Genomic DNA, 72,089 nt, shown 5'->3' on the forward strand with positions numbered 1-72,089 from the left:
TAGAGGGAGTTATTATGTTGTAGCATCAAGGGGTAAACATTCTCCCTAGGCTAGGATATTAACATGTCAAGGGATTGACCAAGGGCTATGTAATGTGTCTAGGGAGAATGGCCCAAAGATCATCAAGGCCCAAAGTGCTCCCCAGGTGGATGACTAAGTGTATTTATCATTGGACAAGTATGATACCATTTAATTTGCATGCAGGAATGGTAATAGCCTAGGGTTTCACCATAGGTCATAGGTGTTGACCAGGTTCCAAGTGAACACTTGAATAATTGGTGACTTTGCTCAAAGTGGTGACTTGTTGGGCATGATGCTGATGCATGATGTTTTCCACATGTATATGTAATAGATAATGAGGTGGATGGATTCATCAACATAGAAATATATTTCAACCTTTTTTTGGGATATATAATTTTTTCAATAATGAGATCATTTAAAGAAGTTATTATGGATATCTCCCTAGCTAAGAGGGAGTTTTGAATTTGTAGCTATGGTCAATCTTCATAATTTATTTTATCCCTCTAAAATCAAAAGAAATGATAAATATGAATTGTATTTCAAGTCAACTTCAAAATATGAAAATTAAAGTTTAGAAATTTAAATTAGTTGTCTCCAAAAAAGTCAAGTCAACCCTCCCAGAAGTACAAGTTTTCCAACCCAAAAATACACACCTATTTGGGTTCATGAGATGACTATATAAAGACCACTTGTCCTCCTCCTCAAGGCACCAATTCGTAACACACACAAATATATTCCTATGTTCATCTATGCGAAGGAGAGAGAGAAAATGAGACCAAAGTTGATTCGATTAGTACAGCATTGACCAAGCTATCCTTCATATTTTTTTGACCTTTGTTTGTCATCACAGGTGTGGGAGAAGGCTGAAGTTTTCTGTGTACTTTCTAAGTAGTCTAAAATTTGAGGAAGGTGCAGGTGGTCGAAATTTTAGGATGATGAATTTTAGGAAGCCAAAATATCTTAGTTTGTCGAGATTTGACTTGGGCTTATTTGTTGGGAAATTTGACTTTATTTGAATAGAAAAATCAGATTGTATTTCTTGTTGAGTTGGAAAATTTCTCTAAGAAAAGGTTGCTGGGCTTTTCCCAAGGTAAATATTGTTGTGTATTTTTTCATCATTGTTCTACTGTGATCTCTCTATCCTATTTCATTTTATGATTGAATTTATAAAGTATAATTTCTTAATGATAAACTAGAAGTGATAAAGGTAATATCAATATCATTAGAAGTAATTATCAGTTTCAGAAATTTGTGCTTGTATATATTGCACTTGAAAAATCAACACTTTGATATCAACATAACAATTTACAAATTGTGCACTCAAAAATACAATTTGAACATTCAATATGGCAATAAAAACATGAAACATAGGGATTTATGAAGTTTAAACATGGAACCTGTGCAATTCCTCCAAATAATGATTGTGTCAAAGCTAAAACAACCCATAACTAGTGTAAAATGTATCAACATCACACTTAAATGTTTATCACTACAACAAAAATATGTTGAACATTTTAAAATTGAGGTAAGTGTTACGTGCAATATTGAAGTAGTGAAGGCCACAAAGTAATTGCAAAATGTAGAGGACTTGAAGAAAACAAATGAATTGCAACCATAAACGAATTCAAGTGCACAAAATAGTTACCAACTTGGGGATAAATTGTATAATTCACCATCTTTAATGAAAGAGAAGGAACACGGTATAAGATTTATAACAAAATGCATAATGGGTTTGACAAGAAGCTATATATATTCCAAAGGTACGAGATGTAATTCTAAAAATTAGGGGATTTTATGCCATCACCAATGAAATGGGTGAATTTTTTTGCAACCCAACAAAGTGAAAGAGCAAAGTTTCACAAAACTCAACAAACTATGAAAAGGTTGTGTTTGTTACTTGAAAATTTTCAAGCTTTAGCATTTGCAAGAATAGAGAAACTTTGTTTGTGCAAAGTCAGAAAACATTAACAAGAAATGGATTGATATAATGATTAATTATGCTCAAATCAAGTACATTGGCACCCAATGAGTTCTAAAGTTGGTACCCTCTTTGTAGGACTATGGTTTTCATGATGGTTAATATTATGATTATGGTTAGAGAAAGCACATATTTTTGCAAATTGTTGGATACTACACTTGTGCTTGGATTGCACCAATGGTTCAATATGTGTTGTGGCAAATAGAGTTACATGTATTGAAGATTTTAGTATCATGAAATAAGGATCACATCATAAGGGTCTATGCTCACATATTGGACTTGCTGTGATCTCCTAAAATGGATGCCTTTCACACATGAATTATAATTATCTTTATGCAACCATAATAATTACCATTGTTATATATTTACATGATGAGAAATAAGGATCTCGAGTTAAAGATTCAATTAAATTTGAGTAAACTTCACGTATGTCCTCATTTAGGCATGCATTTTGATATGATTTTAGTGCTAACCATGCAAATATACTCACATGCAAGTAAATAGAGGAGGAATGTAAAAATAAGAAGATATTGGAAAAAATTATGCACATGTTTACATACGTTGCATTGTACTAGGTGTAAATAAAACTACAAAATCGGTATATTTATCATGTTTGATCCAATCATTCATGGAATGTTTACAAAGATATAGATTAACTACAAAATGTGAAGTACAAAAAGAATAAAATACAAATATAATACATGGTTGACTAGGAACTTGAGAACTAATTCTCATTAATTTATTATGAATATAAATATGTATAAAATAAATATAAATCATAATGATAAAAATAATTAATATAGTATAATTAATAATTATAAAAGGACATGACTCTTCATGAAAGAGAATATCGCCTAGGTTATATACAAAGCTCTCATTGTATTCCATCATATTATTTTTACTCAACACTATAATATATATATATATATATATATATATATATTCGAGGCATTCTAAATATGTTGTGAGTGATTTTTTTTCATCTTATTAGATATCAGAGCCTCATTTTCTGATCTCTACCTTTAAACATATATTCCAAACCTTATCTAATAATGTTTTTTTCGGGCACTCTTAAAATTTTCGTTGGAGTTTTCTATGATTATGAGGCCTTTAACCAAAACAATCTAACCCTTCTCCAACAAAAATACCGCAATGATTAAAGAAAAATTCTATTGAAAAATTGCAGAAAGCAATGATTAAAGAAAAATTCAAAGTAGAAGTGAGTAGAGCTTCTCAAGGGAAGCAAAACACATGCCTTAATCACATTTGTTTTTAGTGTCTATCCATTGTTGCCATAGTCACTAGAAAAAAATAGTGGTTCATGAACCAAAACCTTCGTCAAATAGCACCCTTAAAATTATTTACAACAACATTAAATGAAAATGAATGTCGGGACTGAATAATTGACTTAGGTGTTTGTTATCGGGAAAACTAGTGTCCATTCAGAGTTGCTAGTCTCACTAAGACGGGTAGCTATCTTAGAAACAAACGAACTAAAGTTACTTGTGTTTTCCTTTATGAGAGATAGATGAGAGAGAAGCAGAGAGTACCAACCTCAGTCTTTCGCTAGTCTCCTTGCTCGTTTCCTCTCTCCCTTGATAGAGCTTTTGCCACTCCTTTCTCACTTGTCCCGCTTCAAAGAACACCTGTAGAGTCAAAGTAGAAAAATACCATCAAAGAATAGAGATCTATAACCATAAAAAATGTAGGATCAGATGTACATTAACCATATAAATGCATATATAAATACAAGATTCAGAGATATACAAGCATATGGAGGAAAACTCAAATAGCTTTATTGATAGAAGTAGTAGAAGAGAGGATTACAACCAAGCTGTCTGATCCAGCATCATCCTCCCAGCATGAAAGCCCTCTTCACCTCATACAAATCAAGATCACCCAACAATGTCTTCAAAGAGAAACCAACAACACTTCCTTGCAAATTACAAAATTCCAGCCTCTGGATCTCTAGGATGAGGGATCCATACATAGATGTTTACAGGAGAGTGAGTCGGCTTCTGGGATCTTGATTAGTGTCATTTCACTGATAGTTCTTGGTTCCACTTGGATATTTCATGAGCTCTTACTCATCCCTGGGTGAATTCAGAGAGGCAAGTGTCAAATGAGCAGTTTCTAGAAGATTCTTTGAGTTTCCACCTAGCAAACTGCTTCTGCCATTTGTCTGCTCTTACTCATCGCACCCTACAGAAGGGCTTTCCAGTATGCATCACACCCCTCATGTGTAATAGGTGAGATGCATCGCACCCTATGCATGGAGTAGTCTGTATGGTCCAGTTTTGACCAGTTCTGAGTAGTTTTTCAGGGAAAACTTCTAGGAAATGATGTAATCAGCTGACCTTGTTCCTTTAGGGTATGAAAAAAAACTTTTAAGGGTTTAGAAGCCCTTGGTTTATGGACATATGTGATTGGAGTTGCAGTGCCCAAATATGTCTATAGCAGTTGCCCCCTAAAGCATGAGGTCATAAATCTTTTGATGTCAGGTGAAATGCTTTATAATGAGGATTCGAGGTTTTTCGAACTAGAAGGTGACCTGTAATAAGATACAATACAAGACATTTTCTTCATAATATTTTCATGATCTAGCTAAGGCAGACATTCCCATGCTCAACTTTATAAATTCATTTTCATGTACATAAGGCAGACAATCGTCTGTGTGGCAGACTGATGATTCTGGCAGAGCCATCATCCCTTAGCTTGGATGATTATCTGTGCAGCAATGATGTACATTTGATGTCTTTATTTTCCTAAATATATCACAGCACGGATGGATGAAACTAGATATGGGGTCTTCAAACTCGTTTAATCTTTGCCCGAAGTACAAGTCGATCCATGTGAGAAGATGTTTTGATGTCAAACATGGAAAGACATCGCCTGATTACCAGCCAATGATGTAAGCTGTTAACAGGCACGAGAGGAATCACTGATAATGATAATGACCCTCAAGGCACTGCAGCACAATTCACGTGGTGTGAATACATGAGTTGATGTCGAACACCACGCAAAATCTTTCGGTCGAAGGCCATTGATGTAAACCTGTCACTGGAAGTGAGAAACTTGCCATTGAGGCATGCAAGCTTCAAAGTACTGAAAGGGTTGTTCCTAAGTCAACTTCTTGGATAATGAGCTGATGTAAACAAGAAGTGACCTGTCGTAGGAGGGCCTTAATGAATCCCACATCTACGACACGGAATGGAGAAAATGATTTTGTGGAGGTGAAAATGGTCTGATGATGCAAGGTTCAGGGTGCGGTCATGAAAAATGGAGAGTGAAGGTATTGCAGTGGATGAGGCGTTAGCTAGGTTGGTGAATTCTCTGAGCGACTTCTCTTGAACATACTGGAGACACTGAAATGGATTGGTAGCGTTAACCCCAAAAATGGATGGTACGGTGGACCAATGGTGATATGACCAGTGAACGGAATAACCCAACCTGACTCAATCATGGTGACAGAGTGAAAGTGTCATGTTCAAGAGCGATTTGCTACTAATGAAGCTATTCAAGTTTTCTTCCCTTTTTCCCTAGTCATTGCTGACCAATACCTCTTTATTTTTGTCAAGCTTGAGGAGGATAACATATGCTTGTTCTATAATTTGCCCTTCGGGCAAACCTGTCGCTATGTTTTAACGAGCCTAGCGATAATGAAACTCGCTCTTGTGTGCATGGAAAAGTTTGTCGCTATTGTTTTAACGAGTTTAACGACAATGATAACTCGATCCTTTTCAATTTTAGAGAGTCTAAAAAGGGACGTAAAGGAAACTCCAGTAGACTTTTTCGTAATGTAATCCATTAAGCCCGAAAAAGTATAAAATAATACGAAAGGGATGACTTTTGGATAGTTTTAATGAGTTGAACAAGATAAGCGCTCGATATTTTTGTGTAATGATCCCTCAGGTCCAAAAGGATTAAAATCTAGAGGAGGGATGGCACTTCCAGTCGCTTTAACGAGTTGGAGAGGCCAATTGCTCGGCAATCTTTTCATATTTTACGAGTCAGATGAAAAGAGCTTAAATGAGACTCGTTTTTTGAGGAACGAGTGATGTTTTTGGATAGCAACTGGTTCTAGGTAAGGTTTGGAACTTTTCAATCATGACAGTGTAAAGAAGGTGGCTAATAGAATCACTCATCACAGTTGTTCCTCAAAAGGGTAAACAATCAAATGGAGGCGTATGATCGGCTAAAAAAGAGTGGAGGTGATGGTAAGAACATGACCAAGGTTCAAAAGCTGATAATTATGCGATCACAAAGATTATTTACTGAAGGTGGGTTCATTTTTTAATGAGCTTAAACTTTGGGGGAACATTTTCTCATTGCTAGGTTTATTTTTTAACGAGCTTGAACTTCGCGTAAAACTACTCGTGGCTAGGTTTATTTTTTAACGAGCTTGAACTTTACGTAAAACTGCTCGTGCCAGTTGTATAATAAAGATGTCTCATTGATAGGTTCATTTTTTAGGGAGCTTGCCCCATTCAAAACTTTGCTCCTGAGCCTTTCGTTATGCAAGCTAGGAACGACAAACCTACGAGTCTAAAGGGTTGAGAGCCTACAAACTAAGAAAATAAATGGTCGCTTTTCACTTGCATGTAAAAAGGTTTGCATGCCCCCAGGTATAAAGTAGAGTTTCCAGGTCACCATATGGAAGTTCTCGCATTAGCAAGATTGTTCCATCTGCGTTGCAGACAAAACACTTCCTTGGCGATGTCCATCGAAATGGACAAAGGTGACTGTTGTCAGTGCCAATCACATAACCTTTGACGAGGGAATCTTTTTCCAGTCTGATCCATTTTCCTAAACGGACAAGATTATCAAACTATTCATATTCCTACGCAGAAACCTACCTTATATCTGGGGTTTTCCTGCTGAAGCAGACAAGGGTGCATGCCTCCTGGGTTTCAGTCACAATCACCAATTCACTTGCGATCATTAGGTGGATGGATTGGAGATTGATGAGACATTCCTTGTGCAAAAAGACTAGTTAGGGATGGAATTTGACTAATAGTTGTGTCTGAACCAGGGAATGAAAGCTGGTCAACTAGGTGGACCACTCTGCCTTCATGTGGAAAACACATCACTCAGAAGAGTGAGGAAATGATAGCTCCCATGCGATAAATGTAGTCACGCCCAAGGAGTAGATTGTAATCTAGAGGTCCTTGGAATACCATCATGTTTAGATGAACGATTTTCCTTCTCAAAGTTATAGGCAAATTTGGAAGGATCCCTAACGGTCGACTGGTTCCTTTGTTGAAGCCTGTCAGATTTCGAATCTCAGGCTGAAGCGATGGCGAACCAAGAACTTTCCAAGCAGTTGAGGAAATGATACTCACAGAAGCCCTTTCATTTATAATAGTACCAACCAAGATCATTCTGTAAGCTTGTACTATGATTCAGAATGGTACATTAGATGGCAGGCAGGGTCTACCTAGTAGATTCCAATCGAAGGAAACGACTAGATTGCTTGGAGGTGGGACCGAATAAATGGTTGGATAAATCTTTGACGAACTTCCTTCCTGCGGTAAAGGAATGGGTAGATTTCCCCCATGTTCATCGGATTCTGTGTTTAAGAAAAGAATTTGAATGGTGTCGTTCTCATTCTCTTTGGTGACAGTATCATTTGAAGGTGGACCTTCTGCAGACAAGATTGGGTCGACTGCCGTCTCGACCTATTGACTTTGGTCCGGTGTGGACTCAGAGGGTCTATCTTCAATGATAGGTGCTTCGACCGAAAAAATGGTGTGTCAGTCGGATTTTCAACTAGCGATGGACTCCGTAAGAGTTTCTTGTATGCAAGAGGAAGTCGCTGCGGTGACGTAGGACAATTATCCAAGACTCTTTTAGCTTTGTCTACGAAAGGACAACAGTGGAGGACATGATCGCCTTCACACTGTCTACAAGGAAATTTAGATCTTCCTTTCTTTCCATTGGCTTCGTTTTCACTAGTTGATATTGTGTTCTCAACACGATCGTCAGAGGTTGAAGACACCGGATTGTGCAAGTGGGGAAACCAGTCCCTCAGGATCTATGGGATGCAGGGACAATCTCGATGATAGTGGTCTCCCTTGCAAATGACACATGGAGATTTAGGTTTGGAAGGTGCAATGTGTGGATTTTCGCTAGATGATGCATGGTTTCCCCCTTTCATCATTGGATTCTTCTTGTTCTTCTCCTTCCCTTTCTTCTTCTTCTCAGTTAGTTGGTTTTTAGCGTTACTGACTTCACCAAGCGAAGAGGAAGAAGGAGAGGGAGAAACAAATGAAGTAGAAGGTGGGGGAGCAACTTCAAGGTCATCTGGTTGCTGATTTGATTGCTAAGGAATTGCGGTGTTTTGAATGACAAAGGTCGAGAAAAGCCATACTGGCAGGCCAATTGTGAGTCCTGGAAGGGACAATGTAGCCATATGTGGAGCACCAACATCTCCCCAAGAAGAGAAAGGGCCAGGATTTCCCCCAAGGGAAAATCCTTGATTGGCAGACTCCATTTTCTCAACCTAAGACCAACGAGGGAATAGTGACGTTATTCCAAATAAAACAAATTTTATGACGCTTTGACACAACTTGCTTTTTCAATTTTTAAGAGTTGAGAAAAAGCTAAAGATGACTCTAGTCGCCTTCGATTTTTAATGAGCCTGAAGTGACAAGTGCTCAGATGAACCTTTTATTTTAAGGAGTCTGAAAAGGAACAAAAGTGACTACTTTGGAAATCTAGATAGAGGGATTACGAAACCAGTCGCAAAACTGCAAAATAATTTTTACAGTACGACAGTCAATCTTCTCGAATGCTGTGTTAAGTGCATTGCGATCGATAAGGTGGCATACATGGATTCCTAAGGATAAAGGATGTAGCCTATTGTGGTTTCCCAATATATACTCGACGGTACGTGGGAGCACAAGTCCATACTGACACTTGTCGTCTCAAAGAGGAAGAATCACCCAACCTACGATGAAAGTGATAGTTACCAGGCTTTACGACACTGGAATATGTCTCTAGCCTAGACTTCTAAACGTTGTGTGTTAGGTTCCAAAGCGTTTTTATGTTCATTGAGGTTTATTTTATAGTTGATCTTTCTTAATAAGTTTTCCTTTAAGGTTCATCACGTGATGTAGATATACAATTCCTAAATATGAAATCTAAGATGATAAACAATCGTTTACTTTCTTTTTGCAATGAAAATCCTAGCTACTAAGAAAAGAGAAATGAAATTCTTTCAACATAGAGTGGAGAGCACACACTAAATGCACTTTTCCTAAATCAACTTCAGCATGCAGTCTAAATGCAAATGCACATGCATGTATTGCTTTTTAGTTTCCTTAATGGGAGAATGACAAAAATAAAACTAAGTATAGATATGAACTATCTTCTTTCAAAGCGACAATACTAACAATTTTCTTTTCAAAAAACGAAAGTAAAGCCAAGACGACACTTTGCGATTTCGAATTTAAAATTGCTTTTGACACTTGAAATACTATTAATTCAAATCAAATACAATGGAAAAAGTGTAATCGACTATCTAAAAGAGGAATGCTTTGCGACACTCTTTTTCTTGACTGAAAACGACACTTGTGACACTTTCAAATCAAAAGACGACAGTTCGATTAAGCTACTATTTGCAAAGGAGAACTGTAAATGATGAAAAATACATAAAAAAACATTCACAATTCCTTCTGATGGAGGCTGAATAATGCAAAGGAAGATGGTTTCAACAGAGATATACTGATCATAGACAGTAAAACTACTGAATAAAGTTGAAGACAATGAAGAAAAAACCAAAATCTAGAGGCAGAAACAGTCTCATTCAATCATCGCACCTGTAACACAGGGAAACAGGGATGCATCTCACCTACAACACACGGGAGGTGCGATGCATCTAGGTTGCCAAGAAGAGACAGTGCGATGGTCCAGGGATGAGACTGAACTTGGTTTTCATTCACAGTTTGCAGCTAAGTTCAGGGATTTAGGTTGAGCTAATGATTGTCAGTAAACACAAAGTATAGGGGCCGATATAATGAGGTTATTTGAGCTACCACCAGGGCACTTAGGATGTTTTCAAGCTATATGTTCAGTTCATAAACCAACCTAGAGATTGATTGAAGCAGCGTTGATCTACTTTGCAGTTGCATAGCAAAAGCAGTTCGAAGGCTAGCTGGCTAGACTTCAGGCTCCGTCTGTGGTTTATAAAGCAAACAACAGTAAAAAAACGAACAAACTATTCGCTCCCCAGTCAAGTAGCCATTTTGTTATCGGGGAAACTAGTGTCCATTCAGAGCTGCTAGTCCCACTAAGACTGGTAGCTATCTTAGAAACAAACAAACTAAAGTTACTGGTGTTTTCCTTTATGAGAGATAGATGAGAGAGAAGCAGAGAGTACCAACCTTAGTATTTTGCTAGTCTCCTTTCTCGTTTCCTCTCTCCCTTGATAGAGCTTTCGCCACTCCTTTCTCACTTGTCCCGATTTAAAGAACACCTGTAGATTCAAAGCAGAAAAATACCATCAAAGCATAGAGATCTATAACCATAAACAATGTAGGATCAGATGTACATTAACCATATAAATGCATATATAAATACAAGATTCAGAGATATACAAGCATATGGAGGAAAACTCAAATAGCTTTATTGATAGAAGTAGTAGAAGAGAGGATTACAACCAAGTTGTCTGATCCAACATCATCCTCCCAGCATGAAAGCCCTCTTCACCTCATACAAAGCAAGATCACCCAACAATGTCTTTAAAGAGAAACCAACAACACTTGCAAATTACAAAATTCCAGCCTCTGGATCTCTAGGATGAGGGATCCATATATAGATGTTTACAGGAGAGTGAGTCAGCTTCTGGGATTTTTATTAGTGTCATTTCACTGATAGTTCTTGGTTCCACTTGGAGATTTCATGATCTCTTACTCATCCCTGGGCGAATTCAGAGAGGCAAGTGTCAAATGAGCAGTTTCTAGAAGATTCTTTGAGTTTCCACCTAGCAAACTGCTTCTACCATTTGTCTGCTCTCGCTCATCGCACCCTACAGAAGGGATTTCTAGTATGCATTGCACCCCCCATGTGTAATAGGTGAGATGCATCGCACCCTATGCATGGAGTAGTCTGTATGGTCCATTTTTGACCAGTTCTGAGTAGTTTTTCAAGGAAAACTTCTGGGAAATGATGTAATCAGCTGACCTTGTTCCTTTAGGGTATGAAACAACACTTTTAAGGGTTTAGACGCCCTTGTTTTATGGACATATGTGATTGGGGTTGCAGTGCCCAAATATGTCTATAACAGTGTCAACATAGCCCTTAGTACTTTACCAAAATTCAAGAAACAAATTGTATCATAAGTTCATGTTCAACTCATTCTACAATAAGAAAAGAATGGGTGCCTTATCGAAGAATTCTTCCAACATTTTAGAAGTTGTGACCCATGAAATAATCGACCAATGGCCTAAGTATCACTACCAATTAAAATCATGCAAAAAAAAATATGTCTTGTAATTACCACACAAGTGGTACACAAAGATCACATCACGTCCAATCAATGCTGTTGTTTTAGGTTAATATGGATTGAAGGTTGGAATAATGACATAATTTAAAACCCTAAATAGAAAAAGGTTAAAAATAAATAGAGAATATATATATATATATATATAGACACACACACATATATAAAGTTAGAAGTGATTATTTTTGAAGTTAAGAATATTTAATATAAAGAATGGATTTTAATTTGGAAATGAAGGAATGAATATTTTCTTGAGGTTTTCAATTATAGATTACAAATTATTTATATTATAATGGAGTATTTAAGTTAAAGAGATTATTATTATTATTAATATGAGTGACAAGGAAAATCATATCAATATTAATTTGGAAAACTAATTATCAATTTTAAAACAAAATATAGGTGAAAGGAAATATAATTTTTGCAAGAAACATTATGAAATTGAGGATCTACAAGCGATAATTGATGATTATAAATGTAGATATCAATTCAATATCATGACTATGTTTTAAAAAATATCGATATAATTCTCGGTTTACTTTGGTTTGAAAAACTGGGTACCTTATATTGAACACAAGAAAAATGTTTTTGACTTTTCTCGATAAGAAGAAGGTGACACTTCAGGACATTACAATGAACTCAGATTCAATAGTGTATTTATCCAAAGACCTAAAAGATATATCAAAGGTAATTAGTCACGAAAGTCAAAATTCAATATAAAAAATACAAAAATAATTTAATGAATTTATTATGGATAAAAATGAAGAAGTCTATCACTTAAAAGAACATAGCTAGAAATTTATTGCACAAGTCAATAAGTCCAAGGTTGCAAAGTAAAAAATAAAAAAATAAAAAGAAGGCCTACAAAAAATTCAATGGAAGCCCCATCAAAACAAGGTGAAGAAAATTCTCACTTAATGGATTTAATCAAAAGTCATTAGAAGAAATTAAAACATTAAAAAATCATAAACATGAGTATAAAAAAACTAAGCATAAAATCAATGAACCAAAAGTTGAAGAATTTACACATCTCGAACATCATAACCGAAATCTTCTTACACAAGTTAAGAAACTTAAAAGTAATAACAAATCATTGGAAAAAAATAGAATAACTTATCACAAAATAAACATCGAAGTCTTTAGAAGTAACAATCGAAATTGAAATAAAGGGAACAAATATGGATCTAAATAATATCACAATTCAAAATGATTCCAATCCAATTGAAGTGAAGAATGTTTTTGTTCAAATGACATAAATTTCAAATGAATATCTAGTGATTAGGAAAGCAACATCAATCCATGAAGGAAATCATACATTTGAAGTAAATCAAGAAATCATCACAAGCATGATAAGGGAAAATTAAGTTACAAGAACTCCTTATAGACATCCAAATCATAAGAATAAACATTTCAAATAACTATTATATCCATATTATTCAAAAGTATAGAAACAACTTACTTATGTTACGAAGAAAATTATTGTCAGCATAATCCAATCTTATGATAACAATTCATCTCGAGTTTCAAATAAGTGCAAATTTCCACAGAAGATGAAATTGGGATGATTAGATCACGTTTTGGTTCAATAATTTTGTTCAACACTCAGAGGATCATATTGTCTTATACCATAGAAGATGACATTTCTAAGAATTAGGAAAGTAGCAAAAATATTACAGGACAAAGAAAAAAATATCAACCATTTTCATAAATATGCTTTGAGGACAACATTTTTAAGGGGAAGGTAATGTTATGAACATAAATACATATAAAATAAATATAAATAATAATGATAATTGTCGATCATCAATTTTTTAAATGTTTGACATTAAATTATCAACCATGGGTTCGTAATCTTAGAGATGCTACATTATATGTGCAAAGGCTAGGGTATTAATAGTCTTCCTAATCTATCACTAGAGAACAAAAACAAAACCAAGCAACACATAAAACAAGGTTACAAGGGACTTATCTACTGGATAGTAGGCTTAAAGAAAAGATTCAACTCCATCTTTAGTGTGGCCTAACCCATGTCAACAACTATCTAATAACACTCATGTAGAAACTAAATCTATGAGAGATGTGTGCTAACTTAGATTGCATATGAAGCCCTTGTTTGAAATGACACAAGTCTGTCACACTAATTGAACCTATGGTTAGATAAATAAGAGGATTGTAGTTTTTATTTCATTTCCTTTTAGAAAGAAATCTCAATTATGCCAAAAAAAACTAAAATAAAAGCCACAAGGAACTCATTCTATGAACAACAAGCTCAAAGAAGGCATCATCAAGTCCCAAGAGACAATATTTCACATAACTTAAACTGAGTGTTTATATATCATTATAAGCAACACTTAAAGCCCCTTCTTCAAAAGAACCCAATTCATTGTGATGGCAAGGGAAAAGGATACATATATAATAGATGTCATGATAGCTGGTACATCAACACAGAGCCCTCTCACAGGTTGCACTACTTTCTCTGGTTGAATAAGAAACTCATGCAAACTGGGAGAACTTGCAATGCCATATCAACCCTTCAGGAAGTTATCTCTTTCAAATAAACCAAGCAATGTAAAGAGAAAAAAAACTAAAGAATCCTAAATTTTATTGAGATTATTAGGGTTTCCTATAGAGTCACTATTTGATAAGACAATGTGTTGTCACACCGGATGAACCAAATGGTTAAATAATTGGGAATGTCACAATGCTTGGAATTTCCCTTCAATTATCAATCCCGTTCTTATAGTGAACAATTAAAACATTCAATGATTAAAGGAAGAAATAAATGGTGCATTCAAGGGGTCAACCTATTGTTATAAATCCAAAGAAGCTATGATCTATCTATCAGAATGAAAGAAAGAAACTAAGCTATATGGAATTATAGAAAGGAAAGGTTGGACCCTCCAAACCAATGCCACACTGCCTAAGAGGCTACAAAATCAAGATTATTGTTAAGCTTTGAAATTACACCTCTCCTACACATTTTCCCAGACTTTTTCCCCTCACCAGTGCTCCATAAGCTATCAGAAATCATTGCATATTGATTCTAAAAGTGAATTTAAGTGGTTTTATAACTATGTTCTTGTGTTTGCTGTTTGACTTAGATTTGTCTCATTAGCTGCAGAATGCAGCTACTTTCCGTAGCTGATTCAACTTTTCACAGCTGTTTTTGTTAAACTCCAGGTTGCACATGTCATCAGGAAAAACGGGACACGTGGGTAGATCAGAAATGACCTGGACATGGATCAGGTCCTATTGGTTCAACCAGATTCATCAAGGAAAGTTGTGGTCAACGGTGGTCAAACAGAGGAATCCTACAGCAACAGGACTCCGTCTTCAAGCACGTGAAGAATTCGTGGCCGTTCCTAGATCCTTGGGGTCATGTCAACAACTGTAGACTGCCCCACGATGCGAATCTAACAACCACAGTTGACAGATTTAATAATCTCGGCAACCATTATGCTAAATCCATGGACACTGTCTTTTACGTGTCCTCTGTTCACATAGTTTTACAGGAAAACAATTATGTAACCTTTGTTATAAATAACACATTTCTATACGCATAGAGTTAGTCTTTTTGAATGTAATTTTGCTGTTCAAAGTTCATTGTGCCGTGACACTAGTCTTATTGCTGGTAACTGTGTTTTGAAATATACGAGAAGACTCTGTTTCTACATGATTACGTGAACGTAATTTTGGATTGATAGCCTGTTGACCGAGGCTGTGCAGAGGGCCCCTGTACGCTGAGGTTTTGTTTTCATTGTTGTTGTACAGTTTTTATATATCGTTTCCTTATTTTCACTGCACATGTTTCATAGTTATTCACTTGTGTATATATTTCATCTGTATTAACATTTCATTCCTGTTTTTGATTTTACAAGCTTTGTATATTGCTGTTAACGCTGATCAGTGTGTGAATGTTTCAGGACAAAGTAGGCTCGGGCATTTTTCATGCAATTTTCGTAATAACTAGTGACATGGAATTAACCTCTCTGCTGACTTTGCTTTTCTTAGTTTTTTTAATTCCAGTTATGCTTTGATTCCAGTCTTGTTTACCTACTTTAGTAGTTAGTTTAGATATCGGATTACTCATATCATTGACGATTATCTCCGAAAGCCATAGCTTAGACTAACTGGCGAGGAATCAGATTATGAATGATGTGATTTGATTTTAGTTTTACTTTTATGCAATTAGATATCAACTTGCTCATATCATTGACGATTATCTCCTAAAACCATAGCTTAGACTAACTGGCGAGGAATCATATTATGAATGATGTGATTTGATTTTAGTTTTACTTTTTTGCAATTAGATATCAACTTGCTTATATCATTGACGATTATCTCCGAAAGCCATAGCTTAGACTAATTGGCGAGAAATCGGATTGTGAATGATGTAATTTGATTTTAGTTTTACTTTCTTTGCAATTTTTGATTTCTTTGAGTGTAGTAGCTTAATTCATTTTTCTGTATTTAGATAGCAGCAGAGAAAATGGTTTCATGATCAGTAGTTCATTATTTGTTTGTTTTAAATTGCAGTACATTTTTCATTCTTGTTCAAGTATTAATGTCATCACTAGTATATTCTAAGACCTTCTGAAGTGTTAAGTGCTAGAAACCATTTAGAGGACATAATTCCCTAAAATCTATATCCATACTTGCCTCCTAAAGACTTAGGAATAGGATTTCCGTTCACATTAGGAGATAAACGAAGATAAAAACCCCCAAAATTAAATAAAAATTGAAAAACGATAAAAATATAAGAAAGAGGTTTTCTTTCACATATAGTGTGCCACACTTCATCAGTTTACGACTCCCGGATTGATAATTAATGTAGCAATTGAGGACTGATCCAGGTGGATATTGGTGGCCACCTGCCAAGTCCACCTGGACCCCCACCATTGTCTTTCTCAGCATTTTCAGTTTCCTTAATTGTAGCACAACTTACTATTTTTAGCAGTTTTTTGGGTCCTGAACTTCCGGAGCCGTTTTGAGGCCCTAAACGACGTTTTTTGGGGAATCCGGGGGCAACACGAGTCCATGGAATGGACTGGTGTTGCCTGTTCCAACAATGATAGTGCTCGGATAGATCTTTCTAATGAGCTATTGTACGCGTCAAACGGAGATCATATGCCAAAGTTACGACCCCGGGAAGTTGATGTACCAACTTACCCCCAAACGGGGCCCACAGTTTGGCGTTTCATCTCCTAGGGTTAGGTTTTGGAATGTTAAGGGTTTTTCCATTGTTTCTCAACAATAAATAGGCCTTCGAGCCTCATTGTAACACAGTTCAGAGGCATGTAGCCATCACATCTCTTCTCAGAGATAAGCTACCATTGCCCTAGCTAGTTTATTGCCATTTCTGTTTGTAAGCATATTTCAGTATTTTCCATTAATGAAATGAAGTATTATTTCCGCTGCATCTTTGTGTATATGGTTATCTCTGTAATTTGTTGCGTTCCTGTTTAAATCCGGATCAGTGGTATCAGAGCGGTCTGCTTTTTCTCTGTTTTTCTTTGCATGTCCCCAACAAGGTCGGGATATAAGGAGTTAGGGCTTGAACTAGTTGAACCTTTGCAAGACCAGCCTCGCAAATCCCGACGGCCTCCCATGGCGGACGAGAAGAAAGACGAGGGGGCAGGAGATCCCATCAAAATCTTGCTCGAAGAAGCACTCGAGCGACAACGGAACGCGATGATGGATAGCTTTGCGCAGATTCTTCAGCGGCTACCCAGAAGCGGCGCATCGGCTTCCAGCAGCTCCTCTGGAAACGCCACACCCTTTAAGGTACAAGTTAATTTTGAAATCCCCATATTCGAGGGTCAGATAGACGCCGATGCCGTAGATAAATGGTTAAATCTGCTAGAGGGTTATTTCTCTGTTCATGAATTTTCGAGTCGGGAAAAGATTGTTTTTGCTCTTCTTAAAGCAGCCCCCCATGTCAAGGACTGGTGGGAAACCTACTGCGAGCAGAAGGATGAAAGTACTGGCTCACTATTTTCAGCCGCACCCACCTGGGATTCGTTCCGGGATGCCATCAAGGAGCAGTACTACCCTGTCAGAAGCTATGAGGATGAATACATAAAGTGGACCATGCTGCGGCAGGGAAGGGACCAAGACGTGCCGGAGTTCACCAATCTTTTCCATACCCTTCGCACAAAGTTGGGTATCAAGGATCCAGAGCAACATTTGATACTAAAATACCGTGGCTGCCTGCACAAGTACATCCAGGAAGAAATACAGTTCCTAAACATCCCCTCGCTCGGCGCAGCATACCGGTATGCCGTCAAGGTCGAGCAGAAGTTTAAACAAAAGAAGCGAGACTTTGGATCTGCGAATCCAAAGCAGGGGAAAGGTGCCCCTAAACCACAGAAAAAAGGACAAAGCCAAGGCGGGACAACCCAAGACAACCAGCCAAAGCTGCAAGCAAAGAGCAACGCCGCGAAGCCGAGAAAGGACACTGGAAAATGGTGCGAGTTCCATAAGAGCTCCACTCACAACACAAGTGAGTGTCGGGCCAAGCAGTCACTGGTGGCTGAGCTAAAGGTTTCAGAATCAGATGCATGTTCCGACTCTGATTCAGAACCCGATAAGGGGTATGAAAAAGGGAAGCAGATCATTGATGCGGATCCCAGCGCCACTGTTGCTACCGCAAAGATCCAGAAAAATGAACCCGAAGATCCAGAGGAGGAGGAGCGTCTCTTCCACTCCCAGATGTGGGTAAAGGGCTCCCCGATACAGTTCATTGTTGATAGCGGGAGTCAAAAGAACCTCATTTCGGCAGAGGTCGTGAAGCGGTTGGGCTTACCGACCACAGCACATCCACAACCATACACCATTGGGTGGCTTCACCAAGGGCGAGATCTTCGCGTGAGCCAGCAGTGTCGCCTTCCATACAACATCAAGCCCTTCACGGATGAGGTATTGTGTGACATTGCTCCCCTTGAAGTTTGTGATGTATTACTAGGACAACCATACTTGTGGAAGCGACATGCTGTGTATGAATCAAGGCCCCGTGCTGTTATTATTACATTGGGAAATAAGTTGTTCAGGATACCAGAGGTAGCACCACCTGCCGCCATCTCTTTGATTACTGCAAAACAATGCAGTAAGATCATTTCCAAAACCAGGAAATTTGTTTTCCTGATGATACGCCCTCAAGGGAAGAAGAAGACAGTGGCTGCGGCCTCCAAACGGGGTCCCTCTGCACGGCAGCTACAGATGGACAAGATTGTGGAGGAGTACGAAGACATCTTCACCTCCCCGGCAGGGGTTCCTCTGCACTGTCAAGTCAAGCACTCCATCGATCTGACCCCAGGTGCGCCGCTACCCAATGGACCAATTTATCGGCGCTCCGTTCTGGAGAACAATGAAATCAAGAGGCAGATTCAGGAGCTCCTGCAGAAAGGTCACATCCGTCCGAGTTCTTCGCCCTGTGGGAGCCCGATAGTGTTGGTACAAAGAAGGATGGGACGTGGAGACTCTGTATTGACTATCGGGCGCTGAACAAGATCACTGTCCGTAATAGGTACCCGATCCCGCGGATTGATGACCTCCTAGACCAACTAAAGGGGGCGAAATATTTCAGCAAGATCGATCTGAAGTCAGGATATCACCAGGTACCAATTGAACCCTCAGATGTGTGGAAGACTGCCTTCAAATCCAAGGAGGGCCTCTTCGAATGGTTGGTCATGCCTTTCGGATTGACGAATGCTCCTGCAACCTTTATGAGGCTAATGGATGACATCTTGCGGCCATTCACCAACTCCTTTGTAGTAGTATACTTGGATGACATTCTGATCTTCAGCCAGAGTTGGGAAGAGCACCTCCACCACATCCGACAGGTTCTCCAAACACTGCGACAACACAAGCTATGTGCCAATTTGGAGAAATGCACTTTTGGCATGACCGAGGTTCAGTATCTGGGATACATCATTGATGAACAGGGGGTGCATGTCGATCCAGCCAAGGTCCAAGTCATTCGGGATTGGCCCTCTCCAACCACTCTAACAGAGCTCCGCAGCTTTCTAGGTCTTGCCAACTTCTACCGCAGGTTTGTGTTGGGATTTTCTCATATTTCTTGGCCCTTGAGTCAAGTCACCAAGGGCGGGGCGAAAGCAAAATTCTTTTGGTCTGAATCTCAACAGAAGGCATTCAGGGAGTTGAAGGATCGCCTTTGCACGGCACCAGTGCTCGCGTTACCAGATTTACAACAACCATTTGAGGTCGAGACAGATGCCTCTGACTATGCTATTGGGGCAGTCCTTACTCAACATGGACATCCAGTGGCATATCATAGTGAAACACTTTCAGACACAGTCCGGAAGTACCCCACTTATGATAAAGAGATGTATTCCATTGTACAGGCCTGCCGACAATGGAAGCATTACATTTTGGGGAAAGAAACGGTCATCCACACAGACCACCGACCTCTGCAGTTCATACAGACCCAAGGGAAATTGCAGAATGATCGCCATCAGAAGTGGTCTACATACCTGCAACAGTTTCACTTGAATATCAAGTATAAAAAGGGCAGCACCAATAATGTTGCAGATTGCCTCAGTCGACCACTGATCATGGCGCTAACCACCGTGCTCAACTCTTGCGGGCACGAGACTTCTGATTGGCCACTTCTCTACAAAAGCGACCCAGAATTCGGCCACACATACCAGACACTCTTGGAGGGTCGGCAGGTTGCAGATTTTCACCTCCAGGATGCCCTATTATGCCACCTCGGTCACCTTTGTGTTCCTTCAAGCGAGCGTGCCAAGATGATTTGGGAAGCACACTACAGTCGGGCTGCTGGGCATTTCGGGGTCGAGAAAACAGTGGCAGTACTGCAAAACTATTTCTATTGGCCGAATCTTCGACAGGATGTTGGGAAGTACATCCGATCATGTACTGCCTGTGCCATTGCCAAACCGACCATTAAGAAGCAAGGCCTCTATACCCCGTTGCCTACCCCTAGTCGACCTTGGGAATCCATCTCCATGGATTACATGTCAGGCCTTCCTTCCACTAAGCATGGAAATGACTGTGTTTTTGTGGTCGTTGACAGGTTCTCAAAGATGGCCATTATGATGGCCTGCAAGAAGAATATCACAGCAGAAGCCACTGCTAAACTCTTCTTTGAACGAGTGTGGGTGCACTTTGGGATCCCACAGTCTATCATCTCAGATCGGGACAGTCGGTTTCTCAGCACCTTTTGGTCCAGTCTCTGGTCAATGCTGGACACCAAACTCACGAAGTCCACAGCCTTCCATCCTCAAACTGATGGCCAGACAGAGGTTGTCAACAGGATGATTGTGCACATTCTGCGCATGTATAACTCAAAGCATCCACGCACATGGGACGAGAGCCTCCCCTACGTTCAGCACAGCTACAACCGAGCTCTTCACAGCTCCACTGGCCATAGCCCTTTTCAGGTGGGTTTGGGATTCCAGCCACTATGCCCCATTGATGTGGCCATGCCACTTGCAGCTACTCACATGAATTCAGCTCATGTCCAGTCCGAAACAGATAAGGCCACCAGCTTCATTGAGCGCATCCAACATATTCGCCAGCAGGTCCATGACATTCTTGAGAAATCAAATGCCAAGTACAAGCAGCGACATGATCAACATCGGGTGCCACACAAGTTTCAGGTGGGCGACAAAGTCTGGTTGCATTTGCAAAAGGAACGCCTTACTGGAGCCTATCGGAAATTGAGACCACTCCGATATGGTCCTTACACCATTACTAAGGCTATGGGAGACAATGCATTTGAGCTCAGCATTCCCCCATTCCTTGGCCTGCACCCAGTATTTAATGTGGACCACCTTCGGCCATACTTTCCACCATTGTTAGACACATCCGACATTGCAGAACATCTCAAACCCACAGAATTAAATCCAGATTGCATGGAACAAGCTGCAACTGATCGGATCATGGACACACAGATCAAGAACACTCGCCAACAGAATATCCAACTGTATCGAGTTGTCAAAGCGGGCCAACTCCTTCAGCAGGGCAAGTGGCTCACCAGGGAACAAGTTCAGCAGAAGTTTCCTCATCTCATGGAGGAGCTCAACGCAATGGGGACCATTGCTTCCTAAGGGGGGAGGAATGATCCAGGTGGATATTGGTGGCCACCTGCCAAGTCCACCTGGACCCCCACCATTGTCTTTCTCAGCATTTTCAGTTTCCTTAATTGTAGCACAACTTACTATTTTTAGCAGTTTTTTGGGTCCTGAACTTCCGGAGCCGTTTTGAGGCCCTAAACGACGTTTTTTGGGGAATCCGGGGGCAACACGAGTCCATGGGATGGACTGGTGTTGCCCGTTCCAACAATGATAGTGCTCAGATAGATCTTTCTAATGAGCTATTGTACGCGTCAAACGGAGATCATATGCCAAAGTTACGACCCCGGGAAGTTGATGTACCAACTTACCCCCAAACGGGGCCCACAGTTTGGCGTTTCATCTCCTAGGGTTAGGTTTTGGAATGTTAAGGGTTTTTCCATTGTTTCTCAACAATAAATAGGCCTTCGAGCCTCATTGTAACACAGTTCAGAGGCATGTAGCCATCACATCTCTTCTCAGAGATAAGCTACCATCGCCCTAGCTAGTTTATTTCCATTTCTGTTTGTAAGCATATTTCAGTATTTTCCATTAATGAAATGAAGTATTATTTCCGCTGCATCTTTGTGTATATGGTTATCTCTGTAATTTGTTGCGTTCCTGTTTAAATCCGGATCAAGGACACACTAAATTGACCAAACATTTTGGCGCCGTTGCCGGGGAAGTGTAACTAGGTAGCCAATCTCTTAAAAAAAGAAGAAGGGAAAAATTGATAGCTTCTTGAAGTATGCTCTCCTCTTGCACCTAGTGTGATATGGAGGATCATAAAAGAGAGTTGTTAGTTTAATAATTTCTTGATTATGCTCTCTTCTTGCACCTAGTGTGACCTGGAAGATCAGAAAGAGAATTATTAGCCTGACTTGAAAAAATAAAAAATAAAAAAATGACATGCATAGAGCAAGAGATTCTAGGGGAAGGTTTATAGCTAGGAACAAAATTTCGATTTTCACAACTCCAGCTACTTCAAGGCATAGACAAGATACACCTCCATCATCATCGATTCACACTCCCAGACTTAGGATTCCTGGAATTCAAGGGGCAACAGCTGAATTAGGAGACTCTCCCACATTATCCATCAAATCTGACCTAGGAGAATAACCTTTCTTCACTTCTACAGGGGAACATATTTGTTACACTAAAATTTGTCACCATGACTATTTACAGTTAGTATGGCTCTATCAACTGTCATACTATCCTCCTTGGCAAGTCTCATACCTCTGCTCTTCATGTCAAACTCCAAGAAAGAGAGAAAGTCTTTAAAAATCTATATATCTCTGGGTACGCAGTTTCTCTTAGCCTTACCTGCGTGTACACACCTCAAGTTCACAATACCTGCGTACTTGTACGCTTTGTCTGTAAAGGGCTGGGTGCGTACTCCTATAAAGGTCAAAAGGCGCAAGTTTCACTCCAAAAAAGTTACTTGTGGTCATTTCTAGAGCATTCTAGAAGCTTGTTTGACGTGTATTGAGCGCCTCCAGATGGTTCATGTATCCCTATGAAAGAGGAACTTATCCCATCAAGAGGGGAGTTATCCCATCCAAAGAGGGGCTTATCCCATTGATGGTGGACCTGATTAACTTCCTCTAGAGCACTATAAATACAGGCATTGGGCCAGAAGGAGGGGAGGTTGAAAGCTGAACATTCCTAAGGGTAGATGCTGCTGGAATTAGGACTCCCTTATAGAGCTTGAGAGGAGAGATTCCCATCCTTTCCTAGCCTTATTTGGAAGTGGGTGAGCTGATCAAAGTAAAGGAAAACTCTTGCTGGACCCTAGGAGGGACCTGCACAACACCAAGGCTCAGGTTGTAATGGTTTCTTTTGTTTCCACTTAATACAAATAAACTCATTTTTCTCAACAGATTGTTATTTATGATTTGTTTCATATACTCCTTGGTCTGTATGATGAATACATGTTATTTTATAAGTTTATCAGGTGCTATGTAATATTTTGGCTTGTTAGTGAATGCAGGTTTCAAAGAGAAGGAGGAGCTCATCCGGATCGGCGAGGCTGGGCTACTACAAAGCGTTGGACTAAAGGTATGTTATAATCACCTGATTACTTGTACTCTAAATGCATATTTAGAGAAAGGTAGTGTTTACTTGGCTTGTTTGTCACTAGAAATGATCCGGATTTAAACAGGAACACAACAAATTACAGAGATAACCATATACACAAAGATGCAGCGGAAATAATACTTCATTTCATTAATGGAAAATACTGAAATATGCTTACAACCAGAAATGGAAATAAACCAGCTAGGGCGATGGTAGCTTATCTCTGAGAAGAGATGTGATGGCTACATGCCTCTGAACTATTCCGAACTGTGTTACAATGAGGCTCAAAGGCCTATTTATTGTTGAGAAACAATGGAAAACCCTTCACATTCCAAAACCTAACCCTAGAAGATGAAACGCCAAATTGTGGGCCCCGTTTGGGTAAATTGGTACATCAATTTCCCGGGGTCGTAACTTTGGCATACGATCTCCGTTTGACGCGTACGATAGCTCGTTAGAAAGATCTATCCGAGTACTACCACTTTGGGAGACAACATTGCCCTAGAGTCCCAAAAAAACATCGTTTAGGGCCTCAAAACGGCTCCGGAAGTTCAGGACCCGAAAAACTGCTAAAAATAGTAAACTGTGCTACAATTTAGGAAACTGAAAAAGCTGAAAGAGACATTTGTGGGGGTCCAAATGGGATAGGTGGGTGGCCACCAAAATCCACCTGGATCAAGAAAGCCTTAGCTTCTAGGGAGGTCGGTTTTGTCCGCAAAATAGACTCTTTCCGCATGACAAAATGGCGACTCCGCTGGGGATTCCATTGATGTGAATGATTTTTCCTTTGTGTGAAAATTTAATTTGAGAAAAGTCATTTGTTTTCTGGGTTTTGGCTATTTGACTGTGTATTTGGGTGGGCTAGCTTAGGGTTAAATTAGATTTTAGTTTTTCTTAGTTTTGCTAGCAGTACGCATCCTCTGAGTTAAGCACAGTGCATACCTGTACGCACTGCAGCTTTGTGCACAGAGCGTACACGCACCTGTGCAAACAGGTTGCCTGCGTACCCTGTCAAAATTGAGAAAATTTCAATTTTCTTCTTTTTTGCTTTTGTTTTTAATTTGTTTTTGCTGCCCAGATCCACTGGTTACCTGTCATAAATCTTCACCTAAGCTTGTTTCATCAGTGTCAAGAGTTTTAGTGAAATTCATAGAGATTTTTCCCTAGGGTTTGATTTTTGCACTGGTCCTGTAGTGACTTTGGCTTTAGAAGTTGTAAAACCTTGGATTTGCCTGGTCTTTTCAGTCTTCTTAGGAGTCGGATCTTTCATAGAATCCACCATTGTGAGAAACCTACCTTTGTGTTGTCTCTTTGCCAAATCTCGAAAAAGTTTGTTGATTGAACTTTGAATTTTATTCTTAAGAAAAAGAACAAAAGATTTTGAGTTTTGTTTTTGACTGGTTTTTGATTCTGCATTAACTAGTCCTTAGTTAAATTTTGACTGAGTAAAACATCCTGGAATCACACTTGGTAGGCTTTTGCCTCATTAGATTTACTTTTAGGTGCATTTCTCTTGGATTTGCTTTTGTGTGAAATTGAGTTGATTTGATTGCCATAGATTTTTTAACTTTGATTTCTGTTAAAGTAAGTTTTACATGTTTTGCTAATATAGAGAAAAATACAAAAAACTCTTTTGAAGAAAAGTTTGCTTTAGTAGCATTTGAGTCTTTGAAAAGAAAAGGAATTTTCGTGAAGTAATTAGTGGTCATGTGTTGTATGCTTTGGAAAAGATAAAGAGTTTGTTTCTTTGATTTTCATTGCCAAGAAAGTTGTTTTTATATCGATTTTGCATTCTCCAACTCTCTTAGCTAGGGAATTCATTGAAAAAGAAAATTAGTATAAATCATCCTAAGTGCATCTTTTTAGTGGATTTCAGTCGAGTCTACACACCATCAGTTTCATCTCCACTACCTTTTGTCCTAAAGAAAAGCCATAAAATTAACGCTTAAAGTAAAATCAACTTAGTAACTTTTATTTACTAGGGCTCTGAAACACCAATATAGATCAGGCTAGTGTCTTGGAGTAGGAGAGTAATTAACTCTCCAAGACAGTAAAACCAAACAAGTAGCTCATCTTGTGGTAGGATAAATCCAACTGTTTCATTTGTACTCTGGGAAAGCTCCTCTTAAAGGAGAAGCACGAGACCGTGTCTGAACAAGTGAGTGGATCAATCCTCCTTCATTGGGAAAGACGCCAAATACGCACGTACTACAAACGGTAAACCTCGGATTATTGTCGAGGAGCCTGGGGTCACTTGTCGGTAAACCTTGGATTATTGTCAAGGAGCCGGCAAGGGGATTGAGCTTTTTACTCTGCCCTTGCGTGCTATCGGGTCGTAGACTGTTCCCCCAGGTATATTTGTTGCTGTTGGTAACCTCAGTGACCATTATCTTTAGGATTCTACTGAGGTGACGGTGGAGGGAAGATCCCACTGTACCTGGAGCAGAGGTCGGCTAGACTCACTTGGATTTTCTGGGGGGTTCACTTCACTCAAGACAGTTAAAGTGGAGGAACTTGTGCCGGTCTATTCATTAAGCAGGTTTCCGGGGTAACTGTTCCACCCACCACTTCTGTACTGAATTCGGCGATGTTGGGTTTCATCTCCAACTAGTGTTTTCGGTCTGAAAGGCTACTGTTTGTGTATGGTTTGATGCCCTAGATTCTTTAGGCGTGTGATTCGAATTTGTTTGGTTCTTTAGAGACTTTAGGCGGTTTGCTTTGAGATCTTAGTTTGTTTGCGTGTGCAGTAGTTAAAAGTTTTTAACTGTGGCTGAATTACCGAGACAGTCCCGTAGACTTCGGGGCAAGTCTCCTGAGATTGTTACCGTGGCCGATTTGTTGAGGAAGTCCCGTAGACTTCGGGGCGAACCTCCTGAAGGCGTCCCGAGTCATTACGAAGGTTTGAAAGTCCTTGTAACTCCTAGTGGCAGTAAAGTAGGTTCACCTGAAGAAGGAGAGTCGTCGTTGGTAGTCCATCCAGATTACCAAGGTCTAGAAACAGGTTATAATCCCGAAGCTGTTGCAGTTTCCAAGCTTGCTGGTAGTTTTTCATCTACTAGTGATATAGGCGAAGAACCTAAAATATTTGAACCTGTTACTCCAACTTCTAGTGCTCTTGATTCACCTAGGGTAGAAAGAGTCATCACCGAAAATCTTCCTTCTGGTTTGATAGCTATTGAAGAACTTGCTCTAGAAGAAGAATTTGGCGTCTCTATCCTTGAAGATCAACCTACTATTGATCTAAGGGAGCATGAATCCATCTTTTACAGTCCTCCTAGAAGCACTACTTGGTATCTTTCGTTAACTAATTATTTAGACAACTCAGGGTCAAGTTTTTCTCCACCTCGTACTCCTTATCCGCCTGGAGGTATATATACTCCTGTAAATATGTCTGGTCAGTCATCCATGTTCACTCAATCTCCTGAATATTTCTTGTACGGCGGTCCTTCTGTTCCCTCTGGGTATCAGTCACTTTCTGGTACTTTTGCGGGAGCATCTCCTCAACCCATTGAACATGGGTTATTAGCTGGAAACAATGGTAATAAACCGTTGGGTGTAGGAGACATTTACATGATGTCAGGTTCAGTTCCCGGTTCTCAACCTCAAGGTGGCCAGTTACCGCCTGGGGGGCAGCCTCAATTAACGCCTGGGGGGCAACCTCAAGGTACACAAATTGCGTTTGGGGGGCAACCTCAAGGACAGTATGTACCCATAGTACAATACATTTCTCAAGGTCAACCCCAGCCTCAATATGTACCCCAAGGTCAACCTCAGTATCAATTTATAGCTCAAGGTCAACCCCAGTATCAGTACTTACCTCAAGGGTATCTACCTCAAGGTCAGTACTCGAATCAAGGTTATCAACCACCCCAAGGTCAATCTTATGTTCAAGGTACGGGAACTGTACCTTTCAATTATCAATCCTACCCTCAATCCGGTTATGGATCTCAATATCCTCAACCTGTTATGGGTTAATACCCCGGAATGAACATAGTGTGGGATCCATCGCAAGTTCAACAGGTATTGCAGCCAAGTGTACAGTTGTCATCTCAAGCTGGACAACCCTTAGTTTCTGGTTCACCCCAGCAACCAGTCCAGTCTAATGTTCAAACTTCTGTACCTTCGGTAGTTACTCAGTCGCCCATTGCACCTAGTACTCCATCTCAAACGACTGCTGCAACTACCGCAACATCTGTTCCTTCTACCACACTTACTTCTGGAGTATCGACAGCTCCGGTTTCTACTGTCTCTGCAACTACTCCTTAGACATCTTTACCCTTGTCTGGATCCACGATTCAAACTATGGTTCAGATGCCTGTAGGACAGCCTGGTTTAAGTACGGTTGTCACTAGTCAACCACAATTTATTTATCAACCGTACCAGGGACAGTTCCAATACGGGCCTGCTGTCCAACAGCCAGTTTACCAGTATCAACCGTATCCTGGGTACTCTTATCAACAACCTCAGCAACCCCAGTACGGTCCGGTTAATCCTGGTTTTCCAGGAGGATACAATATCCTGAATGCGATACCTATTCCAAGTTATCCTGGATATCCTCCTCCTGGGACTGGTCTTGTGACCCAGAGTTTTAGGGATCCTAATCGGCAATTATCGTTGATCGCAACTTTGGATTTACCGGACTTGTCGCGCCTAACGAACGATCCAATAAATTATCTTCCGTTTTGGCCGCCAATGCCAAATAAGTTGCCCAGTGACATACCCAAGTTCGAAGGTAAGTCTGGAGAGGATCCGTCAAATCATGTGATGACTTACCACCTCTGGTGTGCTTCAAATTCCATCTCGGATGATTCGATCCGCTTACGTCTTTTCCAGCGTACGCTTATTGGTCTCGCGGCCAAGTGGTACATTGAGTTACCACGGGCCTCTTTTTATAATTTTAGTCAGTTAGCTACCTCATTCCTAACTCATTTTCAGTTGCCGGTCAGATATGATAATGGCACGCAGCTACTAACTTCATTAAAACAGTCGACGTACACTTACATTTCCGATCATATACATGAATGGAGATGTCGAAGGCGATTAGTGAAAGTTTTTATCCCGGACCAAATCTTAGCTGAATGGTTTGTTAAATCATTATTACCGAAGATTACTGAAGACGTAGCTAAGGCCGGAGTAGTTACTGAGGAGCAAGTGATTGCTCAAGCGCAGTACCTTGACTTAGTTTACACTTAGTCAGGTACGTTACATGAAAAGATCCCAGATCTTCCAAAGTCAAATCAAATCGCTGCTGCTCCTTCGGGATCTCATGCTGCTGATGGCATGATTGGTACGGTAAATACTAAAAGCAAGAAGAAGTCTTCAAAGAATTCTTTGCCCATTATAACCTTACCAGACTCCCCGACAGGAGAATCTTCTCCTGAAGTTTCCGCTGATATTCACGCTGTAGAGTCATCTACGGCTAAATCAAAAAACGGTGGGAAGAAGAAAGGTAAGAAGAAGAATAAAGCAGACAAGACTCCAAAGGAGAAAACGGAAAAGTCAGAAACCAATGACGAAAAGTGCAAACCTTGATATCCTTGTCTTATTTGTGAAGAGGATCATTTTACAAGAGATTGCCCTCATCGGGCCGAGGTTGTGAAAATCGTCAAGGGTTCCCCAACTCCTGCTGTTTTGAAAGATCCATTTCCAAAGCAGGAGAGTAAGATGATAGGTTCTTCCTTGGGTGCCAGTGAAGAACCCATATTGATGATGTCTCATGTAAGGATTGCGACTCGATCGCAAGATTATGGTAGTAAAAGTCCTGTTGATGGATCGAAAGAAGCGGAATATTCTCATTCAAATCCATCAACCTCAGCTCCCGGTTCCGATCCACTACAGATCGAGAAACCTAACCCTGACTTAGTAATCAAACCGCCCGCCAAGGGTGTACTTCGAAGGTCTGCTTTCAATCCACATGCGAGAGCGGCCCAGAATTACAACATTGTTGAGGATTTATCTGTTTCACCCTCAGTAATGTCGGCTTTAGAAGTGCTGCAATCATGCCCAACACAGCGAAAATTACTTTTGTCGGCTATAGGAGCTGTTGATGTTCAGGACCCGAACCTCATAATCTTTGATCTAGAAAATAGTACACCGTGTTTGCCTCATCAGATGGCTTTCCAGATCCCAGTGATAGTAAAAAACAGGCCTATTCATCAGACTGTAATTGATGAGGGAGCTTCCACGTGTATTATGTCGATACAGTGCTGGAGATCGCTTGGTTCTCCTTCACTAAATCAATCCCCGACAATTCTTAAGGCCTTTGATGGCCGTGGGTTCCATCCGTTTGGCATTCTACAGGATTTGCCTATAGGGGTTGAAGGAAAAACTGTTAGTCTAGATGTGGAGGTGGTTGATGCCCCTCTAGACTACAACCTTCTCTTGGGTCGAAGTTGGTCTTACGCTATGACGGCGGTCGTTTCATCGGTCTTCAGAGTAATAAAGTTTCCACATAATGGCAAGATCGTAACCATAGACCAGCTGGCTTACTTTTCATCCGACCCAGCCTCTTAAGAGAGTATCCAGCATGTCGGTAAAACGACTATCCCTTACAAGGATGTTGGCGTAGGATTAGTTAAAGATGCCGGTTTACTGGGAACTTTTCCTTTTCCTCCAATCAACGCCGTGTCTTCGTTTGCATCTATTCATATGATTACTTCAGACACCATTGTTTATGACGATCCTTGGATCGTTCCTTATGAATCTGAGATAGACTCATTTGGCAACACAATGCCTTTGAGTCCATATGAAATTGCCTATGAAGCCGTGCAGTCTTTTACCGACCCGAGTTCAACCAAAATCGACCAAATGAATGTGGTCCATGAGGAATCACTTTTCACGTCAACCTCAGAGTTAATAACGTTTCCCGAAGTTGTGTCATCTGACGAACAACTTTGTGAAGTCCTGTGTGTAGACGATTTACCATGGGAAGATCTCCATCATAGATCTTCGTTTTTACCTGAGGATGATCGTTTTGAAAACGATTTCTCATCAATATTTACAGCTGAATATGTCAAGGAAGCTCAAAGTCCAATGAAACATCCTGATTCAGAGCTGAATTTGGGAAACATTTCTCGCACTATTCCCATTGACATTTCAGTCAAGCCCGGAATTGTTGAGCACATTCATATAGGTGCCTCGTGTTCAGATGACGAAATTCAGACATACAAGGCCCTATTTCAAGAATTACGCGACGTGTTTGCCTGGTCCTATGAGGAAATGCCAGGAATTGATCCCGCAATTGTTGTCCATGAGATCAAAACTTACCCGGACACTAAACCCGTCCGGCAACGTTTGCGTCAGATTCACCCACGAAAAGCGGCTTCAATTAAAGCAGAAGTTGAGAAGCTGTTGAAAGCAGGTTTCATTTATCCGATCCCGTTAACGGATTGGGTATCGAATATTTTTCCGGTTAACAAAAACAGGGAACAATAAGAATATGTATCGACTATAGGGATATCAATCCTGCTTGTCCCAAGGACAACTATCCAACACCCTACATCGATCAAATAATTGATGATTGTGCCGGCAGTGAAATATTTTCCTTTATGGACGGTTTTTCCGGTTACAACCAAATCAATATTCTACCTGCCGATCAACCAAAAACGGCTTTCATTTGTCCATGGGGGACATTTGCTTATTGCAAATTACCTTTTGGGCTTAAGAATGCTGGAGCCACTTTTCAAAGGGTGATGTCTTATGCATTTCATGACATCAAACACATTGTGCAACCGTATCTCGATGATTTGCCCGCTCACTCCTTACATCGAGCTGATCACCTTGTCCATTTACGAGCAATTTTTATGAGGTGTCGGCATTATCGTATACGGTTGAACCCACACAAATGTGTCTTCTTTATAGAAGTGGGACAATTGCTGGGATTTGTAGTTTCAAAAGCCGGCATCCGCGTCGATCCCTCGAAGGTAGAGGCTATCATCAAATTGCCTCCTCCTTCGAGTCTTCGCTAACTCCAAAGTTTGCAGGGGAAAGCGAACTTTTTACGTCGATTCATTCCTAACTACGCCGAGATTACCAAGGGTTTTACCCGGTTGTTGAAACAAAACGCTCAATTCTCTTGGGATGAGATAGCTTAGAAATCTTTTGATGCACTCAAGCACGCGTTGACCCATGCACCGTTGCTGCATCCTCCCAACTACAACCAGGATTACTTTTTGTACCTCGCTGCCGCTCATTCCACCATTTGGATGGTCTTAGTCCAGGAAGATGAATTCGGAACGGAACATGTGATCTATTACCTTAGTCGGACGTTAAATCCTACTGAGCTCAAATATTCACATGTGGAGAAATTGGCCTTGGGAGCCGTTCAAGCTGTCCAATGTTTTCGTCAGTACATTCTTCTCCGTAAAACTACAGTCATTTCGGATTGCAACCCTATGATCTACATTTTGACTAAACAATTGCTAGGGGGCAAGTACTCTAAATGGATCGTTATCCTGCAGGAGTTCGACTTGGAATTTGAAAAATCTAAGTCTAATAAATCTTTAGTTTTTGCAGAATTGATGTGTGACTTCCCGCGTGCTGACACAGAAACTGTGGCAGAGGAACCCATTGCGGACGAATCTTTGTTTCTCATCAGAACTTTAGTTCCGTGGTATGGAGATATAATTGTCTATCTCCAGACCCAATCCTTTCGGCCTGAAGTTTCAAAGTCGGAATGTCGGAAAATTCGATTCCAGTCCCAACAGTACAAAATTATTGGAGATACTCTTTATCGCTGTGGGGCGGACTTGGTTTTTCGTCGTTGCTTAACTCACGAGGAAGCTGAAAGGGTTTTGAATGACTGTCACTCTGGAGCATGTGGCGCTCATATGTCTGGGTATGCCACAACCCAAAAGATATTGCGCGCTGGCTACTTCTGGCCGTCCTTGTTTAAAGACTGTATTATTGCAGTCCGGAAATGCCACAACTGTCAAGTATTTGATCGCAAGATGCGCGCACCACCTACTCCTCTCCACCCTATAATTGCCGTTGGCCCTTTTTCTAAATGGGGTATCAATTTTATTACATGTAACCCTCACTCGGCAGGGGGGCATGCGTATATCATCCTTGCGGTTGATTATTTTACTAAGTGGGCCGAGGCGATGCCTACATTCGAGGCAGATGGCAAGACAACTGCAATTTTCATATTCAATCACATTATTGCTAGGTTTGGTGTCCCACAAGCGATAATCACTGACCATGGGCGCCATTTTCGAAACGTTATGATGACAGAACTTACAGGCCAACTTGGTTTGCGTCACGATAGCTCAACTCCTTATTATCCACAAGCCAATGGCCTGGTTGAGTCCATCAACAAAGTTTTAGTTATCATGATCCGACGAATCATTGGTATTCATCGGTCGAATTGGCACAACATTTTATTTTCCGCGCTTTGGGCGTACCGAACCTCAGTGAAAACATCAACAGGGTTCACTCCTTTCCAACTAGTTTATGGTTTGGAAGCAGTGCTGCCCATTGAATGCGAAATCCCATCACTTCAAATGGCTGTCGAATTACTTCCAGCTACTTCCGAAGAGGAGAAGCATCTATTATACTTAGCTCAATTAGATGAGACTCGACGTGACGCTGCATTGGCAATCGAGACTCACGCAAAATGGATGAAAGCTCAGTATGATCGCAATGTGACCCCTCGAAATTTTTCAGAAGGAGACCTAGTGCTATTATATGATCAAGCTAATGATAAATTAGGTGCTGGAAAATTCGTTCCTATGTGGCATGGGCCCTACATTGTCAAGCGAAAGCTAGCAAAAGGGGCCTATGAGCTGGTAGATTTTGACGGGGACTCTTTGGGTAAACCCAGAAATGGACTTTACCTAAAGAGGTATTATGCTTAAATGATGGGTATGGAGATTTAGTTAGGTTAGTTTTTTCTTTCTAGCTGGTGTGTTTGTTAGTATAGACAATGTGCTTAGCTCAGAGAGTGTGTTTTTCGTCGTTATTCTGGCTTATCTTGGTTCTACTCTTGATATTGCAGATGTCGACGCCTCTCCAAACGTACATTGGATTCGCTGATGGTGCTTGTTGTAGTACACAGAATATCTCTTCCGCAGCTTGGGTTATCTATTCGCCCTCTGACGATTTAGTTTCTATGCATGGGGTGAGCCTCGGTCAAACAACAAACAACATTGCAGAATACAGTGCAATGATTGAGTTATTGTCTGAATCTATTTCGTTTGGGATTCGGAGTTTGATAGTGAGGTTAGATTCTGAACTCGTTGTATTATAGCTTAATAGAGTTTATGCCATTAGAAATCCAATGTTATTAAGGTTATTTTTGAGAGTGCGCCTCTTGGAACGTGAATTTGATTACATTGAATATCAGCATATTCCAAGGTCTTTAAATACATTGGCAGATGCAATTGCTTCTCGAATGTTAGACAGACATTTGCGATAATCATACATGTAAATTTAAAAACATTTCATCACACATGTTTAACAAGATAAGCCGGTAATAATGATATATATATAGATAGGAGTGTGTCAAAAATACATCGTCTTCGATCATAGGTTGAAAAACACCTTATGATCGGCAAAAATGATAAGTACAAAAAACCAAAATGTCACATGTGTCTACAAAAGTGACCATCCAATCACTGGTGGTGCTCTCTATACGACACCACTGCACGGGCTACCCTACACAAGAACCTCCTAAAAGGTCCTGGGACTGCGACCACATAGCGCTGAAGTCTGATAGGAATATCATCTATAGTCGTCTCTGGTATGTCTGCCGTAAGACGCTCTAGGTCTTGTTCCAACTCAGCTAAGGTCTCTGCGGCCGCGTCCTGTGGGGCCGGTGCCGGTGCAACTGGTACTCTCCTCTCGAAAGGCCGGAGATTGGCCGGACGCTGTGGGCCTACATCTGCATTTTGAAAATTGTCACTGTCAGTTTTGAGACGATATAAAAAAAAAAAAATAGATAATTTAAAAACTTGTGAAAAATGAAGTACCTGTGTCATCCCACTGTTCTCCCGGTGGAAGAATCATGTCCGGATCTCCACGAAAATCAACTCCGGCATACGGAAAATCCTGTATCGAGAAGACCTGGTTCTCTAACCAGTGAAAATACTCCGGTCTAAATCGGACAACCTCCGTGCCCTCGTCAGGATGACGGGCCATCACCGCAACCCATCGCATCAACTTAGGCTCTCGGGGAGGCCCAACCTCAACAGTGAGCTGTTGTGGGATCAGCATCGGAACCCTCTCTAGGGCAAAACTCACAACTAAAGGCCCATAACCAAAAGTCTTCAGCTGTCCGTTTTTGGTCCTAGTCAGTTGGCCCTTTAAGTTGGCCAACACAGCATCGCACTAGTTGAAAATGGTGCCCCGATAGCAATCAATCGCCATCCACATCTGGGATCTAGTGGCAATGTGCAAAGCGGCAGCCCCGCAAAGTCTGGTAACTGTAAAGGCAATTACCATAAGTTCAGGTCGGGATATCTTTTTGATTTCTATCCCCTTATCCTGGTTTTGATTATTGCACCACTCTAGTCGGAGACTAGCAATGGACTGGCCACCCGGCCTAGTCCCGGACAGAGTCAATTGTTCGCCCCTCTTGGGCAAACCAGTGAGAAAGTAAATATCTGAGGGCTCTATCTCGAGCTGGTGCCCTCCAATGTAAAAGCACTGATCCTGAACGTTCCACCTTTCAACCAGCCACTCTAGAAAGCGCACCTGGGCCCTCATGCCAGGTATGGCCCAGTATTTGTAAAGACCACATGCCTTCAAAGCATCAATGGAAGGTTGGTGATTAATTGCGGCCAAATCAACATCTTCGTGTTCTCTCTCGCGCCAATAAAGCATGGTGGGCAATCTACACACCATAAAACATCTGTTAGAGTGCATACAATTAAAAGTTTTTGGTTCATTTTGGAGAAATGTGAGTTTCAAAATCCATTCCGCGGTGTACGCAGCCCGCCTTTAGAGACAGGGCGTATGTACGCAGGTTCTCTTAAGGCAAGCTGCGTACGCCTGACATTTTCCCAACTGAGAAAATGTCAGGGTACGCAGGTCACCCAGGGGGCACCTGCGTACCCCGAAAAGCGGACCTTGAAACCCCCAAGGCCTCCAAAAAATGAAACTAAAGCTTAAAAACAAATTCTAAATGGATGGAAATGCAAGGGAGGATGTTGTAGAATACCTGATGAGACGGCGTTCGATTTCGACGGTCGGATTCTCCGCAATGTCCACGGGAAGTTTCTTGCCAAAAACCCTTTTTCTCTCCTCAACAGTAAAATGGTAAAAATGAAATGGTAAAAGCCCTTTTTATAGGTTTTTTGAGTAAATAAATGTCAAATTTGTTTATTTTCCCCCATGAAAAGGTATTTTTCAAAGTATTTTTATCTATCTTTAAACATGTATGAGTAATGTGTTGGTTTTTGTGCAGGATAAAAGGATTTTCAGGGAAAATGTCATTTTTCACAAACAAAAACATCAGAGTCATCTTTTAAGCCCTTTTCATCTTTTAAGCGTTTCTTTTACACTCGTTAAAACGGAATTAAAAGACAGTCCTCTTATAGCCCTTTTCTGACCGTAAAAACAGGAAAATATTGCCGGATTTTTGTCGTTTCAAATTTGATACTGGAAATAAAACGACGTGTCCTTGATCGCTTTTTACTTTTCAGGTCAAAGACACTAATCATGAAAGTACTCCTTGGTCGCAAGATCAAGCGGTTCTCTCAAGTATTATTTTATACTTTTTCAGGCTTGGGAGACACAAATTTACGAAAAAGTTCAACCCTGGAGTCTTCTTAAGTTTTTTCAGACTCTCTAAAATTGAAAAACGCCGAGTTTCTCCTATACTGGACTCGTTAAAATTTCACAGTAAAGGACCTGTTCGATTACAAATAGGAACGGACCACTCCTTCTTAGGGTTCGAATCAAAACTAAGTTGGACTCATCTGAAGGATGAGCTTATAATCAAGCATATGTTATCCTCCTCAAGCTTGTAAAAAATAAAGAGGTACTTGCCATAAATGGTGGGGGAAAAGAGAGGAAAATGAGCCTATTTGTTATCCTTTGTCTCAGAAGAAGCCTTATCACCCCTCTTGAACACGACACTTTTCATTCACCTGGGTTGGGAAATCCTTTGCCTCACAGTTGATCAAACCACATTGAAAGTCTTCAGCCGAGTATTAACTTTGGGTCAAATGTCACCAAGCCATCTGTTGTGTCGTTATGTGTTCAAAAGGTCACTGCAAATAAACAATTCATCTGCAAAATACCCGTCATCCATCTCGACCATCCCTGAGTCAGTCCTTACAGCTACATTTCTTCAACTTGATTTATGATTTCGTGTTGTGGGCTTGCCTGCAACGGGTCGCTTTCTATCGACATCAGCACATTATCTAGAAAGATGACCTAGAAATCGTCAGTACCTTGAAATCTGCATGCATCAATGGCAGGTTTCTCGCCTTTGACGACGGTTTACATCATTGACTTTCGATCGAAGGATTCCGTGAAATGTTCAACATCAACTCATTCATTCACATCTCATGGATTGTACTGGGTACTTTGAGAACCATTGACATCACTGGTGGTCTCTCTCACACTTGTTAACAGTTTACATCATCGACTGGTAATCAAGTGGTTTCTACCATGTTCGACATCAACTCATTTATTCGCATGGATAGAATCGTACCTTTTCGGGAAGTAGAAATGAAGACCCTGGATCTAGTTTCCACCATCCAGGCTGCGAGGAGTTTTGTATTCATTATACAGTAGACTAACTATAAACAGATGGCTGCGTCCATACTGTGTCTACAAAAGTCTATGATTATGATGTACTGCGAAATCATTCCTGTATCAGAGCAGTAGTTAGTTTCTTAGTTAAAGTTTTTAATCTGAGTATGGGAATGCCTACCTCAGCGATGATATGATCTTATATATGTATTTTGTGTTGAATATTTGCAGGTTCCAACTGGGCTCTCCACAAGATAATCCTTGAAATGATAAAGTACTTCACCCTTCCTAGATGATATGAAACCCTAATCTACTACAGGCTTCGCACTTTAGGGGGCAATCTGTTACACTAAAATTTGTCACCATGACTATTTACAGTTAGTATGGCTCTATCAACTGTCATACTATCCTCCTTGGCAAGTCTCATACCTCTGCTCTTCATGTCAAACTCCAAGAAAGAGAGAAAGTCTTTAAAAATCTATATATCTCTGGGTACGCAGTTTCTCTTAGCCTTACCTGCATGTACGCACCTCAAGTTCACAATACCTGCGTACTTGTACGCTCTGTCTGTAAAGGGCTGGGTGCGTACTCCTGTAAAGGTCAAAAGGCACAAGTTTCACTCCAAAAAAGTTACTTGTGGTCATTTCTAGAGCATTCTAGAAGCTTGTTTGACGTGTATTGAGCACCTCCAGATGGTTCATGTATCCCTATGAAAGAGGAACTTATCCCATCAAGAGGGGAGCTATCCCATCCAAAGAGGGGCTTATCCCATTGATGGTGGACCTGATTAACTTCCTCTAGAGCACTATAAATACAGGCATTGGGCCAGAAGGAGGGGAGGTTGAAAGCTGAACATTCCTAAGGGTAGATGCTGCTGGAATTAGGACTCCCTTATAGAGCTTGAGAGGAGAGATTCCCATCCTTTCCTAGCCTTATTTGGAAGTGGGTGAGCTGATCAAAGTAAAGGAAAACTCTTGCTGGACCCTAGGAGGGACTTGCACAACACCAAGGCTCAAGTTGTAATGGTTTCTTTTGTTTCCACTTAATACAAATAAACTCATTTTTCTCAACAAATTGTTATTTATGATTTGTTTCATATACTCCTTGGTCTGTATGATGAATATGTGTTATTTTATAAGTTTATCAGGTGCTATGTAATCTTTTGGCTTGTTAGTGAATGCAGGTTTCGAAGAGAAGGAGGAGCTCATCCGGATCGGCGAGGCTGGACTACTACAAAGCATTGGACTAAAGGTATGTTATAATCACCTGATTACTTGTATTCTAAATGCATATTTAGAGAAAGGTAGTGTTTACTTGTCTTGTTTGTCACTAGAAAGCCTTAGCTTCTAGGGAGGTCGGTTTGTCCGCAAAATTGACTCTTTCCGCATGACAATATTGTAATCAAAGAAGTAGAATCACCTGAAGAAGAAGAGGGAGAAATTCTTCCTCGTTTGCCATTAATAGAAGAACCAGAGGATTCTGAGAACTCTGAGGAAACTATCATGACAGAGGAAGTAGTGAATGGATTTGGAGGAGGGGGTAGAGGTAGAGGTAGAGGAGGAGGAAACAATGGAGGAGGTAGAGGTAACAATGGGGGAAATAGGGATGGAGATAACTCATTTGGATTCCCTATAGCTGATGAGGAGACCCATACAACAATGAAAAACATTTCACATTCTGTCCTCCCAAACTTTTATGGGTTGCGAAGTGAGGATCTTGAAACATTTCTATTTGAGTTTGAAGTCTTGTGCCGAACCTATGACTATACGGAAGACTCTCAAAAAGTCAAATTGTTTCCTTCAACATTGAAAGGAGCTGCTTTGAAATGGTTCATGGGATTAGTCACTCAATCTATTAGGACTTGGAATGATATGAAACAAACATTTTTGGAAAGATACTTGGATTATTGTATGCCCACCAATAATAAGGATGAGGTATTCAAGATGATGCAAAAAGAAGATGAAAACTTGGAGGATTTACTTGAAATATTTCAATACAACTTAAAGAGAGATTAGATGAGGAAACCTTGAAAGCCCTTCTATTGAAAGCCATTATAGATGAATGGATAGATATTTTAAACATGATGGGAAGAGAGATATTTCTCAACTTCCACTCAATGACATAGCAGAACTATGTGTCCATATCTCAAGAGGAAAATCTAAAACTGGAAAAGGGCCTAGAGATCCTTCTCTTATTAGAGCAAACAAATCTGCAACTGGATCAGTAAGTAGGGCAGAGATTGGCAATATGCTTGATGAGTTCAAAACTAACATTCTAAGGAGCCTTAGTGAACAACTAGACACCCTTAAAATACAAAACAAACAAAAAGCAGAAGCCGAAGCCTTAGCCATCTTTTGTCCAAAATGTAGAAAGAAACATGCTTTAAGGGAATGTCCCTTGGATGCAAAAGTTGTAGAGACATGTGTGATTTGCTCAGAAAGCCATGAGACCAAGGATTGTCCTTCAATTCCTGGGCTCAAAGCTGTCTTTCAGGAAGATCCAAATTCAGTAGAATCCCTTTGTTTTGTTTCAAGAAGACCATGGTAGGGGCCACAAAATCAAGGATTTAACAATCCTATGAACTTTCAGCTCCCACAAAATTGGAATTCTTGGCAACAACCTTGGCCCCAATCTCAAAATCCATACCAATCATGGGCACAAGGGATGCAAAATCCTTATGGGATATTTGCTCAATTTTATCAATATCCTCCATCTTTTCAAAATCAACAAAATCCACAAATTCCAAATCAAAACCCACAACTTTCATTACCGTTTCCGCAACAACAACCTTCTCAAAAAAATCCAAATTCTCAACTCTTGCTTCTATTTCAACAAAAGACAAATCAACTACCAGCCCAGCCATTGCCAAATCCCAATAAAAAAAATCCTCAGAATGCTTACATGGTAGAAGGACAACAATTTACTACCTATATGATTGTTCCTCTTAATGATGTACAACTCAGGTCTGGTAGACTTTTAGAAAAACCTTTTATAGATGTTCAAGAGCAAGATACCTCTGAGGAGGATTCTCTTAAAGCCAATAAAGGTTCTGAGGAAGTATCTCTTCAAAACCCAAACATTCAAAAAGAAAAAGAAAAAGAGTCAAGCCCCACAACTCCTATAGTTGAGCAACCTGCATCTTCATCCGCACCTCCTTTCCCTGAAAGATTACAAATTGACAAAGGGGTGGAAAAACAAATCTTTTTTTCCTAACTATGATTTCCTAGATGAATTAAAGAATGTCTGTATCAAGATTCCCTTGCTACAAGCCATTAGAGAGATTCCTATTCTAGCAAAAACAATAAAGGAGTTGAGTCTCAAAATACCAGGAGGGAAACCAAGAGATACAAGAAGAATCCACCTGGTAGGAAAAATTGCAGATATCATGATGGGAAAAATCACCATGCAGAAATATGTAGATCCAGGAAGTCCAATTTTCAAGACACATATAAATGGGATAGAAATTCCAAATACTTTGATTGACTTAGGGGCTGCTATCAACATTATGAGTAGATAGACTATGGAACAACTTAAGCTTCCCAATCTTCTTTTTACACCTACCTTACTGCAACTTACAGATATATCAATAATCAAACCAGATGGTGTATTAGAAGATATTTCAGTCTCCTTAGATTCTTGGGAATATCCAGTAGATTTCATGGTTTTGACTCCCAAAAGTAATTTAGGAGGGCACCCACTCATCTTAGGAAGACCTTGGCTAGCCACAACAGATGCTTTCATTAGTTGTAGATCTGGAGATATGTACATTTCTGATGGTAGTTCAACAAAGAAATTCAATTTGTATCTTCCAACAAAAGCAGTTACAGAAGTAGGAGACAATGAATGGGTCGATGATGAGGACAATATACAACCTGTCTTTACCATTTATGAAATTAGTGAAGATAGTCAAATTCTGAACACATTATAAAATTTTGAATCACCTTCAGAATATGACCACACACAATTTCAGTTAAATTCTGATATTGAGTATTTATCATCAAGACAAATGTCTCTTTACTCTATGGAAGAGTTTGGTAGTTCTACCATTGAGATTCTTCCAGGTAAAACATTAAATATCAACAAAAAATTGGAAAAATCACAACATGAAGAGCTAACCAAAATATTGCAAAAACATTGTACTGCATTTTCATGGGAGTATACTGATATGAAAGGTATTGACCCGAAGACTTGCATCCATCATATCTATATCGAGGAAAACAGTAGACCAATCAGACAACCTCAGAGAAGGATGAATCCAAATCTTAGGGAGATAGTGAAAGAAGAGCTCCAAAAACTACTCAATGTAAACTTCATTTATCCAATTTCAGATAGCCGATGGGTTTCTCCTTTGGTTATAGTACCCAAAAAGAATGGTAAATGGAGGGTATGCATTGATTACAGGGAATTGAACAAAGCAACTTTGAAGGATCACTTTCCTTTGCCCTTTATCGATCAAGTATTAGATACATTAGCAGGCAAAAAGTACTTTTCATTTCTGGATGGTTTTAGTGGTTATAATCAAATTCAGGTAGCACCTGAGGATCAGGATAAGACCACATTTACCTGTCCATGGGGAAATTTTGCTTATCGAGTGCTTCCTTTTGGATTACGTAATGCACCCGCAACATTCCAAAGAGCAGTGCTAGGAATTTTTTATGATCTAATCCATGATTGTGTAGAGGTTTATATGGATGATTTTACAGTTTATGGTGATTCGTTTGATGAGGCATTAGAAAATTTGGAAAAAATCCTTATAAGATATAAAGAGACAAACATTTCATTAAGCCATGAAAAATGCTTTATGATGTTTACTGAAGGTATTGTTTTGGGACATCATATTTCAGGGGATGGGATTAAAGTTGATAGATCAAAAGTTGAAGTCATCTCCAAATTGCCTATTCCAAATTGTCAAAAAGATGTTAGAAGTTTTCTAGGATTTACTAGATATTATAGAAGATTTATAGAAAACTTCACTAAAATATCATCTCCACTCTTCAAACTGCTTACAAAAGACTATGAAGTCAAATGGGATCCTGATTCTCAATTAGCGTTTGAAACTTTGAAAACAAGAATATCTGAAGCGCCTATCTTGAGAGGACCAAATTGGAAACTCCCTTTCCATATTTCTACAGATGCTTTAGATATAGCTCTAGGGGATGTGTTGGGTCAAAAAGATTTAGTTCCTTATGCCATTTACTATACCAGTAAAAATTTGACTCCTACTGAGTTGAACTATACTGTAACTGAAAAAGAGTTCTTAGCTATTGTTCATGCAATCAATAAGTTTAGACATTATATAACATGCTATGAAACTTTTATTCATACTGATCATTCTGAAATTAGATATCTAATGAACAAACCTATTACTAATGGTAGAGTTACAAGGTGGCTCCTACTTTTACAGGAATTCAATATTACTGTGTTGGATAGACCAGGGAAACAAAATACAGTAGCTGATTTCTTGTCTAGGATTTAGAATACTAAAGAAGACTCTCCTGTAGAGGATAAGTTTCCGATTGAATATTTACTTGCAGTAACTACTAAGACCCCTTGGTATGCAGATATAACTAACTATTTGGTTACAGGGAAACTACCTCCACATTTATTTCTTGGTGAAAGAAGAAATATTATTCAGGAGAGTTCAAAATATTCATGGATTTCTAACGAATTGTTTAAAACAGGGCTAGATCTTGTGATCAGAAGATGTGTTAGGGAAGATGAAATGCCTAATATCCTCAAAGCATATCATGATGAACCATGCGGCGGACACTTTTCTGACAAAAGGGCAGCCTATAAGATCCTCTCTTTAGGATATTGTTGGTCATCCCTCTTCAAAGATGCAAAACAATATGTCAAATGGTGTGATAGCTGCCAAAGAGTAGGGAAACCTACCCTTTCAAATGAAATGCCATTACAACCACAGGTACTCATCGAACGCTTTGAAAAATGGGCTCTAGATTTCATTGGACCTATTAACCCACCATCTAAACAAAGAAAGTATATATTGGTATGTACTGATTATGTCACTAAATGGGTAGAAGCCAAAGCATTATTTTCTCCTACTGAGAATTTAGTTGTTAGTTTTCTTTATGAGGATATTTTTACTCGCTTTGGTGTTCCAAGAGAAATTGTGACAGATCAAGGAAGTCAACTCACATCCAACCTGGTGGAGAAGTTGATGGAAGAATACAAAATCAAGCACAGAAAATCTACTCCTTACCATCTGCAAGCAAATAGTCAAGTGGAGTCTACAAACAAAGTTATTGAAGGCATCATCACCAAGACTGTTCATCTACACAGAAGAGATTGGGCAGAAAGGCTTCCTGAAGCCTTGTGGGCCTACATAACTACATGGAGAAATACAATATGACATTCTCCCTATGAACTTGTTTATGGTAAAGAAGTCCTGCTCCCCATTGAGTTCCAAGTCAAAACTTTCAAGATGGTAGTTCAGCTGGGGATGGATCTACCAGAAGCCCAAAAGCATAGAATGGAGCAGCTGAATGAGCTAGATGAGATCAGACAAGAGGCAATCCTAAGAACTGATCTAGTTCAATATCAAAGAGCTAAGTGGCATGACAAATACATCAAGGAGAAAAAGTTTCACGAAGGAGACTGGGCATTGCTATTTGATTCCAAGTTTAAAGATTTTAAAGGAAAATTTCAGACTCATTGGCTTGGGCCATATGAGATTGAAAAAATCTTTAGCAATGGAGCGGTAAGAATCAAAACCATTGATGAACATCAAACTCCTCTTATTGTGAATGGCCACAGATTACAAATCTATCATAAGCCACTCTCAAAAGAGGAATTTGTCAAAATATTTCAAGATAGTTCTGCAATAAGGCTGGTGAAGAAGAATCCTTCTTCTCCACCAGCCTAGCTTTGTTCTTTTCTGTTTCTAAAAAAATAAAAATAATATATATATATATATATATATATATATATATATATATATATATATATATATATATATATATATATATATATATATATATAAGCCTGAAAACCAATCACTGATTGACAGTCTTATACAGAAAATACAGGGCGAAAATCAGAACCTTCTGACGCCCTATATTTTCCAAAAAAAAATCTCTCTCTCATTTCACAGTTTCATGACACTCCACTTCATTTCATTTCAGTTCACTTCATTTCATCTCATCATCCCATTCCACCAATAAAATTCATTTTATGACCATTTTCATTCATTCAGTCATCATTTATCCATCTCCATCCAGTCATATGATCACTGTATCAGTTTCCGCAGCTGAACCCAGTTTCCGCAGCTAGAAGCTGATTTTGCAACCATCACTCTGTTTTTCAACACTGACAGTCAGATGTTAGTTAAAAGATCATGAAAATCAAATGAAGGTATGACCAAGCACATATTTTGAAGACATGAGGCACTTAAAAGCATCAACAAGGAGCAGCTGATCAAAGGTTAATGGACGAAAGGTGGCAAAAATTCCAAGGTATGAGTAAGATTTATTTCAAATAGCATTTAGAGCACATTTTATATAGTTTTGAAACCACGGCTCCATTATATTCAATGATTGGCATTGACAGCTCCATAATCGTTCCACGACCTTTATAAAATTCCTCCACAAACCGTGCATTCATTTTCAAACGACCTCATGATCAAGCCTTCGGATTTAACTCGTGTATGGCTGTACTTTGATACTCCATCTGTAATTATGGGGACGTGGTTGATTTGATCACGGCTCTTCTCCGCCGCACAAATTGCAGCCATTTCGTGAGCATGTTTACGTCTACTTCGTAGCCATCCAGTTTAAAATTCTGCCGAGCTCACTTTACTCCCCTACTATTCTATTGAATTCACGTTTGCATTCCTACCCTATTCACATAAGTCTCCGCTCCATGAACTCACTTCCGCTACCTATTCTCTGTTTTCCATTTACAGTCACTGGTTTTCTCCATAAATCTTGTCCATTCCTTGCTAACCCAGTTGTCTCACCTCCGTTCATCCAATACCCACGCAGACGTATTTAAAAGAAGGGGAAGGAATGGGCCCTCTGTTGAGAGTAGAACCGGAAGGGCCCAAATTTATGGAAGGGTATCTGCAAGTGAAAAGCATGCTAAGGAAGGCTCGGTGGCTACAATTTATTCAGAAATTAAGAGGCTACAACAAGGAAGTTACGAAGACTTTTGCGAGGTCTTTTGACGGAGTGGAAGCTGAGGTAGGAGACCTTAAATTCTCAGTCACAGAGACGTCCATAGCAGCTGCAACTGAACTCCCACAGGAGGGAGAACGGTGGTTCAAAAATAAGAGCTTTGACGAGAGAGAATGGAGGGTTATCCTAAGAAATCCAGGTATGGATGTAACCATCTTTAATCATGGAATCCCTGTCTCTGCTTTACAAGAAAATTGGGCTAGTTTATTATTAATAATCTAGAAATTCATTACCTGTGAGGGACGATTCTGGTCAATGTACATGTACCACACCCGGTTGCTGATGAATTTTCTAGAAAACCAAACTATTAATTTTCCCTACTTCTTGTTAAATAGCCTGAAGAAAATGTCCACCATCGTCGAAAAGAATCTGGGGGACGTAGAACCCCACTTGTATCATCACGGCCTTGTGAAAATTTTGATAGAAAAACAATTAAACGAAAAGAAGGACACCTAGGAGCAGTTTTTAGTTAGAAATTTATTTAAAGCTCCACAAGAAACCCCTGAAAGCAGCACATCAAGGAGAAGCAGAAGAAAGAAAACAAGTGATAGAATTCAGGACACTCCTACTAACATAGTTGAAGAAACTAGTAGGGAAGAAAAACTGTCTGAATGTAGGAAGGAAAGAACTGAGGGTAAGAAGCCAATAAAATCAAAAGGGAAAAGAAATATTGAGGCTGTTTATCAAACCCCAGAACCTTCCTCAGAAGAGGACCACCAAATACTGTCTGAAAGACTAGTTCACCTTCAGGGACAGTCAACTGCAGCAAAGAAGAAAGGCAAAGAAAAATAGAGTTCTAGCCCACAAAATTTGAGTAGAAGTACTAGACTTAAAGGGAAATTGAGGAAAATACAAATTAAATGGCCCCACTTTATTGATTTAGGAGGGGAAACACCGGAACAACCTTCAGCAATCCCTCCTGGCCGTGGCCCCCACCATACTCCTATTTCTCAGCCAAATTTTGACATGAGACCTTCTCGGCCATATTTTGAGATCAGTCCTTCTCAACAGGATTTTGGAGTCAGCCCAAGAAAGAATACACCTGAGATAGACTCGAACCAGCAAGACATGATTATATAGAATCCTTGGAGAAAACGGCCATAGATCCAGGCAGTTCATCTGCCCAACCTAATACAGCTCAAGAAGCTCAAATCCAATCACTAAAACATGAAGTTTTTGAGCTGGAGGTCTTAAATAGACACATTAAAAGAGAAAATGAAACATTGAAAGAACAAGGCAGGCTAGATAAGATTATTCACAACAACACCATGTTGCATCTTGGGCTATGGCAGAAGAAGAATAGAAAATTAAAGAAAAAGAACAGGAGGTTGAACATGGCTCTCATCAACCTCCAATTCAGGTGTCTAATGAGGAAGTCGAGGATGACAGTAGTCCCAAGAAAGAAGAAAAGAAGGCTGGATGTATTGGCAGAGGTCTCAGAACATATGAACTAAAAGGAGGGTGATCAAAGTTTTGGTTGCATGGGAACATGCAACACCTTCACAGTGGGGGTATGTTGAGCTTTGAAATTACACCTCTCCTACACATTTTCCCAGACTTTTTCCCTCACCAGTACTCCATAAGCTATTAGAAATCATTGCATATTGATTCTAAAAGAGCATTTAAGTGGTTTTCTAACTATGTTCTTGTGTTTGCTGTTTGACTTAGATTTTGCTCATTAGCTGCGGAATGCAGCCACTTTCCGTAGCTGATTCAACTTTCCGCAGCTATTTTTGTTAAACTCCAGGTTGCATGTGTCATCAGGCAAAACGGGACACGTGGGTAGATCAGGAATGACTTGGACATGGATCAGGTCCTATTGGTTCAGCTGGATTCATCAAGGAAAGTTGTGGTCAACGGTGGTCAAGCGGTGGTCAAACAGAGGAATCCTACAGCAACAAGACTCTGTCTTCAAGCACGTGAAGGATTCGTGGCCATTCCTAGATCCTTGGGGTCATTTCGACAGCTGTAGACTGCCCCACGATGCAAATCCAACAGCCAAAGTTGATAGATTTAGTAATCTCGACAACCATTATGCTAAATCCATGGACGCTGTCTTTTACGTGTCCTCTGTTCACGTAGTTTTACAGGAAAACAGTTATGTAACCTTTGTTATAAATAACGCGTTTCTATACGCATAGAGTTAGTCTTTTTGAATGTAATTTTGCTGTTCAAAGTTCACTGTGTCGTGACACTAGTCTTATTGCTGTAACTGTGTTTTGAAATATACGAGAAGACTCTGTTTCTACATGATTGTGTGAACCTAATTTTGGATTGATAACCTGTTGACCGAGGCTGTGCAGAGGGCCCCTGTACGCTGAAGTTTCGTTTTCGTTGTTGCTGTACAATTTTTATATATCATTTCCTTATTTTTACTGCACATGTTTCATAGTTATTCACCTTTGTATATATTTCATCTGTATTAACATTTCATTCCCGTTTTTGATTTTACAAGCTTTTTATTCTGCTGTTAACGCTGATCAGTGTGTGTATGTTTCAGGACAAAGTAGGCCCGGGAATTTTTCATGCAATTTTCGTAATAACTAGTGACATGGAATTAACCTCTCCGCTGACTTTGCTTTTATTAGTTTTTTTAATTCCAATTATGCTTTGATTCTAGTCTTGTTTACCTGCTTTAGTAGTTAGTTTAGATATCAGATTACTCATATCATTGACGATTATCTCCGAAAGCCATAGCTTAGACTAACTGGCGAGGAATCAGATTATGAATGATGTGATTTGATTTTAGTTTTACATTTTTGCTGCAATTAGATATCAACTGGCTCATATCATTGACGATTATCTCCGAAAAACATAGCTTAGACTAACTGGCGAGGAATTGGATTATGAATGATGTGATTTGATTTTAGTTTTACTTTTTTGCAATTAGATATCAACTTGCTCATATCATTGACGATTATCTTCGAAAACCATAGCTTAGACTAACCGGCGAGAAATCTGATTGTGAATGATGTAATTTGATTTTAGTTTTAGTTTCTTTGCAATTTTTGATTTCTTTGAGTGCAGTAGCTTAATTCATTTTTCTGTATTTAGACAGCAGCAGAGAAAATAGTTTCATGATCAGTAGTTCATTATTTGGTTGTTTTAAATAGCAGCACAATTTCATTCTTGTTCAAGTATTACTGTTATCACTAGTATATTCTAAGACCTTCTGAAGTGTTAAGTGCTGGAAACCATTATAGAGGACATAATTTCCTAAAATCTATATCCATACTTGCCTTCTAAAGACTTATGAATAGGATTTCCGTTCACATTAGGAGATAAATGAAGATAAAAACCCCTAAAACAAAATAAAAATTGAAAAACGACAAAAATATAAGAAAGAGGCTGTATTGCACATATAGTGTGCCACACTTCATCAGTTTACGACTCCCGGATTGATAATTAATGTAGCAATTTAGGACACACTAAATTGACCAAACAATTATCTTAGTCCACCAATTATCTCAAACACCAACAATCAACACTTTTTTAGTAAGGAGAAATATTTGTAAATGGATAATGCAAGTAGCTCCAATGATCACCAATCCTTTCATACATATATGAATAGTGATTTTACAACTTAGATACTCTCTATAAACCTTTTTTACAAGCTCCACCATTTTTCACTATCCAAACATTCAAACCATAGATAAATGGGGAAACATGAAACCAATTCCCCAAATCTGAATTGTCAAGACTATGGACAGTTTACAAGATATTGTCTCTACTTATTTTTGGTATATATTGGTTAGAGAAAAACTCAAGATATGATTCCATATGATTTAGCTAACATAAAACCATCTAAGAATAGCTTGATTCAATTCCGTTATTGGTTGGGTGCTTTATTTGGGACGTGCTATGGAAATAACAAAAACAAGAAAAATCCACCTAAAAGAATCATGTGTATCTTCTAATACACACAATTTTTGGAGAATCCACAAAACCCATGTTGCAAAATTTCCAGATTCTTCTTCGTTACTCCGAAAATCGCATTAGAAATTTGTTATTGATTTCTTCCTGGTGTGTTTTGACTAAAAAATTATCTCAAGCTGGAGGCTCGTGGAATCGAACTGGGTATGAATTGAATAACAAAAATCCATTTCAATGGCCTGAGGATCAAAAACCATGTTATGTATTTTCTCTTGGAGTTGTGTAGATATGCCAACCTTGGAGGTTCGTACAAAAACTGCATAGGAGATACAAGAATTGAGCTAAGAATAACCATCATTGGTAAGATTAGTCTAAATCCTATCCAATTCATTAAAAATAAATAAATTATGATAATAAACATCCTTAACCTTTAAATGACGCTTAGCTTCTAAAGTGGGAGAAAATGTGATAAAGGGAATGGTAAACAAGTATGTGAATGGGACAAAGTAGTAAAAAAGAGAACCAATTGATAGTGAAAACATGTCAAAACAACAACTCTATGTCTCCCCCACGGCTGTACTTTTGCATGTCCTCAAGAAAACAAGGTAGAATCAACCATTGATCTCTTGGAGGGATTTCTATTAAACCTACAAAGTTATGTCTTCACCTAATAATTTAGCGGTTCGAAATACATTGAAATCACCTTTATGTTCCCCTTTTTTGGTAACATGTTCAATATCCATTTCAACAACCACTGTTAAAATGTATTGTCTTCTTCACTAGATTGATTGATTAAAACAACACCCTCTGATTATGAGTCGTGTTCCTCATGATGACTATCTGTACCGTATTTTTATTTTAGATTGCAAGCCATCATCCTAGTTTTTAACATGTTTCACATATTTACCCTTGTCATTTGTTAGAGTCAGGAATTTTAACAAAATAATTTCTCTATCATATTGAGGTCACGAGTCTCAATATGTATGCTAATATGAACAAATCCAAAGAAATATCTGAAAATTACCATGCCTTCCAAAGCATTTTCACCAAGTTATGCTTTAGTCCCTTTTGCAACCCTTGACACTTTTTTGCATCATTTTGTTCAAGATTTGAATCTTGCATATATAATTTCACTTAATTAGAGAACACCTTCACGCCATGGGAAATGAGAACTTTGGCCTTATATGGAATAACCAATCTACAAGCCTCTAGCCATACATCTTCATTCTTCAGGTATGAAGCCCTATACTTTTAAATCTCTTGTTATTTATATGTGAATGCTTTTTTCTTCTCGTTGTATTCAAAAGAGGAAAATAGACCTACATCGAACCTTCAAATTCGTCAAAATTTTAATTCTCATCACTATATATTTTCATTATCTACTTCCTCCTCTTCGGCCAAAAGCATAGTCATCACTCCTCATACTTCCCCTTTATTAGATATATGTTGTAGAGGATACAACCACCCTCCAAAATTTTGCCTATGCTTTGATTTTGGAGCCTTCCTTCTTATCCATAGGAGCTCATCTTGCATTGATCCATGTATTCAAGCTTTGACTGAGACTTATCTTTTCATTTGTTCTTGTGCTTTCTTACTTTCACACGTAGATGATGTTTCTAAGTCACAATATGATCTCCCAACTTGGTCTCACAATATTTCTGGGCTTGCCTCTAGAAACTACGCAATCCTTGAGGGCAAGCAACCTTGATGATGTGATTGCGTAGTTCTGATTGGAAGTCATCCTTGAGATTAGAAACTACGCATTCATGGAAGGCAACCCAACACTGAGCCCATAAACATGCAATCCATCACTGAGCTAACAAACTGCGCAATTCACTAAGCCAAAAAGTTACCGAGTTCCTCGAAACTTCGTAGTCTTTCCTGATTGCGTGCATGGAAAGTTTCCCTGGAAAAAGAAAAAATCTAAAAAGAAAAAAAGCATCCCTAAAATATAGGGATATATTTTTTGTATCCCAAAGGAGGTACTTTCGCTCTTTTTAGGAAATTCTGCCAAGTGTTGCTTTTTCCTTGATTTTAGGCAAGCACATCATAAACCTAATTCGCTCAAATCTATTTAATCAATGTTTATAGAGCTCATTTGCACAATCGATATTGGAGCTATAGCATTCCCAAGGAGATCAAGGAACCTTCAGTGCAATCGTCATCACTTTTTCGGGTGCGTTTCACTTTTTTCGTATTCTGCCACTATTTCTGTCCCTTCTTTTCGTTTCGCTTATGTGAGTGTTTTTTCTCTTATTTCTCTTCATGGTTGATGGTGTTTCAACATTTTTTTAACTTGGAGAAGTGTTATTTTAAGTTTTAGATTTCCTTTCACAAGTGTCACATTGGTTTTCCTGTTTTTGCACCAATGATCGTTGTTGCGGCGATTCCCCTCACATACTTGATTTTCCTTATGTTTGATTAATTGTTGCACTTGATCTACATGGATTTACTTATACTTAGTCAGATCTGCACTCAAGCTCACACTATCTCTCAGATCTTCTCATTTCCCACACTTCCCTTTGGTAGATTTGTACTTTCCTTTGCCAAGTTTCAATTTTCCCAGCTGGCTACTACGCAATCCTAAGGCTCAAGCCAAAATATTGGCATATGGAATTGTGAAGTGTGCAGTAGAAGCTGACTCCAACTGCGCATTTCGCAGTTCCAAGGAGCCAACCTTTCAACTTGGCCACCAAGACTACACAATGTGTAGTCTCTCCCAACCTTTCCCAAGCTAGAACTGTGCATTGCACAATCCCAAGCCTCAAGCTTCAAACTTGGATGCTAGGACTGCACAGTACCCATTTACCATAGGAAACTAGTCCCTCTTGTCAATGATAATTGCACAATCCTCCCCATTAGATGCCAAGTTTGCTGCTTTATCATGCCTTGTAAGTAGATTGATTAAGTCTGATATTTTCTTGCCATGAGTGTATTTTATGTCCCACAGGTACAATAGTTGTTGAGCACCTCTTCAATAGTCACTATTACCATGGCATCTAAGAGAGATACTTCAAAAGAAACCACTAAAAGCAGTAGCGGGGAAGCATTTCAGCAAAACCTAATAGACTTGCCAGCGTATGCAGACACTCAACTGTTTATGGAAAATGGATCATCACTGACATGGCAATAGGTTAAAGATGTTTTTTCAAAGGAATTTGAGGTAGACTTAGAGGATCGACAAGTGTATCTCATCATTCAGACGTCAGGACTATATAAGGTTGCATGTAGGTATCAAGCCTTCCCGTGTGGAGATGTCATCAGTTGGATTGTCACACATATTGATGAGAAGGCGATGACATTGAGGAGTGCCAGTGGACATAAGCTTGCCACCTTTCAGGAAGAAGACTATCAACACATGTATCATTTGCCCGAGCTAGTAGAGCGCATGGACTCACTTTTCTATGCCACCCATAGCTATGTGAACACGATAGACATTGTCAAAGGTTGGGTGAAAGAGCTATCGAAGTTTCGAGAGACACCCACCCATGTGTACAAGAAAAAATACCTCAGGAAGGCATACTAGCTCTTGGTTATCTTATCTTGCAGGATCCATGGTTAGTAGAGCACAAAATCCTTTCCTGAAGGGTGGGAAGTCTTATTGGACTAGGTAGTGAATGAGGGGAAGCTGTTCAAATGGTTAGATTTGTTGGCTCAACAGTTGAGGGCCCTTCTAGCACAGGATCAAAATCCTCCCAATAGTGAGTGAGAAAGGTTTTATATGTTTTCATATTTACTGGATGAGATCTGTGCACAACAACAGTTCCCTGGTATGAACTCGACATGGACACTATGAGAACCTGTCGTGCACATCTATTGCAAGTTTCTTTCAAATTGTAGTTATCGAGGAGTAATGGCAGAACTTACTAACCACTTCATCATCCTACTGTACAAGCTCATCTTTGAAGAAGATCCACCTTGCATGTCACAAGGAGTAATGGAGGCGATAGAAAACATCATAGATTGGTATGCCTCACCAGGTGGCACCTTCCTTAGAGTGTTTGGCTAAGAGAAGACTTTGCATGTTTTACCAAGGTATTCCGCTAAAAAACTTGTCATGCAAGAAGTGTCATATCGTCTTGACACAAGGTTGTCAGCAACACTCAACAAAAATAAGGAAGCATGATGGCCCACTCTTCCTTTGCAAATTGGTTTGTACGAGATAAATTGAAAGTCGCCGACTCTGAGGGAAAGGAGATAGTGAATTTTGAATTCGGTACTCGGGACTTTAATCTGTATGATCTCCGTGTTATTTGTAAAGACCACTGTGTGAGATTTTACTTTCCGTGGATCGATGGGGAACTACATTGGCTGGAGGAGAATCCATGGAGGTATTGATTAAATTCCTCCAGACTTCGTGAGCCAGTCATTTTAGCAGGGATTTCATAGGCTACTCCATAAAAAACAACAATTCTGGAAGAAAGAGTAGCAGAAGGAAGTAATCCCATGCAGGACAAGGGAAAGAGGAATATTGTTGATAGTCTAGAGGGAGAACAAAGCGACAAGATGAAAAAAGATCCTATTTTCATGAAAAAAACTTTGGCAGCAGAAGCAAAGAGGAAGAAAAGGATACATAGAGCAGAGTGGAGGAAGAGAGAAAAGCAGAGGTTGTAGGAAGAAAAACTGAAGCTACCAGAGACAGAGCAGAAGATGAAGGAAGAACAAGAGTTTAGGAGGAGAGGGCAAGAAGAGAAGCAAAATCAGGAAGAAGAAAAAAGGAAAGACGAAATTACAAAAGAAACAATGCCAATACAAGTTGAAGAGTAGGAACGTAACCAACCAAAAAATGAGGAGGAAGGTGAATAAATCTAGGATCGAGAGCTTGCTCAGAATATTGAGCACTTGATTGAAGTGATAGACATGGAGATAAAATAGGAGCCGCAAAATGAAAATGTTGATCTAATGCCGAACGCACCACAGGGCATCCCTCAGTGTCCACCATGTTCGGCAGCAGAGCCAACCTCGAGCGAGGAAGGGGGTGTTATTCCCCTTGATTATGATCGGTAATGGATGTGTAAAATTTATCATTCGATGAGTTCCAAAAGAGGATTTTACAAGCACAAAGAACTAATTTTCTAGATGGTTACACATCACCTGCATTCATTAGAGAAATAGTGATAGTGTCAGACACCAGGAAGCATCCAAAAGCCATTGTTGAAGCCACTTGGCCTATGCAGGAGAAACAAGATCAAACATTCAGTATTTGATGACCGATTTACTTAGAGGAGATTAGAGAAACGACACTTGCTAAATTATCAACACTCGGAGAAACCATGCAAAAGCTCTATGAGGGGTTTGTCACCATACATAAAGCAATTTTCTATTTGCATGACTTAGAAAAATAGATCAAAGAGTTTGTTAAATATCTCAAGAACATACAAGTTGCCATTTCCTATGTGCAAGAGTGGATAATGTGATTCAAAGGGGCACCGCTTGACTTAGTGAAGAAAATGAAGCCACAAGCAGAGCTGGAGAAAGAGAAAGTTTGGATGTTGATTTAGAACAACAAGTATCTAGCCTCATTTATTGGTAGCATTCATGCCTCATATATATGGTTGTTCAGTAGTTTAGATTTCTTGGTGAGAACACACTAGATTCGATCAGTCAGTTCAAACCAAAGCCAAATCCAAGGACCAAGTCCAACAGGAGATTAGAGAGTACTTAGATCAGTTGAGACAGATTTCCACCAAGGAGGATTTAGAGTTGAATAAACAAAACATGTAGAAGTACATTGATGGTCCTGTCCAAGTCAAAACAATGTTGCTCATGCTTCAGAATGAACTTGAACTAGTTCCAAGAAATTGTACTTGGATGCCATGGAGGCTAAAGTCCACTGCCAGTTAGACACCATCACACAGTTTGGGACATCATAAAAAAATATCAATCTTGGCACCAATATGTGACTGAGAAGTAGCAAGTAGAGGTGGCTAAGCTAGATTTCTCCCAAACTCAAGCATCATAGTGTTTTGTCTTGTTAGACTATCAAGTTGTCTCTACCCTATTTTGTCTTATATGGGTACAAGTGTAAAATCTAATATTATTTGTAATTATGTTGTAAGTGAAATTCCAAGTGTTAATATTGGAATATGAAGAGTCATCATGTAATGTAATGAGTCCTTTTTTTGTCAAGAAGTTGAAGAGTCATGAGGGTAGTCGAAAGGTCATAGAGGGGAGTTGAAGAGTCACCCTCTCTTGTTATAAATAGAACCTAATAACTCATGTAATGGGCTTTTGGGATCCAAGCTTTGGCTAGGCTTAGGCTTAGAAGGAGCTTGGGAGTATTGTGAAGAGCCTTGGCTTCTTCGTAGCATACATTGGGTATACTTCTTTGGAGGAGCAAGTGTTATTGACTTTAGTGTTCCACTATTGGGGTTAGTGGTCTGTCAATGGTGTATGTATGAATGGAACTTTCACTTATAATAATAAAATCAGAGCCATCACGCTTTCATGCACATGTTGTGAATATAGTAGGACTATTCTTGTTGTATTTGCAATGTATGTTATTTAACTTATGCTTATGCTTATGAACTATTTCGTTTGCATTTGTACGAATCTTGTTGAATATGTGTTGTTGTATTAATTCAACACTTTAACTTGTGGACTATTCCACATCTTAGCTTGTGATGTGTTAATTTCAGATAACAATGGTATGTTCTATGGTTAGCACAATTTACTTCAATGTTCCTTAGCAGCCCAATGACAATTTCCAATTATTTCTAGTAGAAATCACATCAACTTAATCACATTGACAGTAAATGTAGATAGAACATAAAAAAATGTGCAGAAGACAAGCCAAGACAAGAGGATGCAAGATTTGGCGGATGCTAGGGAAAAACCCCAATGTGGGGAAAACCCTTTGATAAAATCTTCTTATTGTTATTCAATATTCTAACAGAGAGAGAAAGAGTACAATAATAAAATTCACTTTCCCAATACACAGTCAACTGCATTCAATTTCAGCACTAGCCATAAAGTCAACTCTGGTCAAAACAACAACAAAACTCCACCAAAGTAGCTTGGTATTCCTTGTTCAAACTCGGTCTAAAGAGGAGGTAAAACACTGCACAAAACAACTCGGTCAAACCCAGTCAAAGGAGAGAGAAAATATGCTATGATTTTATGCATTTAAATTGAAGTCACATTGATCAAACAATCCCAAACACCTCGATTTATGTGCCAATAAGTGCGACCTCAAGAGAGAGAATTTTTTCCCCAGAAAACACAGTCAAACTTGGTCAATGAAGCCTTGGTAAATGCTAGTCAATGCTGTCCTGAAAATATGAAATTCGGCCTACAATCTGACCCAAAAAAAATTTGTTCTTCATCCACACGTGAGAGAGAGAGATGATCACCAAGTTTTACAAACCAATCAAATTAGGAGAGAGAAGAAATGATGAGTGAGTGATGTCCAAATGAGGAGAAAGGTCACTCCTATTTATACAATTCATTGATGGTGAAAGGACACATCTATTGGGCTTTTTGAGCCTACATTAAGCTGAGGTCAACCTTAACAATTTGTGCATGAGAGAGAATAAATTCAAAATTCCACTTTATCTTGTCCGAATGAGATGATATTTATATCAAAATTGGACCTCTCAAAAAGAGGAATCCAATGCAATAATAATCTCCATCATATGAGTTGTCCCAAGGTATAATTTGGCCCTAGTTTCCAATTTTAACACTCCCTCTCAACTAGGGATAATTCCACTTGCCAATCCATCTATCATCATCATGCCATCTTGTCATCATGTACCATCTGTGTCCTCATTTATTTTCTCTTCTCTGCTAAATCCTGAAGTAATAAGGAAGAAGAAGTGATCGAGAGTGAGTCACAAGACCTTACCACTCTCCACTAACAAAAGTCAGTTCTTGATCCCAAATCAAGTTGTTTAACACGATGCATCCTAGTAATAGGAAGTATGGTAGTACATAGTGTGTCCATCAGTAGTGCTATGGTCCCTAACCACTTTTCCAAACTCATTGACCAGATGAGAGGTACTTCCCATGAGTCCCAGATTCCATAGGTAGGATGTATGCTGGGGCATTGGAAGGAGAAGGTGAACCACTCATCCTATGCATATGTCAATCGTATGGGAAGGTGAACCACTCACCCTACATACATGTCAACCATCATGGGGTATCACTGGGAAAGGTGAATCACTCACCCTGTAAATAACACACCACTAGGGGGAGGTGAACCACTCACCCTATGGTCTCTCATAGCTCCAATAAGTACCCCAAGCCCCCAGGAGCTCCCAGAGATCAATGTCTAACTCATATGGGACCCTCATAGGAGGGTCTTTCCATGACTCCAAGTCTCTTTCAGAAGGTTAAGAATTTAACCTTCCTCGAAGGCTTCAGGAGAATGTTTGTGACATGCTCATCTGTCATGATGTGTTCGAGCATTTTTTCTCCCTGTTGTACCGTATCTCAAATAAATTGGTACCTGAGACCAATGTGCTTGGAGGAGTCGTGGAACATGGGATTCTCTAAAAGGAAAACCCCATTATGTTTGTCACAGAAGATAATGGTGGTATCCCGACAGTGCTCAAATATCTCACTGAAGAGCTTCCTCAACCAAACAACTTCACAACAGGGCATACTCACAACAATGTATTCAACCTTGACAGTGCTGAAAGAAATCAATTTTTGCTTCCTGCTCATCCAAGATATTGAAGCAAACCTCAAAGAGAAGAAACACCTAGATGTTCTCTTATGATCGACCACACTGCCAGCTCAGTCAACATATATATATCCATGAAGCCTCAAATTTCTGTTAGCGTGTCTCATTCCATAGTGGATTGTGCCCCGAAGATATCTCAAGATATTCTTAAGAGAAATCCAATGAATCTGATGAGGCTTGACCAAAAATTGACTCAATGTGTTCACAACAAAGCATATGTCAGGACAAGAGTGTACCAAGAACATTAGGCCCCCACAAGTTGATGATACTCGAAAGGGTTTACTAGTTCGGGCCTAGTACAACTTCCACATAGCTTCTTGAAGTTGAGTTCCATCGGAGTAGACACACACTTGAAATCCACCATCCCACATCTCTCAAGTAGCTTCACATTGTATTTTCCTTGAGAAAGGAAAATCTCACCTGGATTTTGCTAGACCTCCAGCCCTAGGAAATAATGCACTAGTCCTAGGTCCTTCATCTCAAATTTAGAAGCCAACTCCCTCTTGCATTGGTGAATGAGAGGGTCATCACCTGTCAGAAATAGATCGTCCACATAAAGGACTAGAATGAGAGGCATGTCCTTTTCAAACTTGAAGTATAGGTTCAGGTCAAATTCACTCCTTGTAAATCCCAACTTCATAAGATAACTACCTAACCTCTCATGCCAAGCCCTGGGGGCTTGCTTCAACCCATAGAGGGCTTTCTTCAACATGCATACATGTGTCTTATGATCTTGAAATTTGAACCCCTCGGGTTGTTCTACATAGACTTCCTCCTTAAGAGGGACATGCAAGAAAGAATTTTTGACATCCATTTGGTGTAGGCTCCATCCTTGCGAGGAAACGAGGGATATGATTGAACAGATGGTTGTATATCGGGAAACCAATGCAAATATCTCATCATAGTCCACTCCTTCCTTTTTAGAGAAGCCTCGAGCAACAAACGTGGCCTTAAATGTTTTAGCACTCCATCAACTCCATGTTTGATTTTGTAATTTCTTTTTGGTGACTAGCGGAATCAACAATGGCTGCGGTATCGTACCCACGTTACACGGGGTTGAATCCCACCGGCTGGCACTATAACCTATAGGAGGAATCACCTAGCCCGCAAGAATGACCCTCAGTTAAGACGAGACTCGAACTCGTGACTTGCACAACGACACAGACAACTTAGCAAATCATCCAATGGCCACGAGACCAAACCTCTGCGGGCATGTTTGATTTTGTAATTTCATTTTGAATTGACCACTGACTTGTCCTTGGGTCTAGGAACCACATCATTATTCATGATTGACTCATATTACTCATTCATCACATCCTTCCAGACTTGGTGTTTCATGGCTTCTTCAAATGTACATGGCTCAGATTGTATAATGGTACTCATTGCAGCTAAGTACCCTTGGTACCTGTTCAAATTCTTACTTTCACTAAATGTTCCCCTTGGTGCAAAATGTCTCTCGGCATCTTCAAGAGTATATTTGAGCCATAAAGATATTTCTCTTGAAGTATAGGGCTCACAAGGAGGTGGGCCAATGAGATCCATCGGACCTTCAACATTGGGCATCAGATCATGGGTCAAAGATTCATCCTGCTTTCTTGCATCATCATCGTTATCCTTCCTAGGGATAGGAAGATCTCAGACTTTCCTAAGGAAAGAATATTAATCAAAAGTAACATCATGACTTATTTCCACTTCTCTTTGACTAGGCACATAGATTCTATATGCCTTCAAAGTTTCAGTGTAGCCCACAAATGACCTTTCTTCCTAGAAGCATCGAGCTTGTTTCTTTTCTCTTTCGACACATGAAAATATGTGGGACAACCAAAAATTCTAAAATGAGAAACATCAAGTTTCTTACCGATGAAAACTTCTTTGGGTGTCTTGAAGTCCAATGCTTGATGCGATAACCTATTTTGAACATACACAATGGTGTTGGTAGCTTCTCCCCATAAGAACTTCAGTAGACCTTGGTCATGAAGCATGACACGAGTGGCTTCTATGATAGTTCGATTCTTCCTTTCGAAAACACCATTTTGTTTAGGAGTATATGTAGTAGTTGTCTCCCTCTTAATGGAAGCTTGTTGGACACCTAATCCTCTATGGGTTGGTGTGGAATGTGAACAATCACCAAAATCCAAGAGACCACTTGGAATATGAATCCAAGGGTCACACCATGTACTATAAATGTATATCATGTCAATAATATATGCAATCAAATGCTTATCTTTCACATTTGTTGTTTACATTCCATGTATGTTTAACATGGTATCAGAGTTGGCATTCTCCTTCCCTGCTCCAATTTGAGCCACTATTTTTTTATGGCCTTCTTTCCTGTTTTTGGCGCCATACCTAGGCGTTGTCTAGACTCCTCCAAATCTGCATAGGTCAGTGTGCAGGACCTAAATTTGGCTCTCTTCCTGGTATTAAGTTGGGTTTCTCTGTGCGTTGATTGAAGATATATGTTTGTATGCTACATTGTATTGGCATTAATTTGTTGTGTGTTACTATACATTGAATTTTTTGAAGTTAGTCATTTCTCTTCTAGTCTCACCTGTAAGAGTTGTCATTACCCTGCTTAACATTCTCTCAACCAATTCTGCATTTATATCTGTCCTGCAAACTTGTGTTCTCGCTGGCACCATAATCATCATATCTATAAATTGAACCTATAACGGAAAAAAAACCTGACAATACCCGTTGTAACATCTATGCACCTACTCCTTGCCAGTGACCTTTCCATTTAGTTCTTGGCATCTGTCTCGTTGAATGTCTCTACAATTTCTAGCGTCAACACAAGTAGGATTTGTTCAGAATTGTAGGAGGGAATCTTTATGAGCACTAGTGGATTAATTTGAAATCAAGAACTTCAAATTCCTTTGGTGTTTTGTGACCCATGTGCACATAGTCCCTTGGATGATTCCTGATGAAGCAATTATTCATAATCGCCCTAATCATGGCTCCTCTTCTGCCTCTCCATGGAAAGGCCATGGAACATAATGAGATGTTGTCATCCATTGTTTAGCTAGTCCTGGAAATATATCTCCTACTGAAACCAATACTGCAGACAGAATAAAAAAAAAAAAACGACCTCCATTTGTCCAAGCTAGGTTACTACAGTAAGACATAAAAGTTGTTCTGAGTTCTTCATCGTCTACCATGACCATGGAGTAGAGAGAAATCTAGGATAATGTAGAGGATGACAATGACTACTGAGCTTGGATGAAAAAAATTCGAGGTGTCGAAGGCGGTGGTGTTGCAGTCGCTCATCCTAACGGAAGCGTTGTATTTGAATATTTTTAAGTGCGCTTGGGCTGCTTGGCATATCCCACACTGTGTAGAAAATGATTTGGAAGAGGGCTTGGTTCGTGCCCCATTGTTGGCTCTAATACCATTTTGTTTGTCCTTTAAGCTTGAGACAAACATTGACATTTTGTTGAAGAAAGCAGAATGGACACCAAGAAAATATAACGGGAATGCGTTGGTATTCTTCCATGAATTCGGCCCCACCTGAGATGTGTAGATAATACACGTCGCCTTTAACATAGGCAGAGACCATTGGCTCACCATCTAGGTGGTAGGGACCTACGCAGTTGAGCATAAGTTTCGTTCTCCTATAGAGGGCCGACAATGATGGAGGACTTGTAACGTCCGCCAAGCAGCACAAAAGGGACAAGTGCAGGCATTTACATATAACCAAACGAAAGGAAAGAGGATTGGACTGTTCTTTTTTATTTCAAAGTCAAATATGAAAGTGTTTTCCATTTTGTAAGCTCGGTTACTATTTATGTTCATAAATAAATGTTGCTTTTTCTCAACTTGAATTTTTTGGAAGATGGCATCTATAACCTCAAAAGCAATATTGACATCTCCTCATGGTTTGTCGAATTTAGACATGAATTATGATCTGTAGCACTTTGTACACTCCATTGGTGAACACATTATTCATCTTGAGGAATGACTCATTCGGTCAAGCAAGAGTTTGGTGGGGGAATCAAAACACTTCACTGTGATTTTCTTTTATTAGCTCACTGTTATACATTTATTTCAACAAGCTGAAGCGGTGCAGTGAATTCAAAACCGTGATTATTCATGCAGTTCAACATTTGAATAGTTGGAAAACATATGGTGTTGACTCAAGGTTCAATAAAATAGTGATTTTGTAGCCCTCAGATTAAGAGAGATTGGTGTGGATGCATCGAGTCACAATCTTGTTGAAGATTGTTGAACAATGCATTGAAATAGTGTGAGTTGCAGTGCGACTATGTTTGGTGTGTACATTGGCTACTCTGAGTTTATTTAAGTCTATCCCAAAATATCATCTCCCAACACCTTGCTACTATCCCACCAAACTGTGTTGTTTGTTCTTCATTGTGGTGCATTGAATCAACTATACCATGGAATGTGTATGCGCATTGGTATAAGCTGTGTATGGTTAGTGCCTTAGGTGAATTAGTGCTCTTTGATTCTTTGTGTTAACTTGAAAATGGCCACATTTGATGATATATTAAAGTTACTGAACACCCTAATATTTTCCACTGTTGATGGGAAGGTAAACATCAACAAATACACTCTTTGTGACATTCAAAACTGCCTACATAATGCATAGGAAAAGATTGTTTTTTTGCAGCTAGAATCTTAGTTCCAGCGAGATGACCTTCAGAAAAATCCTCTATTCAAGATTGAGATAGAATCCCATCAACAACAACAATATGAAGTTGAGTTTGATTCAATGCCCAGTTCAAGAGTAGATTTGAATGGAGGTGCAGAAATTTAGCCTACACTTCCCAAGTTAGTCATTAGACCTTGGGAAGAGCTTGTCCATAACAAACACAAAACAAGTCTTGGATATGATAAGGATGTTTCCTTTCACATTCCAGATTACTCAAAGCCCGTCCAGTTTCAGAGTGCTGGATTTATTCATGACAATTCAGCTTCAGTTGTTTTAGATTCTGGTCCTCTTCCACAACAACCACAACAGATTGTTAAATGACCACATTATCACTGAGTTGGCCATATGAAAGATCACTGTTTTGATCTTCATCCATATGAGCATTGTAGAAATTTTGAATAATAAACACTTATTCACAGAGATTATCCCGATTATACATTATTGCGGAATACATGCACAATACATAACCTCCTCTACGTTGATCATCAATTTAGCAGCATCAAAAACAATGAAACATCAATCTCATGCACACATTAACACAATATGTAACCCGAGGAAAGTTTACAGCTGAAAACCCCACACTATCTGTATATTAATGATTGAGAACATGTAACAATACATAGTACAATACTCCTCACAAGTATCCAGCAGCACTATCTCCACCTGTTACACATAAAACTAGCTCAGATCCGAACAAGTCACAGGTTCAAATCTCCTTCGCTGCTTTGCCTGCCTCTATTGCACAATACCAAGTGAAAATAACTCACCTTGAAAATCACGTGAGCACAGGCTATTTCACTGGGCATATACTGTGCAATCCTCATGGGCATACTCAATCCATTGATTGTGCAAGATCTCATGCACAACTATAGTCACAACTGATAGCAATCTCAACCTCTAACACCTGTCTCCACTGAACTATACATGCACTGAGTTAACTGCTATATTCTTCAGTTGCATTATGAGTTAATAATTAGTGAATTAATTTAATCAATTAATTCACATCACTCATCACTAGTCTATTTGCAGTTAGAATAATTACAACTAGTTTAACCAAGTCAAACTGAACAAAACTCCATCAACTCCACATCCAACTCCAAAAAACTCACATGCATGAGTTTTAACTGATGTCATGCATGCAATAGCTCAACCGACCCACAAAGAAAGCATATTTCTTTCTGAAAGCTGCATGTGCCACATCTGTAGCTCAAACTAAAGTGCTCCAAGAGGATAAGATAAAGTTTATAGTCTAAATATTATTATGAGACAATAATATTTGACTTTTCTATTTTTAGCTTGGTAATCTAAAAATAGACTTTGATCACTCCGCTGTGAACCAGAAATAGAAGTCCATCTATTTTTCCCAACATGACCAATCATCCATAAACAACATCCTGCAACTCATAGACCATGATCCATATGTCTAAAATAGACATAGTCTAAAAATAGACTTTGCGCCATAATTTGCCTGCGGGCCCGCTTAGTGAAGGCGACTCCTTTCCACTAAGCTCCATCATCTTGTTGCATTCTCAACACTCCCTCTCAACAAGATGTGGATTATCAGCAACCCCTATCCTGTCTCAGTGGTATTCGAATTTTCTCCTGGTGAGCACCTTCGTCAAGATATCATCATCTTGATCCTCCGTTGGAATGTATGAAAGTAACATGATTCTCCGCTGCACACAATCTCTGATATGATGGTACCTGATGTAGATGTGCTTAGATATATCATGAAATACAGGATTAGCTGTGAGTTTAATGCAACTCTGGTTATCACTGTAAATCACAATCAGATCCAAGTGAGAACTGAACAATCCGACCAGGATCTTCCTCATCCATATAGCCTCGCATGCAGCCAAACTTGCTGCCATATACTCGGCCTCTACTGAACTGAGTGCCATGGATATCTGCTTCCTACTATACCACGAAATTGTTGTCGACCCGATACTGAAGATCCCTCCTGATGTACTCTTTCTGTCCGCTGGGCTCCCTGCCTAATCTGCATCCGTGAAGCCACATAGCTTCACCTCATCCTCCTGTCTGTACCACAAACCATATCCCGATGTGCCTCTCAAATAACACAATACATGCTTGCTTGCCTTCCAGAAGAGCTTGGTTGGATTAACCATAGCTTGTGAAAGTTGGTTAACAACATAGCATATATCGAGTCGTGTATTGACTAGATACATAAACGACCCCACCAACTGTCGATAAACAGTGGCATCCACTTCTTCTGCCGAAGTGGCATCCTCCTTCCTCCAACCTCCAGGAAGAGTAGTATCAACAGGCTTGCAGCCATGCATGTTGAACTTCTCCAGTATCTCCCGAGCATACTTACCCTGAGAAACAAATAGTCCATCACTGCGCTACCAAATTTCCAATCCCAGGAAATAATGAAGGAGGCCCAAGTCCTTCATCTCAAACTCCTTAGCAAGATCATCCTTGCATGAAAGTATCAACAGCTCATCACCCGTTAGAATCAAAACATCTACATAAAGTATAATGATAAGAAACTTACCCTCCACCACAATCTGGTATAGGTTAGGATCCGCCTCACTCTTGGAGAATCCAAGTTCGGTGAAATAACTGTCTATCCATGTGTACCAAGCACGCGGTGCTTGTTTCAACCCATACAACGCTCTCTTGAGCCTGCACACATGCGACTTGCTGCTGAAGATCTCAAAACCTTAGGGCTGCTCAATGTACACCTCCTCCTCAATGACTCCCTTGAGGAACAGAGTCTTCACATCCATCTGATGAATGTGCCACCCCATCTGCGCTGAGAGAGCAAGAATCGTCCGTATGGAAGAATACCTTGCGAAGGTCTCCTCATAATCGATCCCCTTTATCTGTGAAAAGCCTCGAGCAACAAATCTTGCCTTGTACTTTTTGACACTCTCGTCAGCTGCCTGCTTAACTTTGTAGATCCATCTCGAACCCACCACTGATTTCCCTTCCGATCTAGGAACAATCTCCCATGCACTGTTTCTGACAATCGAATCATACTCTTCCACCATGGCGTCTACCCATGCGGGATCCTCCACAACTTCCTCGAAAGAGGATGGCTCAGTCACAACACATTTGCTCATAAGAGCCATGTATCCAGTGTACCGATCAGGTGACTGTCTCTGCCTGCGTTGGGTTGTAGGTGGTCCTACAACTTTCTCTGCATCTTGAGCCAGTCGCTCAGCTTCTTTCAAGCGCTTTTGTCCTCTAATGGTCGGCGCTACATGAGTGGTCTCTTCCACTCCATGAACCTCGTCCTGAGGCTCATCTTTAGGAACTAATAGCTCCTCATCTGCATGCAAGTGTAGCTCCCTCTCAAGCGAACACTTCATGGCTTTCTCCTCCTGAAATTTTATATCCCGTCACACAACAGTCTTGCCACTGTCTGGAAAATACACACGATAGTTGTGGGGCGCATCAGTGTACCCCAAAAATATCCCAACCTCTGTGGTTGGCTCCAACTTCTTCCTGGCATCCTTCATCAAATGCATGTAAACGTTAGCACCAAAAATCCTCAAATGAGAAAGATCAGGCTTCTTACCAGAATAAGCCTCCTCGGGTGTACTCATGCCAAGTATCCTGTGAGGACAATGGTTCTGCACATAAACTGTTGTATTGCATTCTTCCACCCACAAGTGAAGGGGTAGGCCCTGATCATGAAACATCGCCCATGCAGCACCCACGATCGTTCTGTTCTTCCACTCAGCAACCCCGTTCTGCTGTGGGTTATGGGGAGCTATGAGCTCTCTTCGAATCCATTCTGCTTTGCAAAAGTCCTTGAACTCGCCAGAGATGTATTCACCACCATTATCGCTCCTAAGAGCCTTCACCTTCTTCCACGACTCCTTCTCGACCAGTGCTTTGAACTCACAGAAATTTGAGTATGTCTCGTTCTTCTTCTGCATGAAAAATATCCAGCACTTACGAGAGAAATCATCAACAAAGATCACATAATACCTGTCTTTTGCTGTCGAAGCTATTGAGAAAGGTCCACACACGTTTGTGTGAATTCTCTCAAGGATCTTCGTGGTGTGACTATCCTTCTTGTGAAAGGTGGCTTTAACAAACTTTCCCAAAGTACACCCCTTGCACTGATCTGACTGCGCAAGAGTGCCTTTAGGAAGCCCTGTAGTGATCTGTTGCAGTATCTTCAAGGCTCCATGGTGAAGGTGACCCAATCTCCTATGCCACAGCTCGCCATCATCCTGACTCACCAATCCTTCTGCCTTGCATGCCATTGCTGTGCAACCATATACATGTAACTGATAAAGGTTCCTCACTCGAACCCCTATCTTCCGGGTTTCTCCAGTTGTCTTGCTGCACAAAAAAGCCTTTCCCTTGCTGAAAACAACATCATATCCCTTGTCTTCTAACATCTCCACAGAGATAAGATTCTTCTTCAATCCTGGAACATGCATCACTTCCTTCAATATGAAGGGTTTACCAGACTCCCTCTCAAAGGAAATGGTACCGATACCGGTCGCACTGTATCTACCATCATCGCCCATCTCGATGTTCACTCCAAGATCTTTGTCCTCTAGATCAGAAAACAAATCTCGATCTCCTATCATGTGAAAAGATGCACCACTGTCCAAGAACCACACCGATCCCATCACACTTGAAACCAAGCATGCGATCAATGAAAAATAAAGCTCAAACTGCGAGGCTAGAGCCTCTCATGCTGCAGATCCAGCAACTTGCTTTTTCTTCTTCTTCTGTGGACAATTAGTGGCATAGTGTCCGTGCTGGTGACAGTGAAAACACTTCACCTTGGACATGTCCTGCTTCTTGCCTTTCGCACCAGACTGAGAAGCTTTCTTGTTCTTCCCCTTCTTTGCTTTGGCAGCCAAAGCGCAATTTTCTTCAGTAGTTCCCTTTGATGAAGATCCGTCCCTGGTATTCCGCCTGATCTCCTCCTGCACAAGATCTAACCAAAGTCTCTCCCATCCTGGCAGTTTCTCCCGACCATTGACAAAGTCCTGATAGGAATGACAACTCTTCGGAAGCCCAAGGAGAGCCAAGCTATCCTCATTATCGACAGTCACCCCCACACTTCCCAGCTCATCCCGACACTAAGAGAACTTCGTGAGATACTTGGGCATATTGTCTCCCTTCTCACATTTGATGTTTCTGAGTTTATCCTTGAGCGCCAGCTTCCTCTGATCGCTCTTGCTTTGGAATAGATTTGTCAATGCTTTCCACATCAAGTATGGAGAAGCCTTTCCATGCAGGCTGGACACAATGTGATCCTTCACGCCCTCCAACAAGATCCTTCGACACTTTGCTGTCTTCTTTTGACAAGCATCAACCTGCGCAGCATTAGTAGGCTTTGGGACATCAGCCTCTATGAAATCCTTCAGCCCATTATCATCCAACACTGCCTCCATCCTATCCTTCCATGCAATATAGTTCGAGCTGCCCTCAAGAGCATACTCCAATCACAATCCGTTGAAAGACATTGCCTTGTTGATACCAAGAAAACACTGCTGCAAATTCGAATGCCACCAGCTCCAAACTCAACCGCTTCTGATCTAAGATTCGTGAGAACAAATTATTTGTCGTACAGAGATTGATTGTATGGGCTTTTATCGGATATCTCACCTTCCAAAGGAAGGATGAATCCAGAGGCTACCTGGCCCGATTACAGACCCTGCCTGAAGAAATAGAATGTAAACACTTTCTGATAGTAGATCTGATGATCAACAGTTCCGATACCATGTAGAAATTTTTGAATAATAAACACTTATTCACAGAGATTATCCTGATTATACACTATTGTGGAATACATGCACAATACATAACCTCCTCTACGTTGATCATCAATTTAGTAGCATCAAAAACAATGAAACATCAATCGCATGCACACATTAACACAATATGTAACCCGGGGAAAGCTTATAGCTGAAAACCCCACACTATCTGTATATTAATGATTGAGAACATGTAACTATACGTAATACAATACTCCTCACAAGTATCTAGCACTATCTCCACCTGTTACACACAAAACTAGCTCAGATCCGAACAAGTCACAGGTTCAAATCTCCTCCGCTGCTTTGCCTGCCTCTATTGCACAATACCAAGTGAAAATCACTCACCTTGAAAATCACGTGAGCACAGGCTATTTCACTGGGCATATACTATGCAATCCTCATGGGCATACTCAATCCATTGATTGTGCAAGATCTCATGCACAACTATAGTCACAACTGATAGCAATCTCAACCTCTAACACCTGTCTCCACTGAACTGTACATGCACTGAGTTAACTGATGTATTCTTCAGTTGCATTATGAGTTAATAATTAGTGAATTAATTTAATCAATTAATTCACATCACTCATCACTAGTCTATTTGCAGTTAGACTAATTACAACTAGTTTAACCAAGTCAAATTGAACACAACTCCATCAACTCCACATCCAACTCCACAAAACTCACATGCATGAGTTCTAACTGATGTCATGCATGCAATAGCTCAACTGACCCACAAAGAAAGCGTATTTCCTTCTGACAGCTGCATGTGCCACATCTGTAGCTCAAACTAAAGTGCTCCAAGAGGATAAGATAAAGTTTATAGTCTAAATATTATTATGAAACAATAATATTTGACTCTTCTATTTTTAGCCTGGCAGTCTAAAAATAGACTTTGATCACTCTGCTGTGAACCAGAAATAGAAGTCCATATATTTTTCCCAACATGAACAATCATCCATAAACAACATCCTGCAACTCATAGACCATGATGCATATGTCTAAAAATAGACTTTGCGCCTTAATTTTCCTGCGGGCCCACTTAGTTAAGGAAACTCCTTTCCACTAATCTCCATCATCTTGTTGCATTCTCAACAAGAATTTTTCATAAAACTAATCATTATTTAAACAAATGCTTCAAAAAAAAGCCTCATGCAAGAAAAAAGATTCACTTTGGATGGATTTCTTCTTGGAAATGGGGTTCAACAACCAAGAAGATATTTCAATTATATGTCAGAATTTCTTCTAGAGTATTGAAAAGTATTGCAGTTGAGTTTTATCCATCATCTCACCTTGTCTCTGACGGGGGGAAGTGATGGTCATATACAAGCTTCAAAGCCACTTCAAGCAAAGCTGAGCCACAACCTGTCATACCAGATTCAGAGTTGTAGCTAGAGACAAAGATGCCCTTGAGCCCACCTTTGGTTGGTGGTTAGCCTTAAGCCATCTATGCAGGGTTAAGACTTCCCTTCAAAGAATTGGGGACACTTCCTCTACCAGAAGACTTCAGCTTCTTGCCATTTTTGGAAGAGTTCCAGGAATTGCATTAAGCATTTCAGAGTTGGTGGTCATCCTTAAACCACTGCAGGTTGTAGAAATTCGTTTTTTAGGTTGAAGGTGTCCCTCTCCAAAGCATTAGGGACACTTCCTATTGTAGAAGATTTCAGCTTCTTGCCATACTTGGAATATTTACGGGAACTGCACTAAGCATTCTAGTTTTGGTGGTCATCCTTAAACCACCTCCCTTATACCAACATTTCAGAGAGCACATTCAACCTAGTGTTGCCATGCATTTTTGCACATTTTGTATTACATCCCTCTTCTTGGACTCATACATACCCCTTCAGATTAAGGGGGGGAATGTTGGACACCTAATCCTCTATGGGTTGGTGTGGAATGCGAACAACCACCGGAGTCCAAGAGGCCACTTGGAATATGAATCTAAATGTCACACCATGTACTATAAATGTATATCATGTCAATAATATATGCAATCAAATGCTTATCTTTCACATTCGCTGTTTACATTCCATATATGTTTAACACTCTTCAATAGTCATTGAATTCATTTGACTCATATTCGATCCCATTATCGGTCCTCCATATTTTGATCTTCTTCCTTGTTTGATTCTCTACCAAGGCTTTGAAAGAGCGGAACCATTTGAAAACTTCATCCTTCTTATTTAAGAAATAGATCCATGTTTTGCAAGAGAAGTCATCCAAAAAAATTGCACAGTACAAATGTCCTCCCAAAGATATTCTCAGAAACATACCTGATAGATCAGAATGGACCAATTGAAGAATATCGGTAGTTTGACTTCCACTCAAAGGGAATAGTCTCCTTGTATGTTTTCCAGTTGCACATCCATGATAAGCTCCTTAATGATCTAAGTTGAATTCGGGAATACCTGTGACCATCTTCCTTGCATCAAGTAAGGCTTTGTAATGAAGATGAGAAAATATCCAGGGCCATAATTCATATTGAAGAGAATTATCACAAGTCATTTCTCCCAACAGGCTTCCTCCAACCCTAAATCCAAGAGTGAATGCATCTTTTGGGTTCCTTTTCCAAACATGAACCTTCCCATCAACGAAAGTCACCTTGAAACCATTGTCTTCCATCGCAAAAATAGAGACGAGGCTCTTTTTCAAATCAGGTACATACAACACTTCTTGCAAGTGAAGGGTTTGACCTTGATTTAAGTGAAGAGTAACAATCCCAATTCCTTTCATGGGATAAGTGACATTATCCCCAAGTATAATCTCCATATTAGTCTTCTTGGACCAACATTTTTCTTTCGTTTAGCATGAGTGGAGAAGGCCGTAGGATTGTTTCCATTTGAGGGTCCGTCTCTTTCCATCATGCTTATTTCTTCTTGAGTCCATTGAGCCAATAATTCATCAAACCTCAGAATCTTGTCATTATTGAGGATGGTAGTTTTAAACACATCCCATTCTCTTTTTAAATCCTCCAAGTGAAATAAGAGTGAACTCCCTGTCACCACTAACTTCTCCAATAGATAGGAGATCATTCTTGACTTCGGTAATCCTCATGAAGTAGGATTGAATGGATTCTCCTCTATCCATATTGATGTATTTCAACTTGTTCTTGAGAAAGAGAACTTGATTTTCCTTATTTAATTTGAACATCCCAACCATCTTGTCATACATCTCTTTAGATGTTTCCAAATCAGAAATACATGCAACCAAAGGCTTGTGAATAGAATCAACAATAATTTTCTTAGCTTTAACCTCACCTTTCTTGTATTTAATTTATGAAATAGTGGATGAATTTAAAGGAGGCTCCATTTCTCTTCCTTTAACATAGTCCATATCATCATTCTTTTCCAAAGTCAAATCTAGAGACATATTGCATGCATGATAGTTGGGTTTTTCCTTAAGCTTGTCCTCAGATTTGAATTAAGATATTTTCGTCATTGGGACTGTTCCAAGTTCTTGTCCAACAACTTCCCCTAGTGATTTATTTTCCTCACTCTTGCTTGGGATTTGTCTTCACATGAGCTCTAAAACCATCTTAATTTTA

The sequence above is a fragment of the Pinus tabuliformis genome, chromosome 9 (genome assembly GCF_031772625.1).
Source record: "Pinus tabuliformis cultivar Carrire ecotype Pingquan chromosome 9, CPIR1, whole genome shotgun sequence".
Classification (NCBI taxonomy): domain Eukaryota; kingdom Viridiplantae; phylum Streptophyta; class Pinopsida; order Pinales; family Pinaceae; genus Pinus; species Pinus tabuliformis.